At 32.7% G+C, this 72089-nt stretch overlaps 8 protein-coding genes and 1 long non-coding RNA gene across 9 annotated transcripts; 3 read left to right on the top strand and 6 right to left on the bottom strand.

The window, feature by feature from the left end:
• The first annotated feature begins 3285 nt into the window (after positions 1-3285).
• Positions 3286-12302, top strand: LOC138338157 (uncharacterized). The gene is made up of 3 exons (XR_011211526.1): positions 3286-3577; positions 4139-4286; positions 11881-12302. It is a non-coding gene; the product is annotated as an uncharacterized lncRNA (long non-coding RNA).
• On the bottom strand, positions 4399-9897 carry LOC101244988 (TMV resistance protein N-like). Its single transcript, XM_069289031.1, has 5 exons — positions 9300-9897; positions 7102-8206; positions 6629-6913; positions 5666-6526; positions 4399-5576 (listed from the first exon to the last, which is right to left on the bottom strand). Exons 1-5 carry the CDS (start codon positions 9767-9769, stop codon positions 4758-4760), a joined length of 3540 nt encoding a protein of 1179 aa, XP_069145132.1. The 5' UTR covers positions 9770-9897; the 3' UTR covers positions 4399-4757.
• Positions 12303-17907: 5605 nt separating the features above from the next.
• On the top strand, positions 17908-23160 carry LOC101248607 (probable E3 ubiquitin-protein ligase LOG2). The gene is made up of 3 exons (XM_004246615.4): positions 17908-18820; positions 21291-21789; positions 22740-23160. The coding sequence occupies exons 1-3, from the start codon at positions 18351-18353 to the stop codon at positions 22857-22859; spliced, it is 1089 nt and encodes a 362-aa protein (XP_004246663.2). The 5' UTR covers positions 17908-18350; the 3' UTR covers positions 22860-23160.
• A 6386-nt stretch (positions 23161-29546) lies between these two features.
• Positions 29547-35651, top strand: LOC101249200 (uncharacterized). The gene is made up of 8 exons (XM_004246617.5): positions 29547-29870; positions 30886-31377; positions 32377-32548; positions 33567-33852; positions 34172-34244; positions 34315-34405; positions 34552-34631; positions 35045-35651. The coding sequence occupies exons 1-8, from the start codon at positions 29769-29771 to the stop codon at positions 35294-35296; spliced, it is 1548 nt and encodes a 515-aa protein (XP_004246665.2). The 5' UTR covers positions 29547-29768; the 3' UTR covers positions 35297-35651.
• Positions 35652-36197: 546 nt separating this feature from the next.
• LOC101248907 (probable catabolite repression protein creC) lies at positions 36198-45319 on the bottom strand. Its single transcript, XM_004246616.5, has 11 exons — positions 44126-45319; positions 42404-42715; positions 42215-42323; positions 42033-42126; positions 41159-41246; positions 40983-41066; positions 38125-38218; positions 37957-38044; positions 37687-37792; positions 37504-37596; positions 36198-37099 (listed from the first exon to the last, which is right to left on the bottom strand). Exons 1-11 carry the CDS (start codon positions 44315-44317, stop codon positions 36704-36706), a joined length of 1656 nt encoding a protein of 551 aa, XP_004246664.1. The 5' UTR covers positions 44318-45319; the 3' UTR covers positions 36198-36703.
• A 1884-nt stretch (positions 45320-47203) lies between these two features.
• On the bottom strand, positions 47204-48341 carry LOC101249482 (fasciclin-like arabinogalactan protein 12). The gene has a single exon (XM_004246618.5). The coding sequence runs from the start codon at positions 48014-48016 to the stop codon at positions 47297-47299; it is 720 nt and encodes a 239-aa protein (XP_004246666.1). The 5' UTR covers positions 48017-48341; the 3' UTR covers positions 47204-47296.
• A 975-nt stretch (positions 48342-49316) lies between these two features.
• On the bottom strand, positions 49317-50208 carry LOC101249754 (fasciclin-like arabinogalactan protein 12). The gene has a single exon (XM_004246619.5). It carries the CDS (start codon positions 50160-50162, stop codon positions 49419-49421), a length of 744 nt encoding a protein of 247 aa, XP_004246667.1. The 5' UTR covers positions 50163-50208; the 3' UTR covers positions 49317-49418.
• A 2561-nt stretch (positions 50209-52769) lies between these two features.
• LOC101250043 (serine carboxypeptidase-like 50) lies at positions 52770-54492 on the bottom strand. Its single transcript, XM_004246620.5, has one exon. The coding sequence runs from the start codon at positions 54306-54308 to the stop codon at positions 52905-52907; it is 1404 nt and encodes a 467-aa protein (XP_004246668.2). The 5' UTR covers positions 54309-54492; the 3' UTR covers positions 52770-52904.
• A 526-nt stretch (positions 54493-55018) lies between these two features.
• Positions 55019-59926, bottom strand: LOC543872 (P58IPK). Its single transcript, NM_001247403.2, is given in 9 exon segments — positions 55019-55216; positions 55461-55679; positions 56316-56396; positions 56551-56763; positions 57182-57275; positions 57399-57559; positions 57648-57849; positions 58383-58548; positions 59794-59926. Coding segments are annotated over 9 exon segments (1467 nt in total).
• Between the last annotated feature and the right edge of the window lie 12163 nt (positions 59927-72089).

The following is a 72089-nucleotide window of genomic DNA, read 5'->3' as shown; positions in this document are numbered from 1 at the left end:
TGTTGTAGACAGGTGATATAATTTTGTATATATATACATTGTGATGTAATTGTTGGTATAGCTTACCCTCTACCCTCTAATTTCCCTCAATTTTTATTTTTAAAGTAAATTAGTTAGTCCCATAATTAGAGAAATCTGCTCGCAAATTCATTTTTTTATGTTTTTAAAAAAGTCAATTAGAAAAAATAATATTAAAAAAAAAGTTAATTACGCAAGCAAATCTATGATGTATATATGATTTTATTGCACGTCATTAAGAACATTATAATAACATTTATCAAAGTCATGTTAACGAAATTGAATTATTTTATATATTGGGTTTAAGGTTTTGATCAATTGAATACTTATATATTATTTTATTTATAACCGCCCTCTTTATGGCATTTTGTATCATAAAATTTTAACATAACGATTTAAAAAATCAAAATGATTTTTTATAGCATATTACTTATATATGTTCTCTGATCTATAACTATGTGTTAAAAAAAAAGGACTTTGAATTTGTCTTAGATTTCTTAAAAAATAAGATAGTTATTTAGGAACTTAGAGCCTGTTTGGCTCAGCTTAAGAGATGGTCAAACTGACTTAAAAGCTGGTTTTTGACTTATTTAACTGTTTGGCAATACTCAAAATAACTTACTTTAAGTTAAAAACTTATTTTAAGTCAAAAGTTAAAAGCTGGGATAGGGGTGCTTTTTTTTTTTTTTTTAAGTTTATAAGCTGTTTTAAGTTGACCATATTTTTATCTTTTTGCCCTTAATATTTTTATACAATCTCCAAATTACCCATATAACCCTAACATCTCTTTCTTCCATTTTTCCCTTTTCACGTTTGACATAATAACTTCAGCACTTTTATCCAAACGCATAACTGCTTATTTTAAAAATTCAGCACTTTTAAAAGTACTTTTTTAAAGCTGCTTTTATTAAGCCCATTCAAACGGGCCCTTAGTTGATTATTTTTATATATTTATATTGTTTTATTGTAAGATTTTTCTTAGTATAAGAATTGAGTCTTTGGAATGTGGAAATAAAATGGGAAAGTTACTTGTAGGGGATGGACATTCGGTTCTTCGATTCGGTTTAATCAAATTTTGGTTCGATTCTTCAAAATTCAATTTAGAAAAGTGTGTATTATATTTATACCAAACTAATTCGGTTCGGTTCGATTTAGTTCGATGTTTTTAAATTATTTTTCGGTGTGAATAAAAATAAAGAGGAAATACGATAAAGTGTTAAGAGTTTCATGTATTTAATAAAAATAAAGAGTGCATAGATGATTTTTTCGGTTCGGTTTTACCATAGTTTATGCCATGATCTTTTAGCAAAGATGCTAAAGGCTTTCTCCCATAGGGGAATGCTGAATGAATAAAGAAGAGAGCAAGCAACCTAGCAAGCACGATGCCGCAATGAACTTTTGAACAATCAAAATATAAGAACTCACAGTGTACAATTGTACATAAACGACAATAGTTCAACACTTTATTGATATTATATTTGTTGTCATTTAAAAAATAAAAATTTAAATGGGTCATATAAATATTTTGACTCAAAATTCAAAAATGTATAACTATTATTGATTAAGCGATATAATTTAAATATATTAAATTTTAGTAAATAAAACTTCGATTCTTCGGTACACCATAGTTTCGAGACCTTGCACCGAACTCCAAATCAAAGTTCAAAAAAAGAAAATCGGCATTGAACTGAAACACCAAAGAATCAAACCAAAAAATCAAAATTTATTGATTCGGTTTGATTTTTCGATACTTCAATATTTTTGGCCACCCCTACTTATGTTTTTTAATACTCTATAGAGGAACACAAACACATATTTATAGGTTTTGATTGAATTTGAGTATGTAATTTAAATTTTTAAGTAAAATATTATCAAATGAATAAATTAGAGTTCACATAAGAAAAAGATGCATTTTAAAGTGATGCATTAATAAATTGCATATCCACATATTCTTTTGTGAATAAATAATGATTGTGACTAATACTTTGTTTAATAATTGTTATTCATTATTTTATATTATATTATATTATATTAAATTGTATTGTATGATAAATATAATTTTTAACTAGATTATATTATTTGTTATTATTTAATAACATTTTAATTGTTTGGTTTGATTATATCATACTGTATTATAATTTATAAATTTACCTAAATATCCTTAATTATTCTAGGGTAAGAGGTTTGACTAGATTCAAATAAAATTAAGGTAAAGGGTAAAGTAGTATTTTTAAATATTATGTAAAGATATAATTGGAAAAATAATTAAATAACAAGGGGAACATACCAAATTGGTTGTTCCATAAAATAGGGATTTCCATTGTTTCGTAACAACAAAATTTAACAATATAGTACAATACATTTTAAGTAACAATCAAAACAAACATTATAAGTATAATAACAATACAATACAATGATCCAAACATAACGTAAATGTTCTTTATAACTATTAACTAGCTATCGATATAATTCTCCTACGAGATACGTACGAACTATCTCTTCACTAAATGATGAGTAGTCGTTTTTAAAATCGAAAACTTGTAAATTTAAAATTTTAAATCTGTCTCTACTTTTTTTATTGACCTCCAACGTAACATGCTTACCTTATATAATGCTAAGAATTAAGATCATCAATCATGATTATGAATGAATTTAATTAGCCGTCTATGAAGATTATTCAACTAATTAATTACTTGTTTTTATTAGACATCATAATCCATATGATAATCTTTGTTAAGTTAAACTACTAATCAAATAATTCCTACAGGCGGACCTAACCCCACTGGATCTTAATTAATCATAAAAATTTAACTCAAATAAAGATTTTTTTCTCTCCAAAAAATATATTATATCTGTAAATTATTTATTGATAATATTAAAATAGAATAAATTAGAGGGTAGGTAGTTAATTCTAAGCAGGGAATAAGCTCACATATCATTGAATTTCGAAAAGAAAATTCACGTATGTTATTCGTTAAAAGTTTGATAAATTTATATATTTCCATTTAAAAAGACTCCAATAATATCATTGTTTGTTAATGGAAAATAATTTTAAATTTATTAAACTATTTTTTACACATGATCAAGTATAATTCAAAAAAATAAATCTGAAATTCAATTGAACTTTGAGAAAATCCTATATTTCGGTTGCTGAATCATTCTGGAACCTCTTTCTCTTCGTATATGTATTTTATGGCATAGTCAATATATCTATAATTATCCAGGTAAGTATATAATGATTTTATTATATTCAACCAACTCGAAATCAAATACATTTGAATACTCAAATAATAATTTATATTAATAATGATAGTTGATATATGAAACTATCGACAAAAAATATTTTAATTTGTTAGTGGATTTATTCCCTCTTTTTCTTGTCTATAGGCGCCAATCCAACTAAAAAAAAATTTAGAAAATTTTCCTCTACTTCTCCCTAAAATTTGCTTCTTAAAATCCCTAAATCGATTCAATACATTAGCAGATATTGCCACAAATTCTCTTGTTTGCATGATGATTTCTGCAAAAGCTCCCCAGAATCAGAAACTACGATAACGAAGTAAGTTTTTATAGTTCATATTTGTGATTGTAAATCGAATTTATGTTGTTTATTTTCTGTGAATTGAATGCGAAGGAGTTGTTAGGGTTTGCCGATTGTAAATTCGTGTTTCGATTATAGAATTAGCGAGGGCAATAACTAGTGGAATCACCTGGTAAAAAAAAGTCTAATTTGTTCGCAGCATAGAAAAAGTCGAAATAAAATCTCAAAGCTCCTCATTTTTGTTTTTTTTTTGGAGATGCGAACTGATAATTGAAATTACAGCATTTTGGATTAAGTCTCGTTTTTTCATACTCTGTAATAGTGACATTTTTTTTTTGCTTCCAATAACCATGGTGTCTGAGCTAGTTTGTGTACACCTCGACTAATTATTTGAGTCCTTTGCATTTTGGACCATTATATTGAGTAGTAGAAAACAGTAATAGGCTTAACTTCTACCGTTAGAGATTTTTGACCATTTGAGTAGTAGGATACAGTAAGATACTTTCCTTTTTACTGCTTTTCGTTTCGTGAAGTATATTGTTAAAGGCTCATCTTATCTATTATTTGGTTCATACTCAGGTAGGAGAAAGATCAAGGAAGAGGTTACCATTTGAGGAATCACGAGGGAGATGAAGTAGCGTTCCGTGTTGCAAACGTTGTTGCCACTTTCAAGTACACCTGCATTGTTGCCTTTTGTTCTTTGCCAACTACTGATTCTGATTTACTGGTAAAGTTTTTATATCATATGTTTTAGTTATCCTTGTGATATGTTAGTTTTATACTATTACTCCATATTAAGGGCAACATATAATTCTGAAAGTAGTCTATATCTACATAAAGAAACCAAAATCACATTTTAATTAATTGAAGCTTATATGTATTTATTCACATACAACAATAATAACAGACCCACTATAATACCACAAGTGGGGTCTAGGAGGGTAGTGTGTACACAAGCCTTTCAAGGTAGAGAGATTGTTTCCAGTAGACCCTCAGTTGTCTATAATATTTACCAATTACCATTGCCCTTTGTCTCACTTTAACCAAGGTAATCTACAAGAACCAGACTTTTGACCTCACTTGCCTTATGGGAAGAAGTTCAAGTTTAAAAGATTTTGAACTTTGACCTTGAAGGTTTTCCCACGGGTCAAGCTGCATCAAAAGATCAAGACTATTCATTTTCCTGCCAGAATTGTCATCAAACCCAACAGTTCCAACTTCCTTCATCCAAGCCTAACCTGTTTTGTTGGTTGACTACCACTTTGCAAAATAGATCTCGCCAATCAGCTGTATTCCGTCGACTATGGTCATATGCTTCCTGCAAAAGCTGACGAAAGCTGGCGTGATTTACATGGAAAGGTGTGCCGATGATGTTGTGAAATAAAGATGTGCCATCACTAGCTTGCGAAAGACGAAGGCCGTCAAATATGACTTTCTGAATGTGCTGATCACCAGTGCCATTATTAAGACTATATGACATAACATGTCCTATTTCAGCAAAGGATGATTGTCTCCACAAGGGTATCGACCTCCTTTCCTCAAAATTACTCCGAGGATCTCGAAACTGGAGTTTTGGCAGTGCTCTTCCTGCTGTTGCATAGACTGGATGGACACCACACTTTGTCACACTTAACCCTGTGAATCCTTGCTCTCTGATACTGAACGAAAATGTAATTTGTTCTCCACCTTCTAAAGCAGGACAAAAGTAATCTCGTGGTATGAAGCTCACCCAAGAACAGTTGTCAGCGGTTACAGTAATTTCAGGGAAGCCAAGGACCCATGTAACCTTATTGGTCTGATCACCGACCTCTATGATAGGACCATATTGAAATACTCCATTGTATTTGCACTTGTAGATAGACCAAAGGATCATTCCCTGGAAGTTATGTTCTATGTTTTGTGGCATTGTTAAGGTTATATTAGATCCTATGTTTAAGTTGCTGAACCATTCTGGAACCTCGCTACCTGCAATATAGTAGCTGCTTGGATAAGGAAGATCTTTATCACATTCTCCCGTCTGCATAAAAATAAAACATAAAATGGTGCGAGTTGCAGTTAATTGTAATAGTACAAAGATGACATGAATAGAGGAACTAACTAACTAACCAGCTGGAAGAAACTTTCATCAAAGAAACGGCTTGCCATCTTGCGACTGTGTTCCATGCAAACATATTCAACATTTTCCATAGTTTCCATGCCCTTAATCTCGGACAATCTGTCGCAATTAGATACATGGAGCTGTGGCATTATCCTGTAATTGGACATGTCTAGACTTTCAATGGATGAACAATCATTTGCATGGAGCTCTAGCAGATTACAAGGAAGCAGTGAGAGCATTTGAAGATTCTTGCAATCATCCAGGACAAGACACTGTAGCTCATATAGGTCGCAAAACAGGGATGATGGGAGAGTGTAAAAATCATTTCCTCCTAAATCCAGGTATTCCAATGAGGTTAAACTCCCAAGATTGGTGGGAATATCTGCTTCTGAAAGCCTACAATCTTTGAGATTGAGCTCCGTCAAGTGACTTAAACGGGAAAGGGAATGTGGCAACAACCACTCTGGACGCGATGAACTACTTCCTGCCCATGGGAAATGAGATAAAATACAAGTCCGCCAAGATTGAGCCTTTAAACTTCTGTTGCATCCTTCTAATGATAAGCTTCTTAGGTTTGTCAAGTTTCCAAAATCAGCAGGCAGTTGTTGTAGACCCGAGCAACCTGACATATCTAGATGTTGAAGTGATTCTAGCTTGCAAATGCTGTTTGGTAGATTCTTGAGGCTTACACAGTCTTCCAAATTTAAGTAAACAAGTTTCACCAAATATTTTATTGATGAATCAATCTCACCTAACTCGGAGCAACCTGTAAACAATATTGTCTCAAGACTTATCGCCCTTGAAAAATCAGGAGTTCGCTTTAGTCGTTGACAATGACTGAGATTTAGATATGCCAGGTTTTCCAGGGGCTGATTCATAGAAACAAAATAATATATTCATTAGTATCTATACTTAGTTCTCTTAATCTAAAATCTTATTATATCTAAACATTGAAAAACTTAGAATAGCAATAAACCTTGATGGTGGATTGCCAAACTTCCATGATATTTGCTATATTGCATGTCCAGAGCCACAAGTTTGGTTGGATGAATATCAGTAGGTAAACATTTCAAAGGGAAATTTTGCCAATATAGCCATCTTAGTTCCTCAAACAAATTTTTGAAGCTTCCAGTAAGATTCATTCCTTTTGCTTGAAATATTTTCAACCTATCCATTCTTGCAAAGGACTTTGTGCCAACAGTTAGATCTTTCACTCTGGGATGGATCGCGCTGATGCCTTCTATCCGGTCGCTACCCTGTCATCATCAAGATATGTTGTTAGTCTTGTGTTTATAATTGCTTTATTTTTCTTTTCAAAGAGCTTAAAACATCATGTAATTTTATGCACTCTTTCTGTGTTTGGAAACGATTCAACTTTTTACACTTGTTGGAATAGTTTCATAGTCACATATAAATGTTATGAAATGGTTGAGTTCTTTTTTACCTTGTTCTTTTCTAGCACATAACGGACATCTTCATGAAACCACAACCTAGAGCGCATATGAGGCTCTTTAACCGACTCTTGACGAACAATTTCTCTAGCCATATCTCGAACTAAATCATGCATCCACAATTGATTCTGTTCAATTTTCATTAAACATCTTCCAATCAAAATTCCTTTCCCCAAGTTGAAAGAGTGACCACAAGCAGTCAATACAAGACTAGCAAAACATTGTTGGGCTTCAATGAAAAAGCACGCGATGTCAAGGAAAATCTCCTTAGAGTTGTCATCAAGTGAGTCATAGCTTACTTTGAGTGCTTTGTGAATACTAGTGTGATGAGCAAGATTTTTCAAGCTCTCGAGGGTACTTCTCCATGTTTGATCATCCTTTTTATGCAAAAGAGAGCCCAATACTTCGAGTGCTAAAGGAACCCCTCCACCTAGACTTGCTATGTTATTCACCAACTCATGATCCAAATTTTCGGATACAGTAGTATTCTTGAAAGCATGAAAACAAAAGAGTCGCTTGGAAGAGAAATCATCCAACCTTGTTACCTCGTACTTATAGTCTACTCCTACATCATCTAGCAAACTCTCACTTCTTGTTGTTATAATTATTGTGCTCCCCGAACCAAACCAGCTTCTCTCTTCCGCCAATGCTTTTATCTGGCTCATGTCATCGACATCATCCAGAACAATAAGGACCTTCCTCTGACCAAGTCTGTCTTGGATTAGGCATTTTCCCTTATCAACATTGTATTGGACTTTAAACTTGTCTCTTTTTAGAACATCAGATAGAAGCTGTTTCTGTAAGTTGTGAAGCATGTTATTTTCCGAGCGCTCTCTTACGTGAGCCACAAAGGAGAAACCTTCATACCTCCTGTGGATTTGATTGTAGACGGCTTTGGCAACAGTTGTTTTACCAATGCCGCCCATCCCATAGATCCCAAACATGCAGACACCAGCTGATGAGTAGAATTCACATAGAGAAATCACTCCTGCAGCATGAGAATTAGGCCCAATTACCAGTCCTGGAAGGTGCATGCATGTTGGCTTTACTAACTCTAACACCTCTTCCACAAGTTTCTTGTTGAATTTTGCTTCATGCCTGGAAAATCAAACTCAAACACAAATTAGTCTAAAGTTTAACCAAGATGAGACAAAGGTATTATTTACCTTATATAGACTAGATTCCAGGTCAATTATCTATATAATAAAAATAACAAAGTAAGCATGTCAAAATGCTAATTATTTAACAAACAACTTTTATACCCTTTGTAAACTAATTTTTTTTTTTCCATAAAAGAAGCAAAATAAGTGTTGTGGGTAGAGCCGTCAATATGGACTAGGCCCGTTGGGCAGGCCTGGCCTAACCCTGGATTTAATAGGGTTGGACTAAGATTTTTGGAGCTCATTTAAGAAAAAGGCTTTTTAGCCTGACTTGAATAAGCCTGTTGATTTGATGGGTTTGAGAAATATAGGTAAGTCCGGTCCGTGGGCCAATAATAATTAATTAAAAAATATATTATAATATTAAAATTTAAAATTAAAGAGAGTCCAAATTCAAAATAATTAGGTTAATATTTTTATTTATATATTTATACTTTTACTTGAAAAAAAAACTTAATAAATAGAGATAATTTCAGAGACCTCTCTCCAGGCTTCGCTCTATAACACTCACATTTCCTGTGGTTTACGATATTACGTCTACCTCCCTTATTTTCATTTTCTTGTAATCATTCTTTGAACCTATTTAAATAAATATAAATTAATTTAGATTTGATAAATTTACCGTAAACTTTGTGTCAAATGAAACTACTTACTCGACAGATGGAGTAATATTTATAATATCAGTCAATAATAACTACAACTTTAATTCAACAAAGCTAGATAAATTTGGTGAAATATAATTTGTTGTAGACTTAATTTGACGTTCTAATCACCAACTTAACTTTTACAACTCCTCTCGTCTCTACTTACTTTCCTTTTCAATCGATCAATTATTCAATTCCATAAAGAATGACATATTTCTATACTAAGTAACAATCTAACTTAAAAATATTCATTTATCCTTATACTCACACAAATATATACATGTTACTTATCTTAGACCACAAGTTTCATAAACTCAATGCAAGTCAAACTAACCTATTTTATTATTTTTCGTCTTAATTAAAAAAATAAAAAAGAAGAAGACTTACTTGAAATTAAGTAAATGATAGCCTGATATTTTCCCAGCCTCCACAAATGCAGCCCTCCATCTCTGAACCTTCTCCATATCATCTTTCATGTATTGTAAAAATGAATCAGCAAAAGGGGGATTTTGATGGCGCACATCTGATGGAGTTACATCATAGAAAACTGGAATCACTATTAGCTCCAATTCGTTTCTACACTTTATGATGTGTGCAAGCTCCTCTAAGCACCATCTCGACGATGCATAGCTTTTCGAAAATATCACTATAGCAATTTTAGACTCTTCTATGGCTTTTAAAAGTTCATCAAAAATTGGTTTCCCCCTTTCTAATCGCTCATCATCTTTAAAAATGCGGATTCCACTTTGTTCCAGGGCTTTATATAGATGACTCACAAATGTTCTACGTGTATCTTCTCCTCTAAAACTCAAAAACACATCGTACTTGCAAATTTTCGAAGAAGAAGCATGAGACATTGTTATATTATATTGCTAAAGACTAACTCTCAGCTTTAGGTATATGATGAGAAAATATATTCAATTTTTTCTGCTACTTGATAATGAGAAATATTTGAAGCCTAACTGACAAAACTATCAATCATTTTCCTATCTGTCATCAAATTGAACCCTACTTTTTTCATTAATGTGAGAAATTAATGAGTGAAAAAAGGGGAGTGGACTGAACTTGGTAATAAAGAAAGGTCACATTCTAACTTTTAGAATTTATATCAAAAAGTTATTAAATTTTATTTTGTATTAATAAAATCACTCTACAACTTAGGCTATAATAAAATCACTTAACCAAATTCATCATTAGAAAAATTAACACATGGCAATCTGTGACTCCATGTTATTAAGGCGTATGAAAGATGCTTAGATGTCAAGTAAGCCAAAAAAAAAAGTGTACAAAATTACTAAAAAAATGAGTTTGATGGTAATAACACCTTAGTTTAGTTAAAGTGTGTATCTGAGATTTTGATCATAGTCTAGAATACTATTGTCTTATCCCCTAGAGGGTAAAGGACAAAAATCACATACTTTTAAAATTATAATTTATCTCTTATAAGTTTATAATTACAAAAACCCCTCAAACTGATACAATAATATAAGCGCCGATATATTAATATGATGTGCGAGATACATTAATCGTTAAGTAAGATATATGACATTTATATACAATACACTAATCTAATGTACATTTTACACATGATGCACTAATCTGATGCGCAAGATATATTAATTTGATGCGATGATACATTAATCTTATGAGTAAAAATGAGAAACTTTGAGAATTTGTAAAACCTATAGAGAATAATGGTAATAAGAGAATTTTAAGGTGGGTATTCTGTCATTTTTCCAAAATAAATTTATAAATTTCATTTGATAAATTATTATTGCTTCATTACTACATTTGATGGATGATAATTTAATTAATGTTATAAATCTATTGAATGAGTTGGACAGTCCATAAAGTTAGTACATGAACAATCATTCATATTCATTAGGTTTCATGAACCTTTTTCGATAAGAATGTATCTATTTATTATCATACTCAATATGATGACTTTTGGAGTGATTTCTCACTCTATAAATAGGGTTGTTCATTCACTGTTGTATGATATACAGATGAGACTTACATATACTTGAATAAAAAGAAACTTCGTCTTCTTCTGTCTACTTCTCTTGTCTTCTTCTCTTTACGATTCTTATGAGCTTGATTTTATAACAATTAATTTTTTATCTGTGTGAATCTTTCAAATATTCCTGCGGTTGAGAAAATGACTTGATCAATGGTGACTCCTATGAATTGTTGTTTTCGAGAAAATGACTCGACCAATGGTGACCCGCATGAATTGTTGTTTTCTTATATCCACGAACCAGTAGGGTTATATGAGAAGAATTATTGGGTATATTTGCGAGCTTATAATTCTCAAGTTTTAACAGCTTTATTGATTATTATCGTAAGAAATTAAAGTCATTATATTTTTACTATTTTAAAAAAAGACTATTATTGTAATATGGTCCAAATTAACCCTATAAGAATCAGTGTCGTGAAAGGCGCTTGCCATAGCGCCTTTGGCAAATGGTGAGGCGAGGTTGTGTCGCCATTATCCACTGAGGCGAGGCGACCTTTATGTCGCCATATTGTTTTTTTTAAAAAAAAGTTTTAACTTAATAATATTAGTTTTTTTTTTCTATTTTCAAACTTTCATAAGACTTTCGTGTATTCCTCTTCTTCTCTTCCTTGAGTCGCTGCTGCTTCTTCTCTTCCTCAGTTGTTGTTCTCTTCTTCGTCTCTTTCCCTCGAGTTGGTGCTCCATTCGTCTCTTTCTCTTTCACTCTTCATTGTCCCCTGCCTTCACTATTCTTTTTTTCCTCTGTTTTCTTTACTCTCTGTTTTGTCCCGGAATACTGTAAAATGTTTTTTGCTTTCACTGTGTTGTGACTGCTGTCCATTATTTTTTTGAAAAAAATTAATTCTTCTATAGTAATTATTATAGTATTTGTAATATATGTAATTGCTATTGAAATTTTGAATATTATATGTGCAATTAAATGTTTTTAATTTTTTATATTAATTCAAAAAGGTGAGCGTCTCGCTACTCCACTCGCTGCGTTGCGAGGCAGGCCGTTGTCGCCTTTTATCGGCTCTCGCCGTCCAAAACATTGATAAGAATAGATGCATTACGAGGACTTTCAATAATGGAATTACAGCTCATGGTCTGGATATTCCTTTAATCAATGAATGGCTTGGCATTTTTTTTGTTTTTGTGAGTGGTGGTAGGAAGTATTTATTTGAAGTGACAATAAATTTTGAGAAAAACTAAGATATAAAATTTATGTATTTTTTGTGTAAATAAGATATAGCTTAGTTGATTTGATAGGACAATTGTAAAGATTCTATCTAGATGTTGGTTTTGATAATACACTCTACGGTTGTAAATCAAGAAAATGACCAAACTGATCTTTAATGTATGAATAATAATTTATTTTGATTTTTAATATATTTTACTTGAAATAATTCTTAATATATAATGGATGTGTTCATTTTGGTCCTTACATATTTTACTTGGTTGAAATCGTCCTTAATATATATAAAAAAAAGGTTTAAGTCATGTCATATACAATCCTTTAAAATTGTCCGCATAATTTATTTAGATATCTTAACTAGGACATGTACCTATTGAACACTTATATTATTCAAAACATATACTTATTAAACACAAAATATTTATGTGACAAAATAAGTGTATCCTGCGGGATGCTTTTACCTGTCATCTTCTTCACTCCATCTTAAAAACCTCTTGAACTGCATTGTGATTCTACTTTTTTTTTTCTTCATTTTTTGTTAAAACGAAAAACTCTATTTGCTATACTTAATATTTTAGTAAATATTGATTGTGTTTTCTCCAAACTTTTCAATGTATTTTAGTAAATATTGTTTGTGTTTTCTCCAAACTTTTCAATGTCATCTTATTTAAAATTTTATCGATCAATTTCTTTGCCATCATCCCAATCACACCCCTTTCCAATACACTCTTTAATTATTATTTTTACGCATTTCAACATCACCAATAATATCAAAAACTAAAATCAAATGCGTTTAAAATAGTTCCAGCGGAACTCTATTTTTTCCGACGAGATTAATACGAATCTGGAATTATTTTCTTTCAAATTGTTAGGAAAATCAAATCCTAAAAAACTCACAATATAGAAGGAAAAAAATTATATGAGAATCTATATTGATAGTTGAAACAAAAGGAGACTGAGAGAAACAACTAATACAATATTTGTTGATATTGAAATAAACGAGAAGAACAAGTGTATGAGTGGAAAATCCATTGAGAGAATCAAAGATAGAACGAAGATAATTGTTGTTTATTTCAATCACAGCTGCTCTGTCGTGTTTCGATAAAGGGCGCGGGTGGATGGGTGGGTTGGTGGGGTGTTCTTGCCAAGTAGAAATAGGGAAGAAGATTTTTTTAAAATTATTTTTCTTTTTAATATTTTTTACTTATATTATGGATGTAATGTCACGTGTCTTCTTTTTATTTGTTACTATGTCACATCATTAGCAAGGGTACAACACACACACACTCTATTTTTAGTTGATTGTCACAAAATGTTCACTAGGTATATTTTTTGACTAATGATGGTGTTCAATTGAAACAGGCCTAAGATAAAGTGTCTAAATGAATTATACGGACAACTTTAAAAAATCTTATATGACTTAAGCCTAAAAAAATGATCATTTTGGTCGTTTACTCTAAACATGACAAATTTTATTTTTAAAAAATATTAAATTTAACTATGGACTCCTAAGTGGCTAACAAAAACCCACATTTTTGTCTTCCTTTTAGCTCCAAAGAAAAATTTAGTGAAATCTAACATCATTGTCTCTAATTTCTCTAACAAAAATTTGATATTTTCTTATGCTTAAAATAAAAATGGATATTAGGGTAAGTAAAATAATATTTTAGGAAACAGAAAATATAATAAATTTTGTTGAAGAAAGAGAGAAAATAATGTTTAATATTTGTTGATTATTTTTTTTTTTGAGCTAACAGAGAAGATAACAATGGCGAAAAGAAATATATGATATTTATGGGATGAAGAGGCGTGAAAATCAGGTCTTTCATAGACTTACCTAAGTAACTTAATATCTTAATTTTAGTCAGATTTTATTATTCTAATTTATATTACACGTTCTCGTTAGAAATATCATGGATGAAAGATGTGTAAATTGGTAAAATAGAAAAAATGAATCTCGAATTATTTCATCAATATCATGAGTTTCTTTGTATAAATGTTTCATAGACTTCTCGATGTATAGGATCTTTACGTGTCCTAGTCATAACCTTTCGTAGTTGTTGCACCTATATATGGATGCGCATCGATCAATTCGAGTCGATTTTAAGGATGATCCATTTGATTTATCAATTATTAATTTGTAAACTATATACTTCATGTTATCGAGTAAATTGTTAATATACCTCAACTAATAAATTGAATTGAATTTCATATATGATTTCCAAGTCATATTTTCAGTCAAAAAGGGGGAGAAAAAGAAAGAAAAAGTATTAATAATATTAATAAGACAAAGCTGAAAATAAAATATAGGAGAAATGTAGATCATGATGGAGAATAGACTTGCACCTTCAATGGCCTATATTTATTTAAGTACTATATAATATGATATTTAATTAATTACTTAAATGTATATAATTTTGCAAAAAGTGAGATTCTTAGTTCCTTTGTTTAAAGGATAAACATAAGTGGAGTCCTTTTATGTAGCTAATAATAAGTTTTTCCTTAATTAATCAAATAAAATAACGATATATGCTTTTACTTTTTTTTTTTAAAAAAAAAAGCAATTCAATTTGTTTGGGAATTTTATTTAAGAACAAGTATAACTAAAGATTTGTGAAAGAAGCACTTGAAAAGTTATTTCTTTATAATACTTGAATTTAAGTAAAGTTATGAAATTGATTGACAATCATCGAATAGCAGAAATTTAATTTTATCTTTCAATATTTTTCAATACAAAATAAATTATTCATGAGGATTTTATAATATTATTAGCAAAAAAAAATTTACACGTTCCTAAAGAAAATGACATTAACAAAATTGAAACACAACTCCTAGTTCAATCTATTCTCATTAAGTTTTTTTTTGATATTACCTTTGTTACTATCTCAAATTATATTTCGAGTTTCTTTTATATACGTTTCTAATAAGAGATATTTTTTCTTTTTTATAATATATCGTACTTTCATTTGATTACTTAAATATATAATCTATCTTTATGAAATATTTTATATGATTGAGATGTTTATACTCTTTAAAAATAATTTTTACTATGGATAATAGAAAAAGTATTTAATTTTATTTTCAACTTCAAAAATAATAACAAATAATTTGAGAAGCATAAATAATTGAAGTTTTTTTTTTTTTAATTAAAGACTTGTTTAAGATGATTTGTATGGTTGTCATTAAGATAATTTGATATATAAAATATTTTAAATTAAATTAGTAATAATGTTTGAAGAATCTCACTTTTGTAGATAATCTATTTTAATATAAATATTCCAAGGCTCTATTTAGCAGAATAACTCCAAAAATTATAGGTACAAAGAAAGGAATACTTTTTAGATAAGGAAATAAAAATGATGGGATTTATTAGCAATTTAATTATATTTGAACATGTCTAAAATGAGTATATAAAGGTCCCCATCATCCCATAGTATATAAAATTATTAAATTTGAACTATGTCTATATATTAATTTAGAATTAATGGGGTAAGCTTTGTATCAATTTCTCTTACCAAACTTTTGAAGTGCAAGCTTTTATGTATGATTTAACGTGGGAGTGATTAAATACTATGCTTTAATATTTTACAAAATATTAAATAATATTTTATATTTTAAAATGAAAAAAAACTTTATACAAAAAATCTCCAATAAATAAATAAAAAATTCAGCCTTTAGAAGCGTACCACATCAGCAATTTTTGATTCAAATTTATATATGTATATAGATTATTAAATTTGAACTATGTCTATATATTGATTTAGAATTAATGGGGTAAATATATTCCTTTTGTAGTATTGTTATACTTTTTATAAATTTTGTGATTGTTATTGTTGGTGAAAATCCTAATTCCAACAAGAAAAAAGTTAACTTTATGGGTAATTTATTTAAAGTTAATAATGAAAAAAGTAAGTTATTTTATGAGGTAATTATTTATAGTTGATAATTTTTTTTGGGTGGGTGAGGTATTTAATTTTTTATAAGGTGTCAAGGTATGTATCTTTTCGGTTATTATGCTATACATAAGAACGATGTACTCGAACGAGAGAAAAAATTATATATCAATTCAAAATTTAATATCAAGTGAATTCAGTCGTATATGACATAAATTTCATAATGAAAAAGTGTTTGAAGTTTAATTATATGAACTTCAAGTACAATTTATTGAAGTTCATTTATATATGTCTTTAACTTCATGAAAATATAATATATATGAATGAAGTTCAGTACTTAATTTTAGTCAAGATCAACTTATTCCTTTATTAATACATGGGTTAATTTTGAGAATCAAATATATTTTGGAATGCAAGTTATGAAATGGCCTAAAGACCAAATAAGAAATATTATTCTATCACTTTTTTCTTTTTATAATTGTTGGTGCTATTTATGGGATGATGGTGGTGAATATATATCTTTGTCCATTATAAAAAAAACTTTATATTATTAAGCACAAGTGCTACTTTTAGAGCACAAACTCAATATGTAAGCCAAGTATTTTATTCCCAAAAAATATTTAAAGAAAAAAAATAATTGCTTTCCTCTTTTGTTGGATAAACAGCAACATTTTTTTTTATAAGAGTTTCAAATATTAATTTGTGTTTGTCAATATATAATATATGATCTCATCATTGAGTAATTTATCTCTCTCTATATATATCTTGATTTAATTGTAATCTCTAATTGACCTAATTAATGGATTTATAAGTGAAAATAGGCACATAAATGCCCTTATAATTTGTGGAGAGGAGGAACTATATGATTAATAGTTTAGTTGAGAATTACGATCTCTCAAATTCAATAGTCAAGAAAAGTAAAAATACAAATAATTTATATATATATATATATATATATATATATATATATTTATTTATTCAGTTTCATTGTATAGAGCTATTCGATATCAATATTTTTAAAATGCTTTTGAGATGAGTCTCAGAGCTAGACGTCTAAAAAATATTCCAAAACACAAATAAAAAACTTAGCTCAATGCATAGCACAAATGAAAGACTTAAATTCATAGAATTTAGGCTTAAGCATCGAGTGAAAAATACAGGCATGAATGACAAAGCATTTGGCTCAAATGTGATATTTAATTTTTGCTATTTTAAAAGTTTTTTTTTCCATATATATATATATATATATTCTTTATTATGTAAATTTACATTTATACTTTATATCACCATGTCTTTATATTGTTGCGATTTTACTAAATTATATAAATAAATAAAGCAATTTCTGTTAAAAAATGACACACTGATGTAATAATTTGCTTAGATAATTGTCTGAAATTGATAAAATAGAAATTTCGTAAACTATATTCATGATACAACTCTATTTTTATTATTTCTTTTTCATATTTTATCCAACATGACTTATGCCTCATCCCATAAAGCATTCTAATAAAAAGAATAATATTATATAAAATTAGTTAAAATACACCAAAATTTAAGTAGATATTATATATTTATAAAAAAATTGTGAAATTGGAGAAGATAAGTGCGTATATTTAAGCACAAGCAACTTGTATAATTACAACATTACCTAATCAAATCATTGCTTTTCCAAATTCAAAAACTAAATAAAAAGATAAAAGACAAAATATATGTAATTAGTTTCATTTTTAGTTAGTGATTTTGAATTTGAATTACTTAAGTATAAAATTATTTTTATTATAAAACACTTTGTCCTTTGTGATTATACTTTTCAATGTAAATTTAATTTTATTTTAAATTTTATAAAAAGTATTTTTTTAATTAATATTTACATTTTAATATGTAAATATAAAATTTAATTAAACTTTAATAAAAATATCGAACGAGACACGAAAGATGGGTATGCTGTTGATGGTGGAACTTTACGCAATCGCATAATATCTTCTTACCCATTTCCCATTATCCCCCCACACCCCACCCCACCCCACCACCCTACTCTCCAACCCCATTATCTTCATCATCATCATCAAGATTCCTCTTTCCACTTTCTCCATAATCATCTCTTCAATTTTTTTACAATATATATCTTGTTTAATCTCATTGTTATCTTTTCTTCTGTGCTGTTTATTCGAAACCCCATTTCGTTTTTTCTTCACTTTTCTACTGTTTCGCGTCATAATTTGAGAAAAGGGGCGAAAGGGTGTTGAAATTTTGTTTATTTTCATGAATGGTTTGATTCAAAGTTTGGGAATTTTCGATTTTTGATTTGGGTTTTTTTGGTTTTAGGTGAAAAGTTTGATTTTTTTTGGTTAAAAATGGGTAATATGGGAAGTAGTGGTGTGAACGGCCGGCGACGGAGTAGTAGCCGGAGGAGCCACCCACCGCCGTCTCCACAACCACAACCACCGCAGCCGGAGATAAACGCGAACAGGTATGTGTTTGCGGCGGCGACGCCTTATCCTACTCAATACCCAAACCCTAATGCTCCGCCGTATTATCAATACCCGGGTTACTATCCTCCACCGCCGGCGGCGATGCCGGTGCCGTTACCAGCTTCGTATGATCATCACCATAGGATGGACCCTGGTCATGCTAATTGGGTTAACGGGCGGTACCCGTGTGGACCGATGATGCCTCCACCAGCTCCGTATGTGGAGCATCAAAAAGCTGTAACAATAAGGAATGATGTTAACTTGAAGAAGGAGACTCTAAGGATTGAGCCTGATGAAGCTAATCCTGGCAAGTATCTTGTGGCCTTCACTTTTGATGCCACAGTTCCTGGGAGGTAAAAAAAGTGTCTTTTTTTCATTTTACCTGTTTGTTTATTGGTGAAGTTTGTGCAAATTGATGTTACTATATGGTATTCGCTTGAGTCTTGACTGTTTCAGTTGGAGTGTATTCAAATATGTGCAGTAGTGTTAGTACTTGTTCATTAGCCGAGGTCTATCGGAATTAACCTCTTTATCTACTAGGTATGGTATGGTCTGTGTACCGCAGACTCGCCTTGTGAGATTAAAGTGAGTATGTTGTTGTTGTTTAGTAGTACTTGGCTCATAAAGTTGAAATAAACAAGAGTTTCAACTTTGTACTTTTCCATCTGAATACTTTAATTTGATTGTTTTTTATGGGGTCAGAGTTAAAAACTTCAACTTGACTTTGGTACTGTGTTAGTATTGTGGAATATAAGTTAAACAATGGCTTAATTGGTACCTTTCCCTTGAATTCTTTAGTTTGATGGTTTCTTACAGGGTCAGAGTTAAAAACTTCAACTTGACTTTGGTACTATGTTAGTATTTTGGAAAAAGGTTTGGTTAAATAATGGTTTTGGAAATTATCACCTTTCCAGTAAAGTCCTTAGTTTGATTGTTTCTTGCAGGGACTATAACTTGACTTTAGTATTATGTTAGTATTATGGAAAAATAGTTAAATAATGGAATTGAAAGTCAATTTGATATATCAGACATGATATTATAGTTTATTTTTGAATATGTAAGTGTATTTAAGTTCTTGAAGTATGTATAGTTGTATTGTATGATAAAATTTTCAATAGAGTGGCGTCCAACATCTTGGAATGTTCCAGCTGGGGTGAGTATGTGTTTAAAATCGGGATGGAGGCAGAGGTACTAGATTTATTTGATCAAGAAAGTTTTGAACTTTTTAGTCTTTTCATTAATTTTGGAAACACATATAGACACTAGTAGGATTATTGCTATTGGGTTTGCTAGGGATTAATTTGTACTTAAGCTTTCTGTGAGACAATCTTTTGACAACCTCCCGTGTCATAAATGCAGATTGAGAAATTGAGAACTTGATCAGCAAATTTTATTTTATCTTGGACATTAATGTAATTTCATTTTGTTGTTACCAGTCCTGCAATCTCTTTAACAACCTTGGATGAGTAGATAAATGTGTCTATTTTAGAGAAAACAAATGAAGTTTCTGCTGCTAACTTTGAGGATCCTGTATAGCGTGACTTAGCACCAGTGGCAGTGTCATCTTTGTTCAAGCGAAGTCAATTGACACTACTTCGTAAAATTCCAAAACGTAGATAGGTCAATCTTTCTAAATGTATACATTGAATCTCCTTGGCTTCTTCATCTTTTTTTGAATATATATTTTGAATCTCCTTAGCAAAAATCCAGTTATTTTAGTTCTGCCACTGTTTAGCACTACTTTGGGTTATTTGAATAAGCCTTTGGGTCTAAGTAATAATTACTCATCTACAAAAATTGGAAGTGGTCTTTTGTTTAAGCACTGGTGTTGAAATCTCTTGGTATGTACTGAATAGCAACCAATAACTTTGGTCTTCATACAGATTATTGCTTCTTTTTTTTTTTTTTTAATGAAAACGACCTCAAAGAGGCAATTGATATTTGCAGTGGTCTCCTTACAGCTATCCCCTTGTTAGAAAATGATCCATTGAATCTCATGTTGAGATACACATTTAGAAGAAAAAAATATAATATCATCTGAGATTTGGATATGCAAGTAATTTGATAATCAACTAGCTTTTTAGTTTTCTAAAATGATAGTAATATACTAGATCAATTTCTTCTTAGAATGAATACATTATATATTATCTCGCATGCCTAGAAGTTCGACAATGGTGTTTTATACTGAAAACTGAGGTGTTAACTCCCGAAGGTTGAGATCTGATGTACTTGCAGTGATGGTACAATAACAAGGGATCAATGGAGGTGGTAGTGATTTCCAGGGAAAAAATATAATCACGGTGGTTGCTTCTTCTTTGTTGGTCGTATGGAATCTGTGTTCACTTTTCAGTCTTCAGTCATCTGTTGCTGACTCTTAAGAGTAGCATGCACAATGTTGATGACTGTTGGACTTATTAAAGGAATGAGTTTTGTCAACTAGGAGATACTCCCTCCTTTTCAATTTGTTTGTCTGGTTTTGACTTGGTACAAAGGTAAGAAAGTGACGAGACTTTTGAATCTTGTGGTGTTAAACATGTCGTGTGGAGTTGCAAAAAAGGGAACGAGGCATTTTTTTTTGAAACGGACTAAAAAGGAAAGTAAGACAAACAAGTTGAATCGGAGGGAGTAGTAATTACTAAGAACGAGCTCTGATATGCTTTGCAGCTTCTAGGTCACTCACATAAGAATTATCAAGTAGTTGCTTTGTGTGGTTTTTATGAAAATTGTAGTGCTTGGCGATATATTGGTGATTCTTCAAGTTAAATTTAGGTGCTTTCAACGGGAGCTAATCCAAGGTATTTCTTGATCTTTTTTCTCTTGCAGCATGACTGTCATTTTCTTTGCAAAAGAAGGTGAAGATTGTTGTTTGACTCCCATGAAGGAAAGCTTGCTTCCACCAGTAACTTTTGAGTTTCAAAAAGGTTTAGCTCAGAAATTTAGGCAACCGTCTGGTACTGGCATTGATTTTTCAATGTTTGAAGAGGCAGAATTGTCCAAAGATAGTGAGGCAGATGTGTATCCACTTGCAGTCAAGGCGGAGGCAACATTAGATAACCCAAGTGAATCAGAGGATGGAAGTGCAGCATCAGGATCCACTAATTCACAGATCACTCAAGCAGTTTTTGAGAAGGACAAAGGTGAGTACCATGTTAGGGTGGTGAAGCAGATCCTGTGGGTCAATGACATGAGGTATGAATTGCAAGAGATTTTTGGGATTGGTAATTCAGTTGAAAGTGACTTCGATGGAAATGATCCCGGAAAAGAATGTGTGATTTGCCTCTCTGAACCTCGGGATACCACTGTACTTCCATGTCGGCACATGGTATGATTCTGCCCTTTGTTAACAATTTATGTCGAGTTTTGGTCTCAATATGTTCCCAAACGTCTGCAATGTCATGATTATACGTAGTACAGAATTTATGCATTCTGCAGTTCAACAGTTTTGCTTATAGAATCTGAAAACAATTCCTTCCGACACTTCAAGTCTTCCTAGGGTGTGTTTGGTATGGAGGAAAAAATGTTTTCCAGTTTTTAAATGTTCAGTTGGTTAAAATTTTGAAAAAAAATTTCTCTAGGAAAACAAGTATTTTTTAAAATGAAGAAAATGACTTCCCTAGAGAAAGAAGGGGAAAGATGTTCCACAGGTGGTGTCCTTGCCACCCTCTAACATACATCATCTTCACCCACACCCCCTGTAGCCTCTATCCCCGCCACCCCACGCCCTTACCTCTACTCCTATCTTCCATTGTATTGGTTCAGGTGATATACAAATGCTTTAAGGATAATATTTTCTGCTTATTTTCCTGGGAAACATTTTCCTTCCTACCGACCACACCCTTAAAGTCCACTGTTTTCCCTCTTTTTTGCTGTGTGACCTCTCCTTAGCACACCTCACACTTTCTCTTGCCACTGGCTGAGTGATTTAAGATTTTAGTAAAATTGATATTCTGAAGCAGACTTCGTTTTAAGCTTCATTTTCACTGCAGACATTTATTGATTGAACAAGCCATTTATAAAATACCTGTTTCTGGATTAGGACGTGTCTCTCTCTATTGGGCGGAGATCCGAAAGGAGCTACCACATCTTACCTTGAATTAAAATACTTCTGCTCAACTTCCCATCGAGGAAGCACCAACCCGTTTTTCACCTTGAATTGATCAAACCATGCTGAATTTCTTATGTTTCGCGGAGGGATTAGACCCTGCATTTCTTTTAGTTGACAAAACTCTAATATAATGTACATTACATAACTCAGTGTCTTTCTTCACGCAGTGTATGTGTAGCGGATGTGCAAAGGTTTTGAGGTTCCAGACGAATCGCTGTCCCATCTGTCGACAGCCAGTTGAACGCCTCCTGGAGATCAAGGTCAGCGAAGGCGCAGCTGAAGAGTAAAAATAGGAAGAGTTGCCATAATCCACTCTTGTATAAATATCAGTATTTCTCTTTCTTGACCTTTTGGTTTTCCTTCTCTATCCATCCCCCTAGAGTAGAATAATCCAACAGCTGAAAGTCTCTTAGTTATAGTTTGCCATTGGGTTGCCAGTCCTACAAATGGATCATCGAGACATGCTGTTGAGCTAAGCCCCCTTTTTTACTTTTTTTTTTCCTTTTAAAGAGTGTTTTTGAATTCCATGCATTTTTTTTAAGAAGTTGTTATAACTATACCTAGTAAATATTCTGTTTGCTTTGATAACACTTTTTTTGAGCTTAGGGTCTATTCGAAACTGTTTTTTTTTTTTTTTTTTACTTTCATAAGGTAGGAACAAGGTTGTGTACACACCACTTGTCTCGAGCTCTACTGAGTTTTGGTCTAGTTGGAGGAGCGCAACAAGTGTGTTTTGGTGATTAGATGCACGTTTAGTCTCATGATACTGAATTTATTGAAACTTGGTATTTTCAATATGGAGCATAAATTTATATTAAAAGTCAACTACAATTACATCAAGTAATAAATGTGAATTCGTAACTTTAGATATATTTGCTTAAAGCTAAGAACATCAAACACAACATGAATTTATGGTAAGTTTTTTTTCCGTTGTGATAAATTGTACTAGAGAAAAATGTGGCTTTTGGGATGCAGAACTCAATAAGACACTATACTGTTCATTCAACAACCTACCTCGCATATCATGTGTTGAGGTCCCTAGCCTATAACGAAAAGACAAGTTCAATGAACACTACAATATCTTGTTGAGTTTTATATCCCGAAAGTCCTATCTTTCTCTTGTAGAATTCATCGCAACATAAATTTGTGATAACTTTTTTTTATTGTTGTGATGAATTGTACAAGAGAAAGATCGGACTTTTAGAATGCAGAACTCAACAAGACACTATACTGTTCATTCAACTTGTCTTTTAGTCATAGAAAAGGAACCTCAACACATGATATGCGAGGTTGATCTACGTCACAAATTTGAATCATATTGTAGATAAAAGTTTAATATTAAAGTAGAGAAAAATATAAAAGGACAATGTGTTATCTTCTTCCTTCGGGTTAAGGTTTCGAATATGCAATAGAACAATAAATTTTTGAGAAATTTCTTCTCCTTTTTTTGGGGGAACTTTTAAAATCTAACAATTCCAGAAAATTTTAAATTTGATATCTAATATATTAAGCACATCTCATCAATTTTTAATAATTATATTCAACATAGACTTCAAATTTTTTTTTACAAGAACATGTACAATTTCATCAAAAGAAGAAAAATATAGAGGAATTAAATTTCAATTAGTCAATAAATCAATACTCATATTAAGTTCTTTATGTTCTATATTTGCTTTTTATATTAAGGCACTTTGAGTTAAAACATCATGCCCTAACAATTATTTTTGCTTTTTAAGCATGACTAAAATTTAAAAATCTATTCTCCAATAAAAATTTTCCACCATATAATAACTCATGTACATTTTTTCTAATAACACAAATCCTAAAAAAATTATAAAAATCCTACATTAACCAATGATTTTCTCCACTAACATTTCTATTTATTGGGCTCAAAAATTCAAATGTCCCCATTATTGTCAAAGAATGATTGATGTCCAATGATTCAAATCTTTTACAAATTTTATTCTTAATATTTTTCATAATATCCAAAATATTTTTTAAAAAATATAATCAATCATCTATTTATATTTTTAAAAAATAGCTTTAGGATATGAATTAATTCATTTTAGCAAAAAAGAAAAAGTATTAATCAACACTTTTTTATCAAAACAAACAAACTAATTATTGTTTAGTTTCAATTTTTAATAATTCAATTCAACTTCACAATTTCTTAATTATAATTTCTATTTTCATCATCAAGCTAATTCAACTCTTACTCACATGTCATGGATTGTGAACTAATTATTTTATCTCAACTTGCAATTCTTTTAATTATATATCATATTTAATTTAATCTTGTCATTAAAAAAACAAACAAAGATAAAGATATAAACAATTTTTATTTTATTTTTACTCTTCATTGTACAATTAATTGTTAGATTACAAGTGGTGTATAATAAGCCAAGATAATTAATTAAAGTTGTGACCATCAATAGAGGGTATATGTGAGTATCTCTACTTTTGGGTTTGGAAATAAATAAATCTTATATCTTTTTTAAGTTTATAATTGACTATATTTGTTTGGTGAATGGTCCCTTTATTAGACTACATCAATGATATCATTCATGATTATTATAATTTTTTTTTTTTGAAAAAAAAAAAATTTAGTAGTGTCCTCTAAATTTTGTGAATTTTGCAACTAGTTAAAGAAGTCAACCTTTGCCACATAATGATTGTTTTAGTGGTCTTATGATCGAGACGATATTGATCTCAAAATTTACATAGTGATCAATTCTAAATTGAGCTTTTAGTGAAAAATTAAAACGCTTATTTCATAAAGTTTTTTTCGTCCTATAAAAAATGATGTATGATAGGACAATATCTTCAAATGCGTTTCACACTATGAAAACCATATTTTACTTTGAAATAAAAGATGTGTGTCCATTATGTACATATATATATATATTATATAGTTCTTTAATTAAAGATATAAAAGATGTACTTCCTCCGTCTGGTATTGTTTGTTATGTTTTCTATTTTTAGAGTCAAATTATAAAAATTTTGACTAACATTTTAAGATACATTTTTTCATCATATTAATTTACAAAAAAATTGTAATTTATAGTACTTTTCATTTAGTTTCAGAATATCTATTTTTTTTGTTAAAAATATCGAATTAATGTGATCTAATTTACCTTTGAAAATTAGTCAAATTGACTTTTGATACGCAACATGACAAATATTTCTGAACGGAGAGAGTAGTATATATCTTTTTTTGTTTCACATGTACGTAATCAATTGAGCAACTATGACACGGCTAAAGGTGTATTTGAGTCAATTTTATTAAAAAATTATATTATATAGCAAATATTAATTTTTTTTTTAATTTCTTCGAAGTCTCAAATCAATTTAAATTTTCTTTGACTCCACCACTAACAAAAGTATATACTCGTATAATACTTAATAAGATAAATACAATTTATAAAGAACTCATCATTGTGACTTTGATACTAATTGTTATCCTAATCATCATCCATCAATTTTTTTTTTTAATTTTGCAATTCATCTAATTAACTCAAAGGCATACTTAATTTTATTTGCAATATCTTCTTTTAATTATTATATATATTATAATTATAATTGTCAATCTCAAGCACAAGAAAATTACTGTACAATATACTAGTGAAAGTTAAAGTGGACATTGCATCATAAGAGTGATAATGCAATATTGGAGATCACATCAATCCTATAAATAATTGTTTCGATATATAACGGTTTTTGGCGGATCTAGAATTTTTATTATATATTTAATTTGTATCATTAAAAAAATTAGTACATAAGTACTTCAACTTTTTCCTATATTATTTTTTCTTAGAAAAAATAATAAATTATCTAGTTGACTTTTATAACCCGCTAATTAAATCGACAATAATCATGCTTGATATAAAAATAAAGTCAAACTCCATCTATAAAAGTGATTTGTGCACAAATTTCAGAATCTATATATAAGAATTGACCTTTTAATTCCCCAAAGGGTGTTTGAATTCACTGTTTAATTACCTACAAAAGTTGTGGCGGAGCGATAAGAATTATTCCGTCCTTAATTAACGATTTTGAATTTGAATTATAAATATTGAAAAAAAAATCTTAATACAAAAGATTTTTTCTTTAAATGAATCTTATACATTGTGAAATAAAATTAATTAAGCGAGATTTTAATACAAATATCAAAAACCAGATAAAAAACAAAAAAAAAAAAAAGAAGAAGAAAGAATTAGTATTTTTTTAATCTTCTTTATTTAATACACAAAAGACTATTTAATTCAGAAAGTGATGTATACCATAGCTTTTTTAATGAGTTGCACTTGAGTTTAATTTTAAGGAAATTGTTTTCGATAACATTAAACTAAAACACATTTTCACTAAAAACATAACATAGATTTTGCGGGGCTCGAGTATTTATTAACTTTGTTTCGAAATATATATATTTATGCATAAATTAAAAAGTATTTGTATAAAAATTAACATAGAACATCCTATGTACAAATGATCTGATTGGTCCATTGACTCTTGGGGGGTATTTTACGCTCTTTTAGTGTTGTTGAGCGTGTGTTCGGATTTCACTATTAACTTATTTTTTTTTGCCTCTCCCCATTTTCAGAGTATCCACAATCTTGAAATCCTAAATCCGCCACAGTACTCGACTTGCGAAATCTTTTACACGGTAAGTATAATAACTAAGTTGGTTGAATACTTGATTTCACTCGAAAAATATGATAATATATTTGTTTAGTCTTCTTTTGTTTTAAAATAAAAGTACATCTTTTACGTGCGAGTTACATATACGACGTGTGTCTTTTGAAGTTATCGTTCATGCATTTGTCCGTAGTGTAATATGAAGGATCTGCTTCTCTATGAATCATGATCTTACCGCTTGATCGGTCCTCGATTGTCATGATCGAGAATGTTATCATGATAAGACGTGACACGATATATATTTAATGCTTATCGATTAACAATAACCGAATAGATTTAACGAATAGCTACATATCCACTTTGTTTGGATGTATTGTGATTCAATTAATTGACACAATATAATAGTTTAGGTATATTTACGTTTCACTTTCTCACTAGACTAGACTAATATTTGCCCTAGGAATTACTATGATTCCAAATGGTCTTTTAATATACTTTTTAAATAATATTTTGATCATTAAACTATTGGGATTTATATTATTGTTTAAATTTAAATTTGAAAATTCTATATTTGAATACACATTAAAAATAGATAATTTAATTTTTAATATCACATAAATTAAGATAAAGAGATTATCCACTTATCTAAATACTTAGCCGAAGTCCATTAAGTGCAAAAGAAAGATTTTTTTGAAGTATATTTTAAATTATTAACCGTTGTAATTTGTGATTACTTACATTATCTTTAAGAAATATAATTTTTTTCTATATATATTAAAAAAGTTTTTTTTTAAAAAAGTATATTAAAATACACATAAAGTTAAGTAATTTAACGCTCACACTTTATATCATGTCACATAAATGGCCAAAAAAATTAAAAAAGTAACACCTTTATAACTACTTCAAAAGATAAGTCGTAAAATTTTTATTTTTGGAAAAACCCTTCAAAATGCCAAAGTCCATTAAAGTTGTATACGTAGAATTATATATTTCTATATATTTTTGGGTTAGTTGGTTTAAGTAACTTTCATTATTGAGTCACAAAATTGATTTGATAGAAAAAGATGGTTTTGGAGGCAATAATTGATAATAATAATAATTAGTATGGTAACAAAAAGAAAGTAATAAGATTAAATAAAAGGAAAAACACAACAAAGCAAAATGTGGTTGATTTTATTTGTTTAGGATTTTTTTATTTAGTGTCAGATATTTATATTAGAGATACATATATTTGAAAATTTGTGTCAAATGATTCTACATTAAAAGGATAAAACACAAGTAAATAAATTAAAAATGACGATTCTATACTTAAGACTGTACCGAGAATATATGGTTAAATGTGATTATAGCCAAGAATGCATGCATTGCTATACCTACCAATCCTATATCGTAATTTGTATTTTTCACGAACTTTTATTTGAAGTTATATCCTCAATAAGTTGAAACTACACGCACAAAGAAGAAGAAGTTGGAACTACAACACTGTCTTGTCTAATTACTCTTTTTAGGCATGTGAGTGAGGCTCGGCCTCACCAATTTTGAGTGACAATGAAATCGAAGGATAAATATTAAAAAATTAATCGACTGACTTAAAATTTCATTTCATATGTCGTGAAATTGAAAAGACGAAAATATAATGAATACTAGTCAATAGAATTGTGAGGCCTATTTTTGCCAAGATCAAAGGCTAACAGAGTCGATTAATCCCTTTTCAAAAAATTAATGAACTAATGTACAAAAAAAATATTTAAAATCTTAAATTTCTATTTCGTTACACCAAAACATTAATAAATAAAATTTTATTAATGAAAATACAATAAATTTTGGTCACCACACTTGTGAGGCTCAGCTGACCAATTTTGAGAAATAACAAAATCGTCCAACTAATTTCCAAAAAATAATAAAATAACACAACAAAAAAATATTAAAATTTTAAATTAAACTATAAGTTAACCAGTTTGTTAGATCTGCTAAACAATTTTATTGTTATAACTTCTTAACCAATAACCAAACCACTCTTAAATACATGGAATAGAATAAACACAAATATTTTATGACATTAATTATCTTTTTATCTCCTATATAAAGCAGTTAAACTCATTATTTTAATATTAAAAAATGGATAAAATAATTACATAATTAAATAATATCTTAAATTAAATAAATAAAGAGAAAGTTACTCGAACAGTAAATTTTACTTCACCATCCTATAGTTATGGATGCAAGTAAGAAGCAAAAACGGTGAAAACTCCTAAATATAAGTAAAAGAAAAAATCAAACCAATTGATCTTAAATTTAATTTCAAAATTATTATTCTTATTTAACGTATCGAGCGTTTATAAAAGGAGAAAAAAAAACACAAACAGAAAGAAAGAAAGAAACAGTACATCACTACTACTATATTGTTTGTTACACCACATTACTTTCTTGTCTCTGTTTTTTTCTCTCAAAGCTTGTAACTTTTGTTCATGGGTATTTTTCTTTACTTTCAGTGATTCAATACCCAATATTTTCTTTAGGGTTTTAGTTTCTTTTTCTATAAACCCATTGTTTCAATTAAAATGGAGACTAGTGACCAGAGGTCTTTAGCTGAAGAGGATGGAAAAAACTGTACAAACAATCTTAATTCCAGAGTTGATCCTCCTCCTCTTCTTGTTGAAAAGGTAGCTTTTTTAATGATTTCTTGTGATATTCTGCTTGAGAACTAATTTGGGGTGTTGTATATGTGTTTTGTTTCTGCTAATTGTTTCTGATTTTACCCATTTTTCAATTTGAGCTAAAAAAAAATTGATCTTGGATTGGTTTTTTCTGTCAAATTCTCAGCTTTTCCACATTTTCTCAATTTTTGCTATGGCTTTTCTTTACTCTTGATTTCTTGGGTTTGTGGAGGATATGACCTTATATAGGAGGTTGTGGAGGTTAGTAGGTTTGGAGTTTTGTTTGTTGTGGTATTAGCCTTATACTTGTAGTGAATTGCTTTTGATTTCTATTATTGTTTATTGTGTTTTGTTTATTGAAACAATTTTGTTGTTGTTAGTGTTTTCTTATTAGTTGTCATGTTTATTTTACTCTCTTTTTTTCTTATCATGCCTACTTTGATGTGTTGTATTCGAGCTGAGGGTGCTCGTGAAATAGCCTCTCTACCCTCACGATATAGGGGTCAGGTCTGCATATACTCTACTTTTCCACATATTCCACTTGTCAGATTTCATGGGGTATGTTGTTGTAATTCTATTAGATTTTTAGCTTATTACACATTTCTCTCTTGGAGCTATGGCTTCTTTTCTTATTGATTTGTTGTTACATTCTGTTTGTTTACTAACTTTGGTGCTCTATATTGGGTTCTGTTTCTGGTAACTTTGCTGCTTTTTACCATTTCTCAATTTGATCTATTTCCTTTCTTTCTTCTTCTTGATTTGTTTTGATTTGGTAAAACTGTGGATTTGGGTCTTCACCGACTGTTTTGTATTATTTTGGCATGAAGTTTCTGTCTTTGTCTTTGCTTGTATTCTTGGAACTAATACGTTGTAAACGGTGCCACGTGCTTATTCCTTGTATCTGAGAAGTGTTTAGAGTTTATATCTTTGTTTGGTTGCAAATTGGTGCAGTTATGTTAGTATGGCAATAAATAAGAAGTTGAGTAGTAACTTTGGTATTTTGGTTCTTAATATCTGTTAGGTTGGTGAATCAAGTGAAATTGTAGAGGAACTACAACTCTGCGAACTGCAGACGAAACAACTACCTCTGGAAGTACCTGAAAGAACCATTGATGGACAAACAGAAGATTTTGTTAGGATAGACATGTCCACATCACCAGTTCAAACTCCCAAGAGAGTGATTTTCTCGCCATCGCCCAGTCCTAACCATGTCAGACTAAACGAATCTCCTAGTCCCTCATTACCGTGGGCAAAATCATCCATTAAATCTCTCCTCCCTAAAATAAGTTTCAAATTACGAAATAAGACGAGTGATATTGAAAAAGCTGCAATGTTAGCTCTTGGAGTCTCTCCTTTGCCTCAGGACAAACCTTCAATTTTGAGGACTCTATCCATTAAAAGAATTTTCAATTCAAAGATGAACAGAACTTCATCATTGCCTATAACTCCAATTGAACACTCTAATCCAGAATCAACGCATGGTGACTACAGAGATGCTACATTTTATTCAGTTGTAAGTATTTATATTTGCTCGTGTCGTTAATGCTGTGATTGAATTCACTATCTTCTTCTTCCGAACTGTAAAATTCTCAGTGAGGTTATGCTCCATTGAGTAATAAATGGTAAAAAAGCACAGCCAAGGGTGTGGTCAAGGACTGGAATATATAACTCCAGTTGAACACTCTAGTTGAGGTGCATGCACCACGGTTATTAAAAAAATGGTAAAAAAGCTGCAAATTTGGGTAACTCACAAAGGAAAAAAAACTCAAGCTATGTAAACATCTGTTTACATCTTTAAGCGTTTGAATACACAAGTATGGAAGTGGAAAGACCAAATGAAAAATGAGTGTAGTTAAAACATAAGCATGATTATTCTTCCCCAACTAGATTTTAATAGGTGTTATGCTCGGACTCTTCACTTTTGGTGTTGCATCCGAGTCAACATGATGTGGGTGTGACTGTGAGATTCGTACCCGTTTTGGGTATTTTGACCGAATTTGATGGAGAAATTTTGGACAGATTCAATGATTTCTGTGCACAAAACAAAAACTGATATGAAATTGAAGAAAATGGAATACCTTGTGTATATAAATTTCTATTGTCACTCCCTTTCCTTTAATCTCCTTCCGGATTCTCCTTTTGATCAAGATTTTCTCGTCAAGTTTTACATGTAATATCTCATAATTTAGGCTTTATAACTCTATTTTTAGTTACTGTATGATTTTTAGCTGAATCCCCCGCACCTGTAGATCCGTATCCCTAAATCTAAAAATTTAGATCTTAGAGGATCCGACCTCTAGATCTGCACCCGTATCGGACACCCGCACCCGAGTCCGAGCAACTTAGGGTGTTAATGCATTTACCTGGATGTTATATCTGAATGTATGTAGAGATCCAGGATACTTTTACTGGTTTGTTGCTATGAATATAAATGTCTTCGTAATTTCACTTAATGTTCAGTATTTCCTTTTCTCTTGTTGTTTCTAAATCTTACAAACTCACCGCCTTCTAGAAAGCAGGAGTGCATCCCATACTTCGCTCACATTCAGTGCCAACACTGATCAAAGATGAAAGCCTAAAACAGATGGATTGCGTAGGGAATGTCTATCGTGTAGTCCCCTCAACTCCTCTCGTGCCAAGACATGATGATACATCATCAAATGCAACTCAAACTATTGGCGCAGGTAATTTGTTTATGTCTAATCATGTTTGATGCATTGTCACATGATAAAGGCTTTTGTTCTGCAACTGGTGATTCTTTGTTAGATAAGTCTTGAATGCTTCGTTAAGTCTGAATTTACATACCGAGTAAGAAGCAGTTGCTTGGATACATGTGTGACTTACTTTTAGGAAGCCAAACAAATAAAGAATTTTCAACCTAGGATTTCACAATACACTCTCCGTCCCTATGATGTAGTTTGACTAGGCACAATGTTTAAGTAATATGAGAAGACTTTGCTATGTTCCAAAAATTTCCTTAAAAGAAATGAATTCTTGAATAGAAGAGTACACCTTTTTGTGGACTTTTTGCCAAATAAGTGGCATCCAACATGCATAAAATGTTGATAGTGTTGTTAAATTTGCCAAGTAAGGTAAACTGTCATTCATTTTTGAACTAACTATTAAGGAGGGTGTGTCACATAAATTGACAGAGGGAGTATAAATTTATAAAAATTAGGTTGCTTAGTGGGTCATGCTAATTTCTGACGACCGCAACTTTTGTGGAGAAATATAATTAGAAGTTGTATTACACTCCCTCTGTTGCAATTTGCTTGTCTTACTTTTCTTTTTAGTCCGTTTCAAATAGAATGTCTCTTTTCCTTTTTGGCAACTCTTAAATATCAAATTTTTTACATATGACATGTTTAAGACCACAACATTAAATGACAATTTGGAACATTCTGCATATTTTTAGTTTAAGACCACAAGATTAAAAAATATTCGTTGCTTTCTTAAACTCCGTGCCATGTCAAGACCATAGAAAGAAATTGAAACAGAGGAAGTGGAATCTGATTTATATTTCAAAGAATCATCGCTCAGAATCTGGTAACTATGGGAAATCGATTTAATAACCGATATTTGGACACAGAATATTCTGTTAATCTATTCTTATGTAGATACGCATCCTGCATTCATGAATTGAACCTTATGTTCACTCACCTGGGATAACTAACCTACACCTTTCTTAGTGTTATGGTTCAGTTGAAAATGCTAATTTTGGTGGAGACATCACTCAAGAAGAGGCTGTCTGCAGAATCTGCTTCATCGAACTTGGGGAGGATTCGGAAACTTTGAAGATGGAGTGTAGCTGTAAAGGCGAACTAGCCTTAGCTCATCAATCATGTGCTGTAAAATGGTTTAGCATAAAAGGCAACAAGATTTGTGATGTCTGTAATGAAGAGGTTCGGAACTTACCTGTCACTCTTTTGCGGATTCAAAGTACTATTCGTAGAGGAAATGGATCCCCAGCTGACTCTGTCCGATACAGGTATGCTCATGGCCGTTCCTTTCATTTCTTTTTTTAAAATATATATCTTTTGAATTAAAGTTAACTTCATTCAGTGCCTACACCTTTCTGTTAACTTTGTTCACTACTTTGCAACAGCCACTAGGAATTACTATTATATGTCTCGAGTTTTAATACAATTTAATGATGAGCGACATTTCTTCGTTGAATGAACTTTATAGTTCTCTAGTATTTCTTATGAGGAAATAGCTCAAGTTTAATCGCATGGTGACTATCGAACGAAGAAATGTTCAATTCAAATTATATGGTATTTTACTTGACGTGTGCAAACTGCTTACAGGGTTTGGCAGGACGTTCCTGTTCTTGTCCTTGTCAGCATGCTTGCCTACTTTTGTTTTCTGGAGCAGCTTTTGGTGAGTAAAAGACTAATGCAGTAATGTCATCCTACTCCAGAAAAGGATCTTAAATAATGCTTGTTTATAGGTTACCAGAATGGGATCCGGCGCGATCGCTATATCTCTGCCCTTTTCATGCATCTTGGGTCTCCTTGCATCCATGACAGCAACAACTATGGGTACATGAACTAAACAAACACCCTCCGTTTCAGAAACTACTTTCGATTTCAGTTTAACAGTGTCGGTGTTTCACTTTTTTCTTCTATTTGCTGGTATACATTATACAGTAATATAACATATAAACAAACATGCTTTATTTGTTTAGTGCAAAGGCGATATGCTTGGGTTTATGCTGTCAGTCAGTTTGCCTTGGTGGTTCTGTTTGCTCATGTGTTCTACTCACTGGTAAGTTATGCTTCAGGTCAAATAAACAAAATACTTTAGGTAGAGAATACATACACAATCACTAAAACTTGGCCTCAACGGGCAAGTAAGCACTACAACTTTGAGAGTGCACATCTAGACACCTCAACTTGGTCTGAACTGACAGCTAAACAATCCAACTCGTCTTCACTGTGTCTCGTGGACACCAGACACTGACCTGACACATGAAGAAGCGTTGATGTGCATTACTCAAAGCACGAGTGCTTCCTTGCCAGTTGAGGCCATTAAGTGTCTGTTTATGTATTATGTATTATGCCATCATTTCACCTGACCACTCGGAAAGGAAAAAAAGAAGAAGATTTTCTGAATTTCCTGAATTGCCTCGGGCTCTGCCTAATACTAAAAACTCTCTCATCTTATGCTCGGGATTGTAGCTTCGAGTGCAGGCAGTTCTAGCTGTTCTTCTTGCCACCTTTGCGGGTTTTGGAGGTGTAATGTGTGGGACTTCTTTTCTTCTTGAGCTTCTGAAATGGAGGAGTAGATGGAATTATTGGTCAAATGAGCCACATGATTCTCAAGAAGGGGCACAGCCAAATCAATCATCAGAAGTTACTCCTACGCCTCAGGTAGAAAGTCAAACTCGTCGAGCTGAAGCTGGTACTTCTGGAGTTGTCAATGGAAGTTGATACAGGACAAACATAATCTCTTTATATCAAGAAACCAAAGGAAAACACTATTTTCTGTCTCTTGTAAGCAAAATTATTGTAGTGTATAGCTAGTCCTTGCAAGTCACAACTGTACAGTTTTGAGCTTATATCAAAGCTCTCGTTCAAACTTCAGAATTCTAAACATGAACACGAGACTTGAAATGAATTCAACTGTAGGTTGTAGGTTCAGGAATGGCGTTGCACGCAAAAGACGAGTGGTTCATTTTTCCAGTAGATGGGCAGTGCATGAAAGGAAACTGAAATAATGTAAATATCATAACGTTACAAGGATCTCTTCTCCTGTTATCAAAAAATCAGATCATTACTCTTTTTACTTTTTTTATTCAATTGTTTGGTACATCTTTATCCATCTTCCAGACGTCTAATGAAGTATATTAAGCTCATATCTCAATAGCTAACCATGTGGGTTAAGGTTTACAAATGTGATCATGAATCGAACCAGATCAAAGCATTCGTTCATGGTTATCCATGAACATCGCAGCTATGGCATAGTTTCTTCGGTCCTTTTTTATGTGCAAGTATTCTATATGATCAAAATAAGACTCTACTTGTTAGATATTACGACATAGGTAGTCACTTCAACCCTTCTTTATGTGTTAGTGTTCTATATGATCGGAATAAGACTACTTATTAGATATTATGACGTAGGTACCACTCCATACAGTTCCCACGCCTACCACTAGCTTGAATCATTACATGGTTTGCTAAAACAATACAACAAAGAGTTGTCATCGAGTTCACGATGTTTTTGCCCTTCAAAAGGGTACATTTCAAAACCTCATACTAGTCTCAATTAGAGTTTCATCACACTAACAACTTCTGGTTCAGCAAACGAATAATCATGAGTTGCATAGGAAAATTTTTATGAAAAAATGCCTTAAATAAGCTTTATCAGCCTCATACGCCACGGCCAAAATATTAGACAGGGCAAAACATGAGGTAATCCAATACAAAAATGTCAACCAGTAGTTACTAGGAAAAATTGCCTACAGAGGAAGAAAAAAAGGAAAGAAAAGAACAAAGAGGGGAAAAGGGAGGGGCTGGGAGAGTTCTAGCAGGGTGGGAACTAGAAATTTCGCATCTCAAAAGACAATATCGATTATTTCAGCACATCAGCTTAGAAGTTCTTGTTAAGCATTTCATACTTACCGCTAGGTACATACTGTTCTTCCAACCTGGTCTTGCTCCCAGCAGCATCTTCATTGTTCGCTATACAATTGGTCAGTTAATCTCATCGAGCAACGTCATATCATGTGCTTATTAGAAATGAGCAAACTAATTGAAGAGCAGTCAATGGTAGTATGTACGAAAAGGACCCCCACTTACTGCATCCTCTACTTTGCAACCCGTTGTATGATTGTTATGTTATTGCTTGTAACTCGAAGAAAGAGTCTTCCCAGATAACGATGTCTTCTCCTTTAGACTAGTACTCAATAAAGAATCTGAGTTGCTTGATTGGTTTTCACCAAAGCCTGGTCTCATCCAGATCTTAATGTGCCCTTCCCGGCAGACAGTAAGCACTGATTCATGAGTGAATGTTAAACCAGAGAGCGGTTCAGTATGAACACGGTGAGTAACCAGGGGTGATATTTTTGGAATATCTCGCATACTTGGAGCAGGTTGCAAAGTACCCACAGGGCAAGCATTATCCCAATGTGATGACTGACTCCCGGTGCTGAAAGTTGGAGATCCACCAGGAGGACGGCGCATTGGTACTACAATCTCATCCATTTCCAGATCCCATAGAAGTAATTGTGTGTCCTGCAAAGACATGTGAAGTTTGTAGACAGTCGAGCAAGGAGATATAGGGTAGGTAAACGCAACTGACCGTAGAACTATTAGCAAAAATATCTTATCATGAAATTATAAGTGACTCTGCAAATTCTATGCACATGAAACTATGAAAGGTACAGCATCATCACTCTTGACTGTTTCTCACCTACTAAGGAGCAGAAAATGAAATATAATAGGTAACAAAAGCCTGACCAGAGGGATAGGTCAAGTTCTGTTACAAGGAGATCAATTTTTTTATTTTGATTTCTGTTCCTTCATTGAGCAAGTTAGCAAGACACAAAATTAATTTAACTCAGATGAAATGTTCATCTTGAGCATGAATCTAGTTTTAATAGTGATTCAGGCAGCCTTATGCTTCATTTAAACAATACCTGACCAACAGAACCAAATCGGTAGACAACATTTTCATCCGTAGCATCTGAATTTGGTGCTGACCAATATGAATCAAATGCCACTCCACTTACCTATAAGACAGGAGTCAAGACTGTAAGGAAGACTTGAAATCCACAGAGAAGAAAAGATAAGTCATTCTTATTTATCAGCTACAAACTCACCCAAGAATTGTGTCCCTCACCCCATGCAACTACTTTCCTTTCTTCCATGCTCCAAACTTGAACTAGGTCATCTTCTCCACCAGTTAAAATGTACTTCCCATCCATACTGTCAATTTATTCACTTTCAGTAAAACTTTTCTCTAGTCAAAACATTGACAATAAGGAGTTTTTTTTTTCTTGGGGGTGGGGGGGATCCCAAGTTCAAATTTGAAGGAAAAAGCTAATTCAAGACACAAATATATCTTTTACCTAAAACCACCACACACTCACCTCCATGCACAACACAATAGAGCACCATAGTAGCTTTTCCCACCACATATAAGCTGTTCATTTTTATAGTCAAACACTCTCAGATAACCTGCATTTACTTAGCCATTACTAATAATCAGAAGGACAAAAGAAAACGATCCAGAAGTAATCATCAGATGAAGAAAATACCATCTCTCCCTACAGTTGCAATATAAGCCCCATCATTTGAGATAGCAATGCTATTGATTGAACCTTGACAAATATGCCATCTAGCTATAGGATTCTGCACAACAAAAATGAAGAAAGAACTATAAAAAATGAATAGAATCAGCTTATAGCATATATGGTGAAAAGGTTCATTTTTTGTTTATAAGACGATGAAACAGGATACCACATTTTGTTTTTTTTTCTAAATGGCAAAACCATGTCAGATTAACATAGAAGGTGATATTTAAAAACGAGGATTCTATTATTTCAAAAAAATCACAACTTGTTGAAAATCATTTGCCTAAAAATAGCCAGCCACAAAAAGTATACAAGGGAGAGGAGGTGGGGCTTCTACTACCAAGAAAGATAAGTGTCTAGATACAGTGATTGGAGAAAAAAGGTATAGCAGGAAAATTAGACAATAAATAGTTTGTGCAAGACATAAACTCCATCTGGTTAGTTCTCCACTATATCCTTGAAATAAGGTGGTGAATAAGAGTATTGCAAAACCACAACAATGGCTGACAAGAACTAAGCTTTCTGGTTTCCAGAGAGAGAATTTTGCAGAACCAATTTGTTGATGGTGATTTGACAAGATAATGGCAATTTAACAAAACTCTAAGGCTTGATAAATTGGGCTACTTTAATATGTTTATACCTGTGTGTTTCACACTTCCACTTATTCTTATTTTATTCTTTCCCAGATGGCAACAATCCATATTTTGTCTCAATGTGCCACTTAGCATATAGAGGTGTAGTAATACAGGGCCAAAGGAGGAAGAGAGGAAAAAGACAGATGTCACAGTTGGAAATAATAGATTTGGATCAAGAAAGAAGAAGAGGTTCCCTACGAGAATCAATATAAGAAAAATGGATAATTGTCCATGTTGAAGTACGTGAGATATAAATCTAAACCCCATCAAATAAAAGAATATTTTTGTTTAGAATAGGCTCGAAAGATTAATGAAGCTATTAGTGAGGAGTTAGAAAGGTCTTGTCACTAGCATTGTGCCTATACCTTGAGGATGAGGCTTTTAATAATGGGTTCATCATCAAAATATCAGGACCAATGCCAAATTCGCTGGCTTCATACACTGTTTTGCAGTCCTAGACAGAAGCGATGTGAACAGTGACAACTAAATGTGGATTTTAAACTTGGCCAAATCAAACTACAATCATTAAGCTAAAAACTATGCAATCAAGAGCAATAACCTACCTTATTTCCTCCACTATCTAAATCTATAATTTCACAGGAATATATGCTGAATCATATTGCTCCAATGAAATGTCAAAGAAATATGAAAACTATGAAGCATTTTGCACTGCAACAGCTTACTACAAAAAATGCAATTGCACAACGAGTACATCCACTACTCTTATGCAGAAGAATTTTATCCACTGTTTGAACAAATAGATACTTCGGCTTTGCCTTAACTTTGACTCTCTTCTGGATTTTCCATGTCTATATTTTCAACTTTGTTGGTAAGTTTGAACAGCGTACCATAGTCCAGTCTAATATTGTTGGACGCATACAATGTGACCCTCTCAAATTAACACAACTAACAGAGAAGGATAACTTCCAAAAATGCAAACAACAAAGTTTGTTTAAATCATGAGGAAGAGCCACTTAAGGGCTAATTGCAATCTCAATTCTCCCGTTCACACATCTGACCTTCAGCATAGACAATACCTCAAAAGAGTGTATTTTTAAGCACACTGACAACATTTACAATTGCAGAACATGGTTGATTTGAACCATGCTTCATTTCTCTAAATGAAAAAAGAACTAATGTACAACATATGGCTACATTCATTAGAAGTACACCCCCACATAACAAGATGTAACAATTAAAGAAATATATGCCCTTTTCCCATCATATTAATCAAACAGAAGGAACATGTGTGCGTTTTCTGATAATTGTTCTAATTGAAATGATTTGAAAAGAACATAAAGAAAAGCAATAAAGAATTACTTAAGTATATACTTATCTAAAAAAGAGAGTAAAACATCCATTAGATATATAATGTAAATACAGATTTTATTTGATTGCACAACTTAGTTGCGCGGACTCTTCACTTTTGATGCCGCACCCGCGTCGGATTCTCCAAAAATACACTACAATGGCGAATCTGACACACACCCATTGACATTTTTGAAGAGTCCGAGCAACATGGTTGCACAATATATTTTTTCATACATAGTAAAAATGATCATATCGGACTGACAGGGTGCAAGGAACATACAATAAAGGGTAAAGTGAGAGATCACTTGAAATGGTTTAGTCATAACCTATATTGAACATCACAGACACCAGCATAGGTGGGAATATGATCATCTAAGGTGATGAAAGAGGAATAAGGTGATGTAAAGTTTATGAATGGAAATAATCTTAGTATTACCTATAACCTATCCAAATCAATGCTTATTTAGCTTAAAAATGATGAAATACAAATAAATAATACATGTATTGTAGGCTATAGAAACTAGTTGAGATTTAAGGCTTCGTTATTGCTTTATACTAGCATCAAGTCTACCATCTGTCACGAGTCTTTTTATTCTTTTGTTCAGGTAAGAGACTTGTATATTGGTATAGGGTTAAGTGTAAGGTTCAGAGAACCTCCAATATGCTTGACAAGTCAAATTATTTAGTATTGAAATTAAATGAACCTAAACAACATGAAGTTGATGCACAATTGCATAAAGCCAAACCCAAATACTTTGAGAATTAGATGTGATTGATCTCAAAAGAAAAAAAATTGCCAAATGATTGGAGACAGCAAGAGACTATTGTTGCTTTATTTCTCAGTGTACATATCTCAACATCCATAAGCATGAGTACCTTACTATAGCGTGCATGGGAAACAGAAAATTGAGTTTGATCCTTGATGATTGGAAATGAAGGATCAGCAGAACCGTCTTTGCTCTGAGAAACAACAAAAGGTGCACATTGGTCTAACTGAAGTTAGAAATATGAGAATTAGAAATTAGTAAACATCATTTGAATTCAATATTTACCTTATCATATACATAAAAGTTTCCATCCGCATGAGCAACAACAAAAGCCCCATCACTGTTAGGCACCCATGCGATACTAGTACAACGACTGGTGTTGAATGCAAAGGAAATTGTTAACTTGGCAAATAAATCACTATTTTTTTTCGGGTTATCAAAAACACCTCTTTGTTTTTTGTATTACCATCACACTTAAATCATATTTTTGTTTTCATCCTTATACTTCATACACTAATCTACTTGTCCTCCCTCAACTCCGGGTGGGGCAAGTTTGTACATGGGAGGTGTCAAAGCATCTAGATAGACCGATACTTAACAAGACATACATTAATAAGCTAATGGGATTTTCGTTTAAGATTATTGATTGTTTTCTTAAAATGTTATTTCGAAACATGAGTTGGTGTGCTGCAGAGAACATTTCGTAATAAAAAATGCCATTTAATAAATGTACTGCAAAAGAAGCATATTTTCTGGATGATACAACTACGATTACCAATTGAAGATGCAATTTCCGACCCCATAAAATGGGAAATGACCAGCTCAGTGGCACTTAATTCAATAACGTTATTATGCCAATCAGCATATGAGGCTTCCATTTATACAGAGGTAGCAAGATAGTTAAAAAGAACATAAGATTCCACCTTTATCAAAATCGAAAGCTATCCACTACAAGGGAAAATTTAGGGAGCTAACAAGGTATACTAGCCATCAAAAAGCATATATGACACATGTCTAACTAAATATTCATCTATTTCAAAAGTCAACTATAGAAAATGTCAAGGAAGCCTAGGTGTATAAACATTACTCCCCAAAGACAAGATAACAACAAGAAAGCATTTAAGATAATAACAATGACGATATTATTTGAGAGCCTTGCCTGTTGTTGACAACACCATCCTTATTGTAATGTTGTGCCCCAATAAGCTTCTTCCCAACATCTTGTAGTTGTTGCCGTAAAGATACTGAATAAACTGCAAGTGTCAAAACAGACAGATTGAGAAAAGGAACCTACTGGAAGCTGTAATTCATATGTCACATTGACTGATAAACGAAATTTACCATCTCCAGAATTTAACCCAATGAGCAAGTCATGTCCTTCCTTTGCATCTGGATCAAATGCATGGCAAACGGGGTTTGAATTGCTGAAATGTATAGACTTTATAGGGTCCTATATTGGACAGTAAATCTATCATAATCCATATCATCACATCTACCATCTCAGAGAGCAAAATATGTTGATGAGCTTACCTTATCTCGAGAATTCAAATCACTGATAAAAATTGCATCACCAACATTGAACACTAAATAGGTTCCTTTGCCATCAAAATTTGAATTACCAACAGAACTACTTGAACTTGACACCCCAAATGATCCAACCCTACCACTCAGGCCACTGATAGACTTACCTCCACCATTTCCTCCAACAAAACTAAGTGTTTTACTACCGTTTCCACCTAAGAACCTTGCTGCAGCTGACCTAACACCACTGCTCACACCAAAACTTGATGATGCTTGGGGCTGCGCATGTGCCGGCTTATCCTTGAGATGAGCAAGAGTCACCTGAAAATCAAAATTATTTCAGTATTATCTCAATATGGACTCTCTATTTGGGATAAAAAGACCAACGGATTCTCGATTTGGAGCGAAAAGTCAGATAATGAATTCTCAATATGGGGTGAAAAGACACAAAAAAATTTAAGCAATTAACTATAAAAATTCATTGCTCAGAAGTTCCCAGCACAACTAAGTGGCAAAAATCTTGAAAATTTGGCAGAACGACAACAACTATACCCAACAAAAACTACCTGAAGTTAAAATTAACCTTTGTTATATATGAAAAGGCTATGTTAGGGTATGAGCCTTGACAGATCCTCTAGGTAACCTGCTACACCCACAAATACTGAAATACAGGTTCCGAGTAAACTTAAAGTGGCCTCTTTTTACTTGTTTTTAGGAGAAGGATTGTGTAGGGGCACGGACCTCCATTGATCCACTACTCCACCCTAACATGTTACATCCACAAAATCAATACAGGTGCCAAGTAAACCTAAAAACAAGGAAAAAGATACCGAGGCAAAATAACAAGTAGTGGTAGAAATCTAAAAATAAGGAAAAAGAACGACAAAGAATAAACTCTGGGAAAAGGGAACAACTACTAACTAACCTTCTACCCTAACCTCAAACTCAAACTAAATGTTTAAATTAACCCATATTAGCCAGCCCCTTTCCAAAACTCAGCTCAAAAATCCAATTTTGAACATCTTACAAACCACTACAGTTGAAATCATCATCAATAAACACAACTAAGAAGGAAAAAGACAAGAACTCACCAAAGTTTAGAATAATCGTTATACCTCTGTTACAGTCTCTTCAGAAGATATCGACACGAAACAACAAGTAGTGATAGAAATCTAAAAGCAAGAAAAGAAACGAATAATAGTAAACTATAGGAAAAGCAAACAACTACTTACTAACCTTCTACCCTAACCCTCGAACACACACTAAATGTTTGAAATTAACCCATATTAGCCAAACCCCTTCTAAAACTCAGCTCAAATATCCTGTTTAGAACATCTTACAAACTGCTAAAGTTGAAATTAACATCAATAATCGCAATTAAGAAGGAAAAGGACAAGAACTCGGCAAAGCTTAAGAGTGAATCGTTATACCTGTGTTACAATCTCTACATGAGCATAATGACAATATCGAAGCAAAACAATTAGTAGTCATAGAAAAATAAGGAAAAGAAACGAGGGAACAACTACTAACTAGCCTTCTACCTTAATCTTCAAACTCATTCTAAATATTTGAAATTAACCCATATTAGCCTAACCCCTTCTAAAACACAACTCAAAAATCCAATTTTGAACATCTTACAAACCACTAAAGTTGAAATTAACATCAATAAACACAATTAAGAACGAAAAAGACAATTACCCACGAAAGCTAAAGGGCTAATCTTTATAATACCTGAGTTACAGTCTTTCCATGAGCATAATGAAGAAGCCCAGCAGGGTGAGTCTTCTCATACTGAAGCTTGTATCTTCCTTCTGGGGTTTTGAAATACGTCTTCAAACCAGGTGATTGTGCGTTGTTACTGCTGTTATTCCCCGGTGCCGATGAAGACGACATCGAATTACTACTAATCCCAGAATTCATCATTCTTCACCAAATCAAAATCAAAAAAAAAAAAAAAAAATCTGTTCCTATCAAAAATTCAACATATGGGGTTTATGAGATCATTTAAACAATCGGTTTATGAATCTTCTAGGGTGTCAATTGCTTCTAGATCAAGTGTTTTGTGAAGGATGATATTGACTTTTTTTCACTATTTCTTCTTCTTCTTCTCCTTGTGCTGCTGCAATTCCTTTTTGCTTTTTGTATTTGTTTTTTTTTAACTTCTTATTAAGGTTTATGTTTATGTCTAATTTGAGATTTTAGCCTTTTTGGGAGTTTGCAAACAAAATAAACAAACTTTCAATTGTGTCCCTTTTTAAGAGATAGGGTTTAATTATGGTATTCGAATTAGGGTCGAAGGTTGATAAGGTAATTAAACATTATCTCGCTTCTCTTGATATTTTCGTTTGGATAGGTATAATATGTTGTTTCATAATGTATGATATGATATCGTTTTGTGTTATTGAATATATAATGTCTAGATAGATTGTATTGTTTTAATTTCTGGTGTTACGTAATGTGACATGTTAAGCAATTTAAAGGACAAATTTGCAAGAAAGAAGGAGAGGGTATGGTATGAAATAAAAGTTATGATTAAGAAAAGGAAAAATATTTGAATTTTGATCGAAATTGTTGTAACGATACAATTTTTGAAATGACCTTTTTACCCTTGTGCTTTAATAGTGTATTTTAAAGGTTTATATGTTCTCATGTGCACATTATAAATATTTTATCGTTATAAATATTAGCGTGTCCACGTGAGCGAATTGTACTTTCAAAATACACTATTAAATAATGTAGGAGGTAAAATGTCCTCCGTATGAAGTTTGATATCGTAACAATAATTTAGGTCAAAATTAAAATATTTTTCAGACTTTTTTCCCTAAAAAAAAGGCAAATTATAAAGTATGATTATTAAATAAATAATAAAGTAACTATGTAACCACACCAAATGGACCGTTGCATAAAATGAGAATTTAGTGATTACCTAATGATGATTTAAGTTTTAATGATACGATACAATAGTATTTAAATAATAATTAACATAAATATTTAATTTAATTTAACAACACAATGCAATACAAGTGGCAACTAACATCCAAACAAGTTGTTACTAGTTGTAGTATTAATCCTATAGTTTTATGTTTTTTATTATTATATTATTTTATTTATAATTTTAATTTAACTTTTTCACTTCTACTATTTTTATTCTTAAAATAAAAATATGTCGAAAATAACTTTTATACCTCACAAAATAGAATAATATGTGCACTTAATTATATGTCTAAAAATATCAAATAATCCAAAAACAAAGAAAGATAAAAGTAACAATGATGTCGTTGATAAAAGCAACTATATCTTGTTCTTTAGATATCTCTATTTAACTTTCACTATTCAATTATTTTTCCAAAGCTAATTGTTTGAATGAATTATTCTTACTTATAATTATGAATTTTATTTGAATACCAAAATTGAGGTTTTAGATGTGAAGTTAGTTTGAATTAACTATTATCAAGTCTAAATTTTCAAATAAGTTTGAAGTTAAACCATACAAATTCTCAATGTTTATATCGTTCCATTTAAATTAATATAATTTTTTAGGGAAAATACATAAATACCTTTCATACTACGATCGAAATCTCAAATACACATTTTAACTATTCTAAGGTCTTACTATTCCTAAACTAATTTTTTTTTGTCATTTTCTACATTTTTTGGGCTAACGTGATATTTAAATATCTCCCACGCGCTTTAATTGTGTGGAGTCACAGAGCGTGCCATGTAAAAAAAAAAGCGTATAAAATAAAAAAAAAAAATTCAAGAGATAATAGAAAATTAACTTAATTAAAATGTATCTTTCAAATTTTAATCAGTACTTGAGAATATACCTCACATGGGAAAGAAGTTAATATTTTTCTTATATAAAGAAAATAAGAAAAGGATATAAATAAAAATTATATAAAGTAGGAAAAACAAGGGGGCCTATATATATGTATGGTTCCTTTAATATTCTTTAGTGGAGGTTGCACAACAAAACAATAAAAACATGATAAGAATTACATAATATATATATATTCATAAAAATAATAAAAGATTCTACAAACATAATAAGAAATATACATAACATGTCTATTTTTCATAAAAACTAATAAAGATTCTACAAACATGATAAGAAATATACATAACATGTCTATTTTTCATAAAAACTAATAAAGATTCTACATGATAAGAAATATACACAACATGTCTAATTTTCATAAAAACTAATAAAGATTCTACATGATAAGAAATATACACAACATGTCTATTTTTCATAAAAATAATAAAAGATTCTACAAACATAATAAGAAATATACGTAACATGTCTATTTTTCATAAAAACTAATAAAAGATTCTACAAACATAATAAGAAATATACGTAACATGTCTATTTTTCATAAAAATTAATAAAGATTCTACAAACATGATAATAAATATACGTAACATGTCTATTTTTCACAAAAAAAAAAATAGAGTGGACAACAACAAGTGGAGTTGAACTTGGAATTTTTTCTTCCCTTAAAATTATCAATAGGGATTGAATCTTTTTGTCTCACCATTAGTATTACTATAAGAATTTCAAATAAAAAAAATTTAAATATGCAATATAAGAAGTAAATAAATTAAAATATCCTTCTATACGATGTTAATTTTCTAACGAATGAAATTCATATAAACTTTTTGTGTCCCTAACTCCGCCACAAACATACACTCCCCTTATAGTTTGCCCTTCTGGTATTTGGTCGTACAAGATCTTTGATCTTTATTTCAGACTCGATAAAATATAGATACCTCTTGAATACAAATACCAAACTTATAATAACCAAGATCTATTCTTGAAAACACTCAAAATTCATTTTCAATGAAATATAGGTAAAGAATCACAAGCATACATACACACAAATACTAACATGATCATCATACTTATAAACTCGAAAAAAATGCAGTAGAAAACAAGAAAATGAAAATCATCCCATTGTACATTTCTTGAAGCAGAGAAGTAGCAGAGGAAGCATCTTGTTTTGATGAAGAGTCAGAGGATCCTGCTTTCCTTTTACGCGTTATAGGTGTTGGTGCTGGTGCTGGTGCTGGAGGAACAAAGAATTGTAACGGAAGAAGAACGTTGTCTACTTGATATATAGCCAATTGGTTATCAGTATATATTGTATTTGATATACTTGCATTCACAATTCCTGTTGTAATGTTAACTGAACTTCCAGTTGTTGTTATATTTATCGGGAACTCTCTATCCGTTGTTCCTCCAGCTTGTGTTCTTAAAGGGTTGCTAGCAGTTTGGAATTGAGTGAGTGAATAGTATGTAGGAAGGATATGGAATTGGATAAGTTCAGCTTTTTGTTGATCGTTAAACGAGTTCAACGTGCCTGCTTTCATGTTTAAAAATGCATTATCTGTTGGCACAAACATTGTGATTCCATTGTTGGAATTGTTGAGTTGTGAGGTGATTTCATTGAGTTGTTGTGTGTTTTGTAGTAGACGTATGAACGTTGAACATTGACCTGCTTTTTCGAGTATCTTTGTCACGTTTAATGGAGGTGGTGGACCTGGAGCCGGAGCTGGAGCTTGTGACAAAATGCCAATGCATTTCAACAAGAAAAAGAACAATATCAAGAAAATGTGTTTCATTTTTTTTTTGTTTTTTGTTAGATGTTGTGGAGGAAGAGTTGTGTAATTGTGTTTATTTATATGTTGAGAAGTTAGATTTCTTGTTTTGAAAACAATGAAATAAAAAGGTCTGTGGGGTATTTTGTTTGAAGAAAATTGAGTGTAAAGTTAGGTGAAAGAGTATAATTTAAGGTGAGAAGGAACATCATATGTTTTGATAAGCTCAGAGCAGCTGTTAGTTTGCTTCTGAAGGGAGGAAAAACAGCTGGGAATAATGCAGGTGAGTTTTGTGGGACGGGAGCGTTGGAGCAACGGTAAAGTTATTCCTGTGTGATTATAAGCTATGATGCTCGGACTGTATAAAAATCGAATGTGTCAGATCCTTCAGAAATAGTAATCCGTTTGTTTTACTTTATGTGTCCTAGTTACTGTTTGGAGAGTAAAAAATGATTTCTTTCTTTTATCATAACTATTTAAATATTTACTTGTTATGTAGTTTGCAAATATTTTTGATATTATTTCAATCTTTTTTAGAGATTTTAAGTTTTGAACTCACAAAAACTAGTTAATTTGACCCTCATATTTTGAATCAGGCAGGATAAATTGAAACGAATACATTTTTAGGAGGATAAAACACAAGTTCGAGAACATTTTTGGTGAGTCCTAGCAAGGTCACCACCTCATGGGAATCAATCTTAACTCACTTTAATTGATTGTGACTCTTCTTCGGATCCTATGTGAACGTGGAATACTTAAATGTATCGAGCTGCCATTTTTGTCATATACTAAGGATCCTATGGGGAAAAATATGCAAATGCAATCATAAAATCATTATTTATGGTTATGGTGGGACAGGAGGGCTAATTAAGATGTAATTTCAACAGTCACAAACTCACAATTAACAAATTATAGGTACAATTAATGAGATTAATGTAAGATAACAACTTGTAATAATCCATCAGATAATTGCTTTTTTGGTTATTTGGTATGTGTTTTGCAATTCAAATACAGATAGATACGCACAATGCCTAATATCCATCTTATACTGTCAAAATTTCAAGTTAAGTTTAGGGTGTTTTGTTAATCATAGTAGTAGTTGAACTATTTGCAAGCGGAAAAAAGGGTCAAAATTACCCGTGATCTATATGAAATGGTCTAAATTTATCATCCGTTAATATTAGGATTCAAACGTGTCCTCGCAATTCTTAAAATGGAGGACTAGATTTGCCTTTGTTTTCATCGTTGGAAGCTTAACACACACGTGTCCCCCTCGTTGAGTCATACTTTTTTAAACGAACTAAAAATATGCACCTTCTGTATATTTTAGGATAATATTTTTTGCTTATGTATCAAACCAAATTTACATGACGGAAACCAAAACTGCAATTGAATGAAATCACAACAATAGCATAACTTCAACATATTAGCTCAGATATACAAAACAAAACACAGCCAAGAAGAAGAGAAGTTCGCGAGGCGAGTTGATTACACCAGAAGAAACAGAGGAAACAGAGTCAGAATCCGACGAATCATCATTGTTTTTAGGGTTAGGTGGTGAAGGAGCTGGTGTTGGTGCTGGAGGGACAAAGAATTGCAATGGTAGAAGTACTTTGTCCACTTGATAAATAGCTAGTTGACTATCAATGTAAATCGTATTCGAGATACTTGCATTGACAATTCCAGTTGTTATATTAACTGAAGTTCCATTTGTTGTTATATTGATAGGGAATTCGCGGTTACTAGTCCCACCGGCTTGTGTTTGCATCGGGTTGCTAGCTGTTTGGAACTGTGAAAGTGAGAAGTATTGAGGGAGAACATGGAATTTGATCAGTTCCGATTTCTGTTGATCGTTTAAAGAGTTCAAAGTACCTTCTTTCATGCTCAAAAATGCATTATCTGGTGGTACAAAGATAGTGATGCTGTTGGAGTTGTTGAGTAATGATGTTATTTGGCTGATCTCTTGAGTTGTCTGCAACAAACGGATAAACGTCGAGCATTGTCCTGCCTTTTCTAGGATTTTTGTTACGTTGGTTGGGCCAGGTGGTCCCGGAGCAGGAGCCGTAGCTCGAGCTGGTGGTGGAGTTGGAGATGGAGATGGACCTTGAGCCAAAATGCCAATGCATTGGAGAAACAACAAGACAAAGGTTGACACTAAGTTGTGCTTCATATTTGGTTTAAGCTTTAGTTGAAATAGCTCTGGTTGTGGCAAAAGAAGATTGCACTACTTATATAATGAGAGCGTGACTTAGTAGTCAATGAAGTGCATGGTTCTCAAGTTCAAATCACTACATAAAAAATGATCTTTAGCGACAATTAATCAACGACAATAGATCAATTGCCGCTAAATATGTATTTTTAGCGGTAATTAACACTCTTTGTAAATGTCGCTAAAGTCTTTAGCGACATTAGATCTAATGACACTTAACTAATGCCGGTAAAGACTTTAGCACATTAATGTGTTTATTTATTACCGCTAAAAGTTGTTTTTGTTGTAGAGAATCTTCCTGGAGACGGAAAAAAATTAGGTAGAAGGTAACAAATATTTAGTCAGAGTCACCCAAAAATACTTGTGATGGTAGAAGGTAACAAATATTTAGTGGATGCACGCAAACTGACCGAGACACCACAAACATCCAAACAAAACAAGAAAAAGAGAGAGAATGATGGAATAAAGGTAGTGGGGTATTGGGATGAAAGTAAAATGAAGGTGATATTTGGTGAAAGGTTACATGTAAGGTGAGCAAGTGGATTGATAAGATATTGATGATGTTATAGCAGCTTCTGTTTTTTTGCTTATGATGGAAGGTAAAGAATCATAAGAACTTTTAAAAATGGGAACTCGATTAAATAAGAATTTGCACGAGAAGTTTCATATTAGGTAAAACACTTCCTAACAAAAACAATTTCATATCTAGAACTCGAATCTGATCGAGGTCTATGATTAGGATAGAAAAATACTTACCGCTCGACCAAGAGTCATTGTTGGTTAATTTCTCTATTATGATTTTTGCTAGGGTGAATCTTTCTAGTTGGAATATGTACTCAATTGCTAATCATAATTGATTCAAATGGTGGGACTATAGATGGCTAATTTAGTTGCAACATCATTGGTCACAATCAAAAATATATTGGTACAACTAATGATAATGTAAATGCAATATAACAAAGATTATATATCAATTAGTTGGTTATGATTTTTGCAATATCAATGCATGACAAGATAGCACAACCAAAATTTAGCAGCTAAAGGTGGAAATACTCATAAGTTTGTCACTCCAGACATTCCAACTATGCCTCGGTTCCAAACAAATTCATTAGAACGAGAAGTTGTTACATAATCGCAAGTGATTAGTATCAAAGATTCCTGACACCATAGTCTTTCATTACCCGTAACTTAAAAATGCAGTCCTTGTCCTCTCAATACTGAAACAAAATGGTCGATGAAGTGTTAGCACGGGCATAGATCACACATTTATAAGTTGTCACTTCACTCTAGCTGTTTCTGGAGGTAGATATATAGCGCATAATTGATTATGTGAACCGGTATACATCATTCAACTAACTACGCCTTTATCCCAAACAAGTGAGTGTACAAATGAGAAAGTATTTGGTAATGTAAGTACATTAATTATCTGCTCCAAACCACACAGTTACAAATGGACCTGTTTATCGATCCCAACAGTTATACTTCAGATCTACTGATACTCGACACATAAAACTATAAAACAAAGAAAGAAATCGCATCCCCAAACAAAACTTCTTGGAAATGAGTATGAGCGCCTACTTTAAATTGTGCTGTGCATCCCTTGCAGCAACAGCACAAGGAGTTACTTTCAAATCTGCAACATCATATATGTACTTTCTGCTGTGCATCCCTTGCAGCAATATCATATATGCACAATGGGATCGAGTTGTCATGGCAACGTCTTCTCTCATAAGCAAGGTTTAGACAGGGATAAAACAAACTAAACCACAGAAATACACCTTTATCTCAAACAAGCTAGTACAGAAATGAGAAAGTAAGTTGAAACAATATCAGAAGAACATGAACTTCTCTCTCCACAGATGTTGTCTTTGACACTTCCAAGATCTTGTACCAACCCTTCTGTTGGCTCAACTTGAAAGATCTCTCAGACATCATCAGTGATTTACGCATATCTATGTTGCTTCGACTCCGGTGAAAATCTAGAGGTCAGATTTTTCATCACATAGATTCTAGGAGTCGGGTTTATGCATCCGTGTGTGAATACAGTCCTGAGATACAGCTGATAAATGCATACTATGACATATATAAGTATATAAAGGGTAGAGACACGCACGAACATTTCATGCAGGTCCAAGGAAGGCAACCTACCCTAATACAAGCATCAATAGTTGGTTACATGACTCGAACCTACAGTGACAACTTTATGGTTGCTCTAAGATTCCCCTTTGAAATATATAAGTAGATAATTTGATTAATTAAAAAGCTGTTGAACTAAGATTAATAATCTCCCTGTCCAGTTTTATATGACAACCTTTTTTATAGTCAATCCCAAAAAGAATGACATATTTCCTTATTTGGCAACAAAATCCACAAAGATGTAAACCTCCACAATTTACTATTTTCTTAAAATCACATCTATTCTATGGAACAAGTATCTGTAACTATAGTGCATCTGAATTGTTAGGATGCAGCATTTTAGTTTTTCATTCACCGAAAACAAGAAGATATCGATGATGAACCAACATAGGGAGCTAGAGAAATTATTGACAGCGAAATGCACTCCAAACATTTCTTAGAAAGTTTTACCTTTTATTTCTATTTAAGACATTTCAAATGACGTGTAAGGATACAACAAACATAAAACTCAAATTTCTAGGAAGTCATAGTACAACTAACAGAATAGTAGCACATGCAACAGAGAACTCAAAGTGATTTACCCATATTGGTTGACTTTTGCTTGAGCCTTGTGGCGAACAATCCCTTTTCCAATACCCAACCTTCGATCATCGCCTGAGAATTCACTGCCTGGTCGGTAGGCACAAGATGCCCTGCATTCATCACCACAACATGAGTCAAATTCTCCCACTTCTGCACATATCCAGCGAGCTCGTCATTCACTCTCCAAACATTCCGCTCCGCCTCCAAAAACTTTCCAATTCCCTCCCACTTCATCTTCTTCATCCATGCCTCAGTTGACACCACTCCATCTCTCAAATCACACTGCCCCTGGTATAACAACACCTTAGTATTCTTAACCAAGAACTCCACCATGTACTTCACACTTTTCATCACGTCCTCGTGCAACACTTTGCCTACTACATCACTGCATATATCGTAAACTATCGATTCTCTTGCATTTAAAGCCCTCTTAATCTCTACATTGCTAAGAAATTTAGCCACCAATTCATCTTCATAAGGCTTTAGCTTTCTAAAATCATATAAAGTCGCAAGCCCTGTCATATTACTCAACGTATTCAACACCCTTGATCTAGCACTCGTTGCCTCGCTCCAATTGCCATTTTTCGTAAGTCTAATTGCTTCCATTTGAAGTTTCTCCAATTGTACCTTTTGCTTCTCATTGATCAATCCAGAATAGTAAGCATTTACAGCATGAGTCCCCACTTGAGCTTCCGGATCCGTCAGTCCATTTCCAATAGCAACCCCAGCTAAATTCAACCGTCGCGATTTAGGCAAACCTTCATTCTTTTTCAGTGTATAGTACCCAAATCCAGGCACATATTTTCCAGCATAACTTTCACCAGTTAGGTAAATTGGTCGATTTTCGAACAACTTATCTAATGCAACAAACTTCCTTGTAGCAATAAAAAGATGTTTAGCAACATCATGTTGGTTTCTTGGTATCTCGTCTGGATTTGAAGCAATACTAAATCCAGTTCCAATAGGATTATCAAGAAAAAGTACCCCAAATAAACGATTCCATGAACCAGGATTAGGTTTGAGCGTAAGGTGTTCGACATTTTGCCTCACAGAAGACGAAACACGAAAAGGGCCAAGTTCATAAAAGTTCCCAAGCATGGAAGAACATCCAGGACCACCCTGAAGCCAAATGATAATTGGGGTTTCAGAAAGATCAAATCTTGGTTTCTGGGCTTCATAGTAAGTGTAAAAAATGGCTGAACCAGTTGTTGAGTTAACTGTTAGGTACCCAGATTTTGTTGGTAAGGCTTCTTTGGGAAAAAAAGATTGCAGAGTTACTGATGATGATGCTGATGAGGTAAAAAGACTGGTGAGTAACAAGATGAGCAGAAAAAGGTGAAGCTTTTTTGGTTTGGACTCCATGGATGAAAAAGCTTCAACAAAGGACATTGACCTTTGTCACTGATAAAGTAGAGGTACTAAAGATTCAATCTTTTTACTAATTTATTGTTGTTCAACTTGTCCATAAGTATGCAAATATATACTTATTTTTGTCCTTGTTATGTACATTTTATATTGCTATAAAGTTTCCAGCACTTTTACTTGTCCAATAAATAGATATCTTCTTTTTAATTGCTACGAAGTTTACAGCACTTTTACTTGTCCAATAAATACATATCTTTATTTAAAATGTGACAGCTTAGAAGTTTATTGAAGTTTCAAAATATATTTGACCATAATTTTTGAAAACATGTCAGCTCCTCTTTTTCTTTGTTTGAAGAAAATGAAACATGACTTGATACTTCAGGAAAAACATGAAACATGACTTTCAGTCTAAAAGTTCTAAAAATTATCAAAAAACTTACCTGTAAGTTTGACACATAATAGTACATTATCCTAAAATTATAACAGGATATTTAGAATCACTTCACTTGGTTTCAGAATAACACTATTTAAGAATGTAACTACATCAGCTAGAAAGTTACAAAATGGATCTGTTTAATTGATCCAAATGATTCTCCTTAAAGCTAAAGCTAAAAAAGAGATAAAAATGGTATCTGCAAAGCAAAAACTTCTTGGGAATCAGAGTATAAGAAGAGCCTACTGTACTTTATGCTATGCAGCAACCATGAGAGGAGTATAAACGAACGCCATGGAGGTCAAAAATGAAATCCGCCAAATCCCCCTCCCCCGCCTCCACCTGGAAATCCTCCTTCAAAGTGGAATGTGTACTGCTGCCCTCCTCCGCCAAATCCTCCACCGAATGGGTTGAATCCTCCACCACCCATCCCTGAACCCATGTCTTCAATGTCTTCCCCTTGGTCATATCGTGTACGTTTTTCCTCATCCCCGAGAACCTGTTTAGAGATACGTAACATTCAGACAAAAACAGTCAGAATTTTCTTTAACAGTCATATCCTCTAATACAATATTTCACTATAACAACTATGTTTTATGTGCTACGGATCTTTTATGTTATGCTCTATGTTTTCTATTACAACATTTTGCTGTAGCGGCCAAATACTTGAGACGATTGCAAAACCAAAAAAGAACTCAACAGCTCAAACGAAAAATGATCGAAAAGAAAAAACAAAAACAAACCTCATATGCAGCTGCTATTTCACGAAACTTTTCTTCAGCTTCTTCTCTGTTGTCAACGTTCTTGTCAGGGTGCCATTGCAGCGCAAGCTTTTTGTATGCCTTTTTTATCTCTGATACAGATGATGTCTTTGACACTCCCAATATCTTATACCAATCCTTCCGTTTACTTAATTTTAATGATCTCTCAGCCCTCATCAGCACTTCACGAATATTCCTATCCTATAGAAGTGTACTTCAGATTATTTGATATCCAGATCAAAGCTAAAACAATAACCTTGACAAAAACGATCAAGCACGAGCACACATTATAGATGGATTTCTATGCAAAAAAAAAAAGACAAGCAACAACAAATTGCTTGAACAAAAACCCCGCAAACTTGGTTTAAGTCAAAAGGAAGGACCTCACTTCGACTTGGGAGACTGAATCCTGATTTTTTTTTCCTTTTCCTTTTCATATGTCGACTTTTTGGTCATGCCTAGTGGCAAAGCAAGTTTGAGTCAAAAGGAAGGACCTCACTTCAACTTGGGAGACTGAATCCTGATTTTTTTTTCCTTTTCCTTTTCATATGTCGACTTTTTGGTATATAGATTCTTAGTAAAAAAATCCTGGCTCCGCCACTAGTCATGGCTATCACGAAATTCGCAAAATCTAATCCTTCTTACATGCAAAACTCAAACCCATCCCACCCCCTCAAAAAAAAGGACATTATATCATATATGCACAATGTGATGGCATGATTGAGTTGTCATGCCAATGTCTTCTCGCATCTTCGATGCAATATTACTACATGAAGAAAGGTTTAAACAGCGAAAAATATAAACAAATAAAACCAAAGAAAAAAGTTGCCAACAGACCTGAGGAGATTTTTCAGCTGCTTCTTTCAAATCTGCAACAGCTCCCTCCCAATCTTCTGTTAGAAGCTTGGCTTCACCCCTCTGTAAAAAAAAATGTCCAACTAAATGATTCAAGATTCTTTATGGTGTAAACTAGATATTTCTAAGCAGACAATTGGTCTAATAGAATTCAGTCATCCTAATGTCATTGACTATTTGAAGGTCGAAAAAAGTAGAAAGCAGATAGAGATTGAACCTGCACTAGAGCATCGATAAGCTCTCCATCAAGTTCAAGGGCTTCTGAACAGCTTGATATAGCATCCTTCCCCCTTCCAAGCTTTACCAAGACTTTGCACAAACCAAGATGAAGATTTACATTATGTGCAGAATGGTTGGGGTCCAACGCCAGGGCTGCTTTGTACTCCTCCACAGCAAGACGAAATTTACCCTTACTTACGTTATCGTCTGCCTGCACAAAAGTTTGGGGTTTGAGAAGCTCACATTGTAACATATCTTGGAGATATAGCAACAGGATAAAGGATTGTAGTTAAAGCTTGTTTAGATGGTTGCTACCAATTGTATTGTATTTTAGTTTAAATACAACGTTTTTTCTTGTGAAGTTGTTCATTAATGGGCATCAAGAAGATGCGGAAATAGTTTAAATACACTGTATGTCTAATGTTACTTGAATATTATTGTATCGTATCGATAAATCTAATTTCCATTATATGCAACAGCCCATTTGGTGTGGTCGAGTCGTTACCCCTTTTCTTTTAATCCAAAATGTTGTATGCATCAAAACAACAGAGTACAATAATATATATTATGAAATGATATGTAACAATCCTCCAAACAAGCTGTAGGGAAAAATAGTAAGTAAGGCTTACGCTTTTAGTTTTTTTAAGTAAGTTTTTCAAGCCAAAATAGGCTTTCTTCAATTCCCCGTGCTCTGGGTCTGAACGAAGACCTTTTTGGTAGTGCCTGCAAAGAGCACAAAAAGGCTTCTTTAGGCTCTCTTTACACCTTTATGCTACCTTTTTCATGGATTGGTGTAGTGGGAGGCAGGAAATAGTGGCCCAAATTGATAGATTTCGTAAGGCATACCGTAAGGATACATCATGATCAGCCAGATAGTAGTAGGCACGGCCTCGTAGAAGTAAAGCCTCCAGATTATCCTCATCCTCTTTAAGTATAAATCCTGCCTCGGATATGACACCTGAATAATCTTTATCTGCTAGCAATAGCTTCACCTTAAGGAGTTTGGCCTAGAAATTCACATGTAAAAGACATCATCATAGGTGTAACACTTAATGGTTACACATGAAGTTACATCAATAGTACAAAATTGAATACCTTGGAGCATGCTGGAGAGAAAACTAGTACGACTTTATCAATATACTCCAACGCTTTTTTAATGTCATCCGTGTCCAACAGGTTGGTAGCTGAATCAAGAGCACTCTTAGCTTGGTGCATCTGAGAAAGCTCCTTCTCTGCAGCTGAGTCTCTTGGTTTCATCTCCAGAAACTTTTTGTAGCTTTTTTCCGATTCCTCATATCTACATTAGTCCAAAAAATATTAGGATAAATTACAAATTTTTCACATCAGAGTTTACCAGTAGAGACAAGGCCCAACATGCTTGAATACTAATTAATCAGAAACAAGACTTGTGGATAACAGATGCATTTATGCACCATGCAAAAGTAAATAACCCACAACACCCAAGGGTGTGGCGTACTTGTCAATGAAGTGGGTTGTAAACATGAGGTCTCAGGTCCAAATCCCAGCAGAGACAAAAAAACACTAGGTGATTCTTTCCATCTGTCCTGGCCTTGGTGATAGAGTTATCTGCTACCTAGTGGGAGGTACCAGGTATCCCATGGAATTAGTCGAAGAGCACGAAAGCTTGCCTCAGTTTATCAAAAAAAAAGAAAAGAAGCAAATAGTATTTGAGATAGTAAATTACTCAAGCAAGTTGCCAATGAAATGAAGAGGTACAAAAGCTTATATCAGGAAGACCTTCACTAAGAATCAAGACATACATGATACTAGAGCTGGTACAAGAAAAACAAAAGGAAAATTGATTTCAACCTGCACAACTGACGAAGGAGAGATGCACGGTGCCAATACGCCTCTGAAAGTGCTGGGTCTGCCTCTATGGCTGAATTTAGATCATTAAGTGCCTCACTGTATTTCTTAACTTTTACATTTTGTGTAACTCTCTCAAACAATGCAGCAGCATCACCAGGTTTGGCGTCTACACATCAAGAGTAGCAAATGTATCAGGAGAACAATAAGTGCCACTTCAATTACAAGACAAGAGAACACTATAAAGCATACTTCGTTTGTATTTCCTAACTACATTAATAAAGAAAACCCTCGCGTTTCATCACTTAAATGAAGATTAACCCTTCATCATAACAGCAACAATTGGAGAGGGGAGCATAGACACATCATAAATCAGCATTGAACGCCCTTTCTATGAAACAATTAACAGTGTCCTTCGTCAAGATGCACTTTACATTACTTGATGCTAGCGGGAGCTCGACTTAAATAATAAGAAACAATTTTTCTCATCCAAAAACAGTATTACGGCTCTCGGAAATTTCTAGGTAAAGCTCCAGATGTGATAATTTGAATCAAGCTATAGATATTAACAGGAGCATGATTCCGCAGATCATTCCTCATTGCAAACAACTGCTCACTCAAGACACGTTCAACAACAAATTTAAAGAGAATAACCCTGTTTCATCAGTTCTCCAGATATAGTTCTCACTCACTACAGCAGGACCTAAGATTGGCACAGTTGACCCTTCTGTCTAAGTTTTTATTACTCCCTCCATTCCAATTTGTTTGCCTTACTTTCCACCTTTTACTCCATTTAAAAGAGACTGTCTTTTTTCTTTTTTGGCAATTCTCTAGTTCTAACTTTCCACATTACAGGTTTAAGACTACAACATTAAAGAGTATTTTGGTACATATCTGTAATTTAATACAAACTCTATGCTAGACAAACAAATTGAAATGGTCGCCTAAATTGGTGTCTCATCCTCATTATCAACATTAAAAAGAACATAAAGGATACAAATCTTTGAGGTTAATTGACACCCCACCTCAAAAAGAACAGCAAAAACTACTTCCTCAGTCTCATATTGCCTAGCAATACGCCTATTCATCGCGAAAAAAGTTCTTCTTCACTACTAATTTCTTTCAACAATTAAAGTTATGATCTTTACACTTCCCAAGTAGAAATTAGACACAAATGGATTCACCAACTCATATACAACAGCAATATGCATTCAAGATTTTGCTCAAAATCAGAAACCTCTACAATGTAAACAAATTCCCTTACCACGAAGCTCAAATCTGTTAAAAATCCCCAAATCAACTGTCACTATTAAAAATCAAACAAATCTGAGTAACCCAAATTTACAGCTAACATAAAAATCGAAAACCCCAAATCAAAATCAAACAAAAATAGTCATAAAAATTTGATCTTTACCTAAAGCAGATACAAGGGGTTGAAGGAAAAAGAGTTGGCAAGCGAATATAAAGTTAAGTATCAATGCTGAAAACAAGAAACCCCTCCATGCCACAAGATCAAAGCTCCATATCTTCATCAATGGCTCCATCATTCAACTTTGCAAATTCACCTATAGATACATACAATATATTTATATGTATCTATAATTTTCAAGAAAGATATATAGATTTGTGTTTTTTTGTTCGACAATTGAAGTTTTATTTGTTGCGTTGGAAGTGACAAAAGGGTTCAAAGGTTGTAAGGATTCTTGTGTCATTACACGTTAGACTAGCCTATCAGTGTCTTCCACGTGTCTTTGACTTAGATGGGTGACATGGATTAATCCAATGAGTGATCGACACGTGGGATTTTGTTATGTGCTTTTTTTTTAGGAGAATTAATTAAATTTAATTTGTTTTAGTAGCAATGATTTAAAGACAAATTAGAAGTTTTACTACTAGTTCATGTTCAATTTATTTTTATATTTATTTTATTTTTATTATTAAATATTATCCAATATCTAATACATTTATTAAAATATTAACTTTAATATATTCAAAGATAATGTAATAATATTGTCTCTATTATTCAATAGTAAATAACTATTGTTCGATAGATATAGTATGAGTATTAACAAGAGCTAAGGGTTAAAAAGAACATAGTACTGCGTGTTTTTGCGAACAATCACTAACTAATTATTAATTGTTCTTCTTTTTTTTTTCACCTGAAATATTACTATTGTTCAGGTAAGAAAAAGGATGAATTAATGATTGAGGTGTGTTTTGATAAATAGTTGATGACGGTTTAGATAGAAATCTTGTATACCGATAATTCACGTATGAAATTTAAAAAAATGAGAGATACTTAAGGTTTGGTTTTGACTATTCATTCACGGAGCATTTTTTTGTCTTCAGAGTAAACTCTTTATTTTCTCAAAATTTAATTGTATAAATTTATGGGAAAAGGGTCTGATATACCCCTCAACTTTGTCATTTAGAGCTGATATACCACTCGTTATAAAAGTGGCTCATATATACTCCTACTTGTAAACAAATGGCCCACATATACCCTTTTCCTCTAACGGAAATGAAAAAAATAATAATTTTAATCTAAATTTTTATTTTTTTTTCTAAAAAATATAATCCCATATGAGTAAATTTAATCCTTGTCAAACATTTTTTTTGACTTTTTTTTGTTTTAATGACTAATTTATAATTATTAGTTTGATAATCAAATTTATTTATGTTTCACTAATATTCTTGTAAAACTTATTATAGATGACCAAATTTTTTCTTCGAATACGGAATTAAATTACAATACACACAAAAAAATAGTTTAAATTTTTTTTCTTTAAACTAAGGAATGAAAGAAAAAACAAAATAAGAATAAGAAACTCAAATAATTATAATAAAAGAAGTCAAAAAATAATTTATGTATGAAAAAATTAAAATATACCTTGAACTTTGATAAAAGAATCATATATACCCCTAAATAATTTTTAAAAAAAATTAGAAGTAACAAATATAAATTTAAAAATAATTTTTTAATTTCCGTTAAATAAAGGGTATATGTGAGCCATTTTGTAACGGCAGGGGTATATGTGAGCCGTTTGTATAACGGTAAGGGCATATATGAGACACTTTTATAACGAGGATATATCAGCTATAAATGACAAAATCAAGGGGTATATCAGACCCTTTCCCCTAAATTTATTTTATTCTAAACAACAAGAACATACCTAGTGTTTTTTAATATGATTTGGCATAAGAAAAATAGACTGTGGATAAATTTTACCTCTACCTCGGGAGTGAGGTAAAACAACTATTTTAGACAGACCAACGACTCAAGATAAAAGCATACTAGAAAAAAATAAATGGAAGTAGCAGAAAAGTACTAGAACAAAGACAAATATCAACAAAAATCGAAGAATAAAAGTGTAGCACTACGATTACTAGTAAGGTAGCAAGACAATACACTCCTACCTACCAGAAGGATGCGACCCTTGCTTAACAATTAGTCTTCTATAGTATTTCGTGTCTCCACATCTTACTATTTTAAGGTCATATCCTCAATATACTATAATTGTGTCATGTCTCTCCAATACTTCGTTGATCTACATTTGCATCTCCTGAATTCATCCATAGCCAACCTCTCACAAGATACGTAAGCATCTCTTGGTCATATGCCCGAACCATCTCAACCTTACTTCCCGCATCTTGGTAGCCACTTTCATCTTGCCTCACATATCTTATCTATTTTAGTAAACTCACATATACATTAAATCATTCTTATCTCTTCCACCTTCATCTTGTGAATAGGGAGTTTTTTACTAGACACCCTCCACCACATACAACTTAGTTAGTCTAATCATCACGGAATAAAATTTGCCTTTGAGTTTAAGTGATACTTTCTTATCATACAAAACTTTGCACCAATACAGTGAGTAATATCCTCATCGACTTCTCCAATTCTTGGTTAGTAAACCCAACATACTTGAGATTACCTTTTTTGAATGACTTGTGTATCAAGTCCTACCTCTACGTCAGCTTCACATGTTACCTCAGAGAAATTGCATTCTTAGTATTTAATTTAGGAATTCTACTCAACCTAAATTGTATATGTTATGCGGAATTTGATATAATACGAGAAAATATAAACGCGAAAAACAAGACAACAGATTTACGTGGTTCAATAAATTGGCTACGTCCACGGGAAGAGGGGGAGCAGTTTTATTATGGAGAGGCAAGAACAAAATTACAGAATAGGGTTTGTCATAGCGTCTATATATAGTGCTAAATTACGCCCTAACAGGCTTGAGCCCAAAATACAGAATTGACAGAAACGGGTCCGATTCAAGGCATTCAACAGTATATTTATCTTCAAACCTCCAATTAATTAGCATTAACTCCGTAGTGGTCTCGTTAATCAAAACTACTTCACCCGCAAATAATATACACCATGACACATCACCTTGAATTTACCACAACAATATATCCACCACCAAGGCAAATCTCTCATAGTGTAGCTTAACAACTTGACCTACAGTTGTCGTTGCACTTCTGAAGGTCGCCCTTGTTCTTGTACTGGAATCATCGTACTCCATCTCCATGCTTCGAGCATCTTCTCTCTTCTTTTTTTTTTTCAAAATAGAAATGATTTATTGTATAAGTGTATTAGAATACTCTATCCAAAAAAAAAATTAAGGGGACTTTTGGTCATGATTGTGAGTAAAGTAATTTTGTTTTCAATGTAAAAAATGATACTTTTTATCACAAACAAATATGGCAAAGAAGTCTACAAGTTGATGGCTTCAATTTACATCCTCTTGTTGCTCTGAGCACCAATATAATTTACATGAGCTGCAAATACCAGATCCCCAGCCTGCACCTTCCCCATATGCAAATTTCTACTTGTCATGATCACTCGTAAAGTAATTAATTTAGGCGATATTAAGCTTTCTGTATAAGCAATTCCTTCCTTAACGGTTCTCTAGATGTCATCAATGCAGAACTAACACATCCAATAAAAAAAGATTTGTATCTTGTATTGTAGTCCATCTAAGTCCAAGATTCCCCGACACCATAATCTTTCATTATCCACAACTTAAACCTGCATATTATTAGATATGCAATAAAAGCAAAATGAAGCAGCAGGCGGAGTAAAATATATCAACATCAAACATTTGCTCGAACAACAATATCTCTTTACACCTCATTTGAAATATCAAATGAAACGAATAGTATAATATCCTGCAATGCTCCATGAACAAATGCAAAATAATCCTTACCATAACTATATCAAGAACTAAATTAAATGAAGTAGCGACGATTAAGGAGGTATTCAAAATCTGCAAGAAATATCAATAAAAACCAAATATGTCGGATATCAGTCACTCAAAACATGCAACATGAGTACTTAACTATGTTTAGCTTCGGAAAAGAAAAATGCATTAAACTTATCAACCAGAAAAACGAAAACACAGTTGTTTTTCTGGTTCCTAATTTTCAAGTTTCACTAAACTTTCTTGAGGTTTGCCAAAACAACTTGATGCAGAAATATGCCCTGAGCCCGAACTAAGCTGATTAGCTGCAGCCAAGCGATCAAGGTATGCACGGATTTTCAATGTAAAATGCCTAATAACCGCCACTCTCCTTCTGCAGATGGGGAAAGTGTTCACAATCATGTTCCAGTTTTTGAGACAATCCTTGTGGTACATATGTCCACATCGATCCGAGCAAGTTCTTCTTTGTCACAAAAATCCTCCTACGACACACATAATCCAAAAAAAGAAAAAAAAAGTTGGTCAATCGAACTTTAGGGTGTACAAAAATACTAGAATGAGCTGCGAAACTAAGGTGGCCCTTACCAAACAGATGGAGCAATTGTCCTTCTTCGTCTCAGAACAAGTTGAGTTTGTCGCGTCACATTTATGCAAATTAATGTTTAACAGAGGAGGTATTGTTCAGGTAAAAAAAATGAAGAATTGATGGTTGAGATGTGTTTACGTAGAGAACTTGTATACTAATAATTTAGGTATGAAACTAAAAAACGAGAGATACTTTAGATTTGGTTTTGACCATTCACTCACGAAGTATTTTTTGTCTTACGAGGAAACTTTTTGTTTTCTCAAAATTTGGTTGTGATAAATTTATTTTAATCTAAACAACAACAAGAACTTACCTAGTGTATTATAAAAAGTATGGTAGTGAGGTAAAACAACCATTTTAGACAGACCAACGACTCAAGATAAATACGTACTAGAAAAAAAATATAATGGAAGTAGCAGAAAAGTACTGGAACAAAGACAAATATCAACAAAAATCGAAGAATAAGAGACTCGAAGTGTAGCACTACGATTACTAGTATGGGTAACAAGACAATACACTCCTACCTACTAGTAGGACCATTGCTATCAATCCGCCTTTGAGTTTAGGTGATACTTTCTTATCGTACAAAACTCCGAATGCAAAAACCTTCATTTTATCCACCCTGCATCAATACAATGAATAATATCATCATCTATTTCTCCATTTCTTGGATAGTAGACCCAACATATTTGAAACTACCTCTATTTTGGATGACTTATGTATCAAGCCCTACCTCCACGTCAGCTTCATGTGTTACCTAAGAGAACTTGCATTCTTAGTATTTAGTTTTGGTTCCTTCTCAACCTAAATCCTGTAAACGCCAAGATTTATCTCCAAACCTCCAATCAACATTAACTCCTTTGTGGTCTATGACACATCACCTTGAATTTAATTACCACAATAATATATCCATCACAAATGCAAATAAAACGGGCTAAAGGTTAATCCCTAGTGCAACCTCATCGACATAGAAAAGTGCTCTGAGTCTCCTTCCACCATTCTAACTAGTCTTGATTCCATAGTACATGTCCTTAATGTACTAGCTAGTCTACATCACCTATACCCTCTAGCCTCCAAGAACCTCCCTTAGAACTTTGTCGTATTTTTTTTAGATCGATGAACACCATGCATAAGTTCATCTTCCTTTCCCTATACTTCTCCACTAGTTTTCTTACGAGATGAATGACTTCAGTTGTGAAGTGTCTTGGCATAAATCCGGACTAGTTCTCGAAATAGTTATGATCCTCTTCAATCTCAAATCCTTAACTCTCATACTGTAGCTTAACAACTGACATATATTTGTCGTTGCAATTTTGAAGGTCGCCCTTGTTCTTGTATTGGAATCATCATACTCCATCTCCGAGCATCTTCTCTCTTCTTCTTTTTTCAAAAGAGAAATCATTTATCGCAAGTGTTATTAGAACACCCTATCCAAAAAAAAATAAAAAAAATTAAGGGGACTTTTGGTCATGATTGAGTATTTCAAAAAAGTAATATTCTTTTTCAATGTAAAAAATGATATTTTATCACAAAAAATATGGCAAAGGTAGTCTGCAAGTACCAGATCCCCTCTTGTTGCTTTAGGCACCAATATAATTTACATGAGCTGCAAATACCAGACCCCCAGCCTGCACCTTCCCCATATGGCAAATACTAAGTAATTAATTTAGGCGAGATCAAGCTCTCTGTATAAGCAATTCTTTCCTTAGCAGTTTAACTTCCGGGACATAATCCAGATGGTTCTCTAGATGTCATCAATGCAGAATTAACTCATCCAACATGTTTGCTGATTAGTAGCACTTCACCATCTGCAAACGTATATTTCGGTTTGGTGGAATAAAAAAAAGATTGGTATCTTGTATCGTAATCAATACAGTCCAAGATTAATCCTCGACACCAATCACCAGAGTCTTTCATTATCCACGACTTAAGCCGACATATTATTAGATATACAATAAAAACCAAAGCAGTCCTTCCAATACTGAAAGTCTGAAGCACCACAGCCATGCATGAAGCAGTAGGCAGGCGTGTATATCAATATCAAACATATGCTCGAAAAACAATATCTCTCCATACACCTCATTTGAAATATTAAATAAAACGATAGTATAATATCCTGAAATGCTCCATGTACAAATGCAAAAAATCCATACCATATATAATCCCTAAAACATCTAACATATAGTGAACGTCAATATATTCTTCTCCAGGAATCACTTTTTAGCACGAGAATTTCAATTGAAATATTATGACTAATTGCTAGGATCTTATAGTCATCACTAGCTATATCCAAATCCGCGTACACAATGTAACAGTGGAAAGTCTGGATGGGGAAGTACTATTGATTCTCTTGTTTCGGGGTTCAAATAGCAAAATGTGTCTATTCGAGTAAATTAGAATAAACTACAAGAAGAACTAATCCATCACAAGAACAATATATTTTGGAATTATTTAGTTTGCAGCTCAAAGCGCAATCAAGTTTGTTCATCCTCAACCACTTGTAATCTGTAACATACAGAAAATAGCAGCACCTTCAGACTCATGTTACCATTATCGCGGTTTTTGGACATTATTATTTACTAGTTCATAGTACTGAAGTGGTTTTTTTGGACATTATCATTTGAAATATTTTGGGATGAGAGAATACATCGCCTACTAGATACTACACGCTTATAATCATGTACTTACAAACATAGACCTTAACATGTATTCATATAGAAAGCACACAGATCGGAAAATTAAAATAATAAATCAAGCAATTATATTAAATCCAAAATGAAGCAATGCCGTATAAAGAGGTATCCAAAAAGAGTTGCGGAAAATTTTGCTTCCATGTGTGTATGTATTATGTTGTTAATACATAAACAATAATGCTTATTCATATTAGAAAGATAGGGAAACAATCCCGTGCACATAGCAAACTCGACATTATGACAAGTAACTATATCAAGAACTAAATGAAGTAGCGACAAAATCTGCAAGAAATATCAATAAAGAAACAAATATGCCAGATACCAGTCATTCAAAACATGCAACATAAGTACTTAATTATGTTTAGCTTCGGAAAAAAAAAAGCAAGAAAAATGCATTAAACTTATCAACCAGAAAAACAAAAACACAGTTGTTTTTCTGGTTCCTAATTTTCAAGTTTCACTAAACTTTCTTGAGGTTTGCCAAAACAACTTGATGCAGAAATATGCCAACAAAATCAGTTCACTGAGCCCGAACTAAGCTGATTAGCTGCAGCCAAGCGATCAAGGTATGCACGGATTTTCAATGTAAAATGGCAAATAACCGCCACTCTCCTTCTGCAGATGGGGCAAGTGTTCACAACCAAATTCCACTTTTTTAGACAATCAATGTGGTACATATGTCCACAGTCGATCCGAGCAAGTTCTTCTTTGTCACAAAACTCCTCCTACAACACACATAATCCCAAAAAGAAAAATAAAAAAAAGTTAGTCAATCGAACTTTAGGGTGTATAGAAAAACTGGAATGAGCTACGAAACTTAGGTGCCCTTACCAAACATACGGAACATTTGTCCTTCGGCTCAGAAAAAGTTGAATTGGTCGCCTCATATACATGCAAATTAATGTTTAACAGAGGAGGTATTGCTCTAAATCCAGCACGAGCATGCTCTTCTAATTCCGATATGGCCTAAAAGATGTCATCCATTAAAGAAAAATTCAAGTATGTTGAATCAAACATAATTAAATTATCTGTTATCGCGAAGCAATACCCTTTCAATAACTTCTTGATAAAGAAAATTCCTCCTATCAACTTCACTATCTCGCACTTCACCACCTTCATTTTCCTGAAAAGTTGAACACCATACGATTTTTATTGATGGTCACACATTTCAACGTTGTAAAAAAGGAAGCAAAGGTCTAATGCCTGAGTCTCACTAGCACCCATTATTCAAAAAAAAATGCACATGCTTGATTCATTAAAAAAAGAACTAAAATCGCACGTTAGGATATGAATCGAAAAACATAATTAAATAAATAAAAGTGCATTCCTAACTTGCCGCCAGAGCTTTTTGCAAAACAATCCTTACTGTCAATTCCTTCAGCTGCTGGTAAGCCAATAGCGATTGATAAAGCCACTCAAGATAAGTACAGACCTAGCACGGCTAGAGTTAAAGTAGGACTTGATTAGCTAGCAAATTTGCCACATCGAATGAGAATTCAATATGTCGACCAGAAAACAGGAAAAAGTGTGGATCAATTTCAGAAGTTTGTGTATGATAATCTGCCGTTTTATTGCAACTTTTGTAAGCACCAATGCCACAACGAAAGTGAATGTCGACTATTATTGGGAAATAATGCAGCAAGAACCCAAGAAGAAGCATCACAAGTAAGCTCTGAGCTTGAAAAATATCAAGGTGATGCTCGAGAAATATTAGATGAAATGAGGGATGAAAATAAATCCCTTGTGGTTGATAAAATTGGTGTCGTTGTGGCACGAGATTTGGAGTGCCAAAATAAAGAAAATTTTGGGCAACCCTAGGCAAAGCAGTTGCGCACGAATCGGCTTCAGGGGATCAAAGTTTAACCACTAAGAAATACTTTAGTCCTAGAGGGCAGCAATTAAATAGCAACACTGTTGAAAACAAAAGTGTTACTGGTGCTGAGACCTGGCATTAAAAATACCGGAGAAATAAGCATTAATAACAAAGGTGGAAAAACTGGTTTTTTGCATATTGATTCTAAGAGTGCTGATGATATTCATTCATCAGGGAATAAAGTTGGAGCTACCGAAACATTCTTTTTACCCTCCCTAGGAGCTCCCACCCTTTTGCTCCCTCGGTTGAAAGTGAGGGATGCTTACCATATGAGCAACTCCCTCTCGTCATGTGGTAACTAATTCAATTGCCTTGATGAATGCCAAGAGTACAGGTGGGGGAGTGGAACTGGTACATGAATCTAATTTGGGCTGTGGTGACGAAGAAAAAATCTCCAAGTATTGGAATTGATTCGCTTATTAGTAACACAATGCAACAAGTTGTAGATAGTCAAACTATGATTCAGGTGCTCGAGAAATTTTTCCACAGGATGTCATGTGTTTTAACACTTTTGATGCTCTTAACGAATAATATTGTGGATCAAATCAATTCATCTCAAATTAACTCCACAAATGAATTAGTTATTTCTAAGGAAAAAAAGGTTCGACAAGTACTTTGAGATGGATAGAACAAGACACTTCTCCTATGCAAAAGAAACTGAGCCCAACAACTCCTGCTTTTGTGCCTAGTAGTGCCAAGTTAGTAACTCCTCGACAAGGTTTTTCATCATCAACAAATATTGTTGCAATCTTAAGTGATCGTTTGGTGAGTTCTAATACTGAAAAATTGGCTTCAGTCTCCGATTAAAGTTAACAAACAACTTCAAGTTGGTGGTAGTAGTATTTTTCCCCCAAATAAGTTTAGGTTAATGAAAATGTAATCACAACCAATTAATTAAAGAAGAGGATTAGAATCTTAGTAAAGTGAGAAAACTTAACTGGAACATTTGGATTGATCACATTTGTCACCCCCTCTCGATTATCAGAAATCGGAGCATTGGAGCTTCCGTCACCATTCATAGCTCCATTAGAATTGTAACTCTCCATCTGAGGTGCAAAGAGAAATAGTAAGTTTTTCATCCATTTCAATCACAATTCTTCCCTACGTTGCTCGAACAATCAAAAGTATTGTCACATCTGTGTCGAATCCTTAAAAAGTACACTATTTTTTTTTAATTCATGGATATGAATCAAATACAAGAAATGAAGCTTTTAAGACCTTAGAGTCTTGATAAGTAAACCTAGTTCATATTCCTTCAACATCCATTCCTTATATATACCATTTTTATGTAAATCAAAACGGAAGATCTAATTGTATCGAAACATAAAGATCTATAACAAGTTTGGGTTAGATCTAATCGAAATCAAAATCTAAAGCCGCAAAACACAACATAAGAAAGATATACAATGTACGGAGGTTCACACCACGAAAGATTTTTTTTTCTTCGCAAAAACTCATGTAAAAGTAGAGATCAACACTAACCTCGATGTGAATCAAGTACCGAAATGCTTTGACAACAAAGTAAATGGAAGAGGAAAAAAGAAAAAGAGGGTCTGTACTATTTAATAGAAGATTGAAATTGTAGTAATCTAAGTTCCAAAAATTCATCAAAATAAGAAAAATCTTAAAACAAGATACACTAACCAAAAAAAAAAGTCAAAATAAAGTAAAAAAATAGTCAAGATGCCATTAATACTTTTCTCTTTAGTCCTTTCCTTAAATTTCTCATGTTTGTGCTATCTCAGGTTTTATGAGGGGTATTGATATCCAATAATAAAAATTCACGGTTATTTGAAAATTTTCAGAAATACAAAAGTTAATGAATTGGAAAACAAATTGTATGCGTCTAAGCAAACCAACCCAATTACAAAAAAAAAAAAAAAAAAAAAGAGTGACGGTTCATTACTCTTCTAAATATTTTTAAAAACTAGCTCTGGATACATATGTTGCACGTGTTTCTGAAATACTAAACATCTAAAAATAGTTATAAGTTATGCATTGAACAACTATTACACCATATTAGTCAAAATTGTGGATTGATCTTCTCTCCTCTCAAAGATAATCTGTTGCATTGGTCATTATAAACCAAATAATGTATCAAGTTCACACAACAAATGAACGCGATATCTAACCTCCAAAAATAAAATAAAATACTGTGATCTAAACGAAGACAATATATGAAGTGAAATTGAACATCACATAACAATATATATTAACTTACATTAGTTAGCTCCTTACATTTGCGTTGACGTGATAAAATGATGATGAATGTAATTACCAATTTTTTGTTTGTGGTTTCGCTAAAAAGTTTAGACCAATTAATTTGAACTTGTAATTAAAATGCATGAGAATAAAATGGTGTTTATTGTACTTTGATAATGTTATTGCCAATAATGTCAAGCTTTTCATAAGGAAATAGTTTCAAAGTTAAACATCTGTTAAAAACAAGTGCAGCAAATCAGAACATCTGATCATGCAGATCAAAAGTGCTTTCATCATCAACGGCGAGGGTCTAAACTGTGCCATATGCCATCACCAAAGTAGGTAATGGAGTGCCTCCAAAATCGATGGCATTGGTATCTTCTAAGAGTAAATTATAGTGATCCTTGGTCTCATCACCAGGAAGTGCTTCTTCCATCTTCATGAGTAGATTGTTATCGTTAAAGTATATCGCGAGGATATTCTCAAAGATTTTGTCCTCCTCCCTAGTCCAGACGCCAGAAGCAGCTATTGCATGTCCGGTCGGTGCTCTTTTTCTTTTAGATCTACAAGGAAAGATCAAGCATAAATAAAAAAAGTACTTGAAGAGGATTTAGAAAACAGATGAATGTCAATATACGACAAAAGCAACCATAAATGTCAAATATCTAAAAAAAGACTTTTGAAACTTCTGACATTTAGTAAACAAAAAAAGCAAGCGCAGCAAGACATGTATTCTTTTAAAATCAACTATGGATACTAAGAGAAGTAATAAGTGAATGGTAAAACGAACAAATATGAAGATACTAAATGATATACTACCCACATTAGTTCCCAGAGATACGAAGCATATTAGGAAAGAATCATCGTTCTTTACTTTTTCTAATGGACGGAAGGTTTTAGAATTAGAAAGAAAACTACAAAGAAGAAAACTATTTATCTGAACAACTTTCATGCCGAACATTATTCTAGAGTAATACCTGAACAACTTTCTCACCTGAAAAAAGTAAAAATTTAACAAGACGAATGTAAGCAATATTAAATAGGAAAGTGACATTTCGTATTCCTTCATAATCTACCCCAGAATCCAAGAGTGAGTCAATCATTATGATGATACTATCAATAAAGCCTCCCCGGTATCTT

Source organism: Solanum lycopersicum, chromosome 9, assembly GCF_036512215.1.
Source record: "Solanum lycopersicum chromosome 9, SLM_r2.1".
Classification (NCBI taxonomy): domain Eukaryota; kingdom Viridiplantae; phylum Streptophyta; class Magnoliopsida; order Solanales; family Solanaceae; genus Solanum; species Solanum lycopersicum.
This window is presented reverse-complemented; position numbering and strand designations above follow the sequence as displayed.

Coding starts and splice junctions, on each gene's coding strand:
- LOC101244988 (XM_069289031.1), bottom strand. CDS start 9,769: ATGTCTCATGCTTCTTCTTCGAAAATTTGCAAGTACGATGTGTTTTTG. Junction 6,914..7,101: donor ATGTGCTAGAAAAGAACAAG/GTAAAAAAGAAC, acceptor TGATGATGACAG/GGTAGCGACCGGATAGAAGG. Junction 6,527..6,628: donor CAATCCACCATCAAGGTTTA/TTGCTATTCTAA, acceptor TCTATGAATCAG/CCCCTGGAAAACCTGGCATA.
- LOC101248607 (XM_004246615.4), top strand. CDS start 18,351: ATGGGTAATATGGGAAGTAGTGGTGTGAACGGCCGGCGACGGAGTAGT. Junction 18,821..21,290: donor GATGCCACAGTTCCTGGGAG/GTAAAAAAAGTG, acceptor TTTCTCTTGCAG/CATGACTGTCATTTTCTTTG. Junction 21,790..22,739: donor TACTTCCATGTCGGCACATG/GTATGATTCTGC, acceptor TTCTTCACGCAG/TGTATGTGTAGCGGATGTGC.
- LOC101249200 (XM_004246617.5), top strand. CDS start 29,769: ATGGAGACTAGTGACCAGAGGTCTTTAGCTGAAGAGGATGGAAAAAAC. Junction 32,549..33,566: donor AACTCAAACTATTGGCGCAG/GTAATTTGTTTA, acceptor GTTATGGTTCAG/TTGAAAATGCTAATTTTGGT. Junction 34,406..34,551: donor CATGACAGCAACAACTATGG/GTACATGAACTA, acceptor TTATTTGTTTAG/TGCAAAGGCGATATGCTTGG.
- LOC101248907 (XM_004246616.5), bottom strand. CDS start 44,317: ATGATGAATTCTGGGATTAGTAGTAATTCGATGTCGTCTTCATCGGCA. Junction 38,219..40,982: donor CCCATGCACGCTATAGTAAG/GTACTCATGCTT, acceptor TTTGTTGTGCAG/AATCCTATAGCTAGATGGCA. Junction 38,045..38,124: donor TGCAACTGTAGGGAGAGATG/GTATTTTCTTCA, acceptor AAGTAAATGCAG/GTTATCTGAGAGTGTTTGAC.
- LOC101249482 (XM_004246618.5), bottom strand. CDS start 48,016: ATGAAACACATTTTCTTGATATTGTTCTTTTTCTTGTTGAAATGCATT.
- LOC101249754 (XM_004246619.5), bottom strand. CDS start 50,162: ATGAAGCACAACTTAGTGTCAACCTTTGTCTTGTTGTTTCTCCAATGC.
- LOC101250043 (XM_004246620.5), bottom strand. CDS start 54,308: ATGTCCTTTGTTGAAGCTTTTTCATCCATGGAGTCCAAACCAAAAAAG.